This window comes from Oncorhynchus clarkii, chromosome 6 (genome assembly GCF_045791955.1).
Source record: "Oncorhynchus clarkii lewisi isolate Uvic-CL-2024 chromosome 6, UVic_Ocla_1.0, whole genome shotgun sequence".
NCBI lineage: Eukaryota > Metazoa > Chordata > Actinopteri > Salmoniformes > Salmonidae > Oncorhynchus > Oncorhynchus clarkii.
Window position 1 is genome coordinate 34,643,515 of NC_092152.1, and position 72,089 is coordinate 34,715,603.

General features: G+C 40.9%; 1 protein-coding gene across 1 annotated transcript; it reads left to right on the top strand.

Annotated features, from left to right (window-relative positions):
* The first annotated feature begins 8,253 nt into the window (after positions 1-8,253).
* LOC139412047 (5-hydroxytryptamine receptor 7-like) lies at positions 8,254-44,266 on the top strand. Its single transcript, XM_071158835.1, has 2 exons — positions 8,254-8,720; positions 43,317-44,266. Exons 1-2 carry the CDS (start codon positions 8,254-8,256, stop codon positions 44,053-44,055), a joined length of 1,206 nt encoding a protein of 401 aa, XP_071014936.1. The 3' UTR covers positions 44,056-44,266.
* Positions 44,267-72,089: the final 27,823 nt, after the last annotated feature.

The window sequence follows — 72,089 nt, forward strand, 5'->3', positions numbered from 1 at the left end:
TGCTATGGGAACGACATCTTCAACGCACGTTCTAATGAACTCGCACACCGAATCAGCGTATTCGTCAATGTTGTTATCTGACGCAATACGAAACATCTCCCAGTCCACGTGATGGAAGCAGTCTTGGAGTGTGGAGTCAGCTTGGTCGGACCAGCGTTGGACAAACCTCAGCGTGGGAGCCTCTTGTTTTAGTTTCTGTCTGTAGGCAGGGATCAACAAAATGGAGTCGTGGTCAGCTTTTCCGAAAGGGGGGCGGGGCAGGGCCTTATATGCGTCGCGGAAGTTAGAGTAACAATGATCCAAGGTCTTTCCACCCCTGGTTGCGCAATCGATATGCTGATAAAATTTAGGGAGTCTTGTTTTCAGATTAGCCTCGTTAAAATCCCCAGCTACAATGAATGCAGCCTCCGGATAAATCGTTTCCAGTTTGCAGAGAGTTAAATAAAGTTCGTTCAGAGCCATCGATGTGTCTGCTTGGGGGGGGGTATATACGGCTGTGATTATAATCGAAGAGAATTCTCTTGGTAGATAATGCGGTCTACATTTGATTGTGAGGAATTCTAAATCAGGTGAACAGAAGGATTTGAGATCCTGTATGTTTCTTTCATCACACCATGTCACGTTGGCCATGAGGCATACGCCCCCGCCCCTCTTCTTACCAGAAAGATGTTTGTTTCTGTCAGCGCGATGCGTGGAGAAACCCGTTGGCTGCACCGCTTCGGATAGAGTCTCTCCAGTGAGCCATGTTTCAGTGCATGCTAAAGTTTGACATGAAACAAATAGTTTCATTGTGCTTCGCAAGTCATATCTTCATGCTCCAGGAATCTACGAACACTTCATTTTCCTCTATTGAGTGGATGGAGATTATAAAAGGGCAGCCTTTATTGTGAATGTTTAGGTCGTGATAGCAGACTCTTAAATTGAACTCCGAAAGATGGCTTAGGTAGACATTTCCCTGAGACGGTTTCTGACAGTTTGTGCAAAAATTATTCATTTGTGCAAATCCACAGTTTCATCAGCTGTCCAGTCTCAGACAATTCCGCATGTGAAGAAGCGGGATGTAGAGGTCCTGGGCTGGCATGGTTACACTTGGTCTGTGGTAGTGAGGCTGAGTCGCCAAATTCTCTAAAACAATGTTGGAGGCGGCTTATGGTAGAGAAATTAACATTAAATTCTCTGGCAACAGCTTTAGTGGAAATTCCTCCAGTTAACATGCCAATTGCACACTCCCTCAAAACATGAGACGTTTGTGGCATTGTGTTGTGTGACAAAACTGCAATTTTTAGAGTGGCCTTTTATTGTCCCCAGCACAAAGTGCACCTGTCTATTGATCATGCTCTTTATTCAGCTTTTTTATATGCCACACCTGTCAGTTGGGTGAATTATCTTGGCATAATACAAATTTAAATTTAAATGAAAAAAATAAGAAAATAGAAAAACAACAATAAAATAACCGTAACAAATCAAATGTTATTTGTCACATGCGCCGAATACAACCTTACCGTGAAATGCTTACTTACAAGCCCTTAACCAACAATCAAAAGGTAACACAAGAAATGTATATAACAATAACGAGGCTATGTACAGGGGTACAGGTTAGTCGAGATAATTTGTAAAGTGACTATGCAGAGATAATAAACAGCGAGTAGCAGCACTGTAAAAACAACGGGGGGGGGGGGGGGGGGGGGGTCAATGTAAATAGTCTGTGTGGCCATTTGATTAGTTGTTCAGCAGTCTTATAGTTTGGGGGAAGAAGCTGTTAAGTAGCCTTTAGGTTCTAGACTTGGCGCTCCGGTACCGCTTGCCGTTTGGTAGCAGAGAGAACAGTCTATGACTTGGGTGACTGGAGTCTTTGATAATTTTTTGGCCTTCCTCTGACACAGCCTAGTGATGCAACCGGTCAGGATGCTCTCGATGGTGCAGCTTTAGAACGTTTTGAGGATCTGGGGACCCATGCCAAATATTTTCAGTCTCCTGAGGGGGAAAGGTGTTGTCGTGTCCTCTTCAAAACTGTGTTGGTGTATTTGGAAGATGATAGTTTGTTGGTGATTAGGCAAGTCAGTTAAGAATAAATTCTTATTTACAATAACGGCCTACCCCGGCCAAACCCTAACCTGGACAACGCTGGGCCAATTGTGCGCCACCCTATGGGACTCCCAATCACGGCCGTTTGTGATACAGCCTGGAATAGGACCAGGGTCTGTAGTGACACCTCTAGCACTGAGATGCAGTGCCTTAGACCGCTGCGCCACTCGGGAGCCAGATAGGTTTAATGATGTTGCATACTTTGTAAATATTATCAAGCAAGAAATGTAATCATTTGCAATCCTGTCAGAAATCAATTCATCACCTATCCTGGACGTTAGTCCAGTTAATTATTACCTTCAAGGAGATGAAGCTGTTGGACAGCCACAAACCACTGAATACAACTTTTATAATTACTCTGATTATTGGCATTTGTTATCATCATCATGTGATTGTTTCACATCCCTGAACCGTTTCCCCTGACAGATAATGTCTAGGGATTAAGGTCACATAAACAAATAATCCTCAATTTACCACCAACTAAATTAGATGAACAACGTTTACCTTCATCTCACCTAGAATGAGCCATCATAATCACAAACTCTGCCCCACAGAATGTGCAATCTGCTGGTAAAAGAGAAGACAGCAGAGAAGGGAGCTCTGTGTTTGATTGGCCAGGATGATTATTGCTATTTTTACCATGTCAAAGACTCAGTAGCTTGGGCAGACTGACTCATATACCCATTTCTCCCAATTTATTCATCTCTGATAACAAAATAATTCACTCTAATCTAGTATTACAAAAAGCAGAGTTTTAGGGAACGGATGAATTACCTGGAGTCACAAAAAGAACAGAGATTGCTGGGCTGACTGATTGGCCACAAAGAGGGGCAAGGGTATGCTACACTTGTAAAACTCATGACAAGAGGCCCGTAATACAAAAATAAATACAAGATTTGTTTTCATGATTTCCTTGAACTTGTTTTGTCGACAGACTGTCACAAAGCCAAAGTGACATCCCAATCAGCAGCTACTATCTACAGTTAGTTTGAGCTGTCACTCACTGCATAAACTGGCGCTCTTGCATAAAATTCCACAGCAGGAATGTTCCACCAGTCTCCCAGAGCAGCTTAAATCCCATTTAATCACATCTACTTCTCCCCTCCTCTCCATTACAAGAGACTGACTGGCTGCTGACAGGTTGTTTTCATAAGATCTCGATGCTTGTGCCCTCCCTGTTTTCCTGGGTAACAACGTGTACCACCGTTCCTTGGCATCCAAACCATTGATTAATAATAATAATTAATCATGTGCCTCATTGTAAGTGGGGCAATTTCAATGACAGTAGGGCTGGCCAAGCACTGTGACTAGACACTGTTGGTAATCTAATGCAACAATCATCATCACCAGCATGCCCATCAGAGCCTGCAGTGGGTAATGGCGAGCAAAGTCCTAGGCTGTGCTGGTGATCACATCCGGGGGAGAGACAGACAGCCCAGGCAGTGGTGGTATGTGGGAAGGAGCTAGCCTTCCCAAGGCCCAAAGGGGTTAACGTACCACAGCTGTTCCCTGGATGATGATGTGAACAGCCTGGGAAACGCTCTATCCCTTATGTCCTGCCCACGCTGTCTGTCTCCCCCAGCATATTTCCAATGTTGAAAATAATATGTTTTAAACTCCAGTGGTTTTGACTGAATATTCCTCATCTGTTTATTTTTATTAACAGGTGCCCTCTGTTATGCCCAGGGGTGGCATAGAAGGGAACCAGAAGGACTGTTTCTTGTCTGACCTGCAATGTCACTTTCCACAGATAATTTGCATGGAAAAACCAGGTCCTTTCCCATGTATTTAATAGAAAGCAAGATATATTGTATTTATTTGTTTTGTTTATTCTAATTCCAATCACCATGTACTTGACACCTCAAAACCAACACAATTTAAGATGGTCTTTATAAACAATCATGACCTAGCTTTGGCAGGATAAGTCTTTAAAATATATCACTTTTCCAAACATATTAGTTTTGTATACCATTCCTGTAATCAATCATACAATGACCTCTGCAAAGAGGTCTGAGTGTTAATGGCACAGGCGATAATCCACTAATCCAATCCATAACTCCATGGGTCACTGGTTCAATCGCCAGCAATGATTACCCTTCATTCCCTATATAATGCAAAACAGTAATATGTCCAAAACTTCTGGATAAAATTGAGATGAAAAAGAAGAGAAAGCAGTCATTTAGCTGGTTTATTTTTAATAATGTGTAAGGATATTTATGGCCCCCCTCTTGACATTGTATATATATTTTTTAAGGTTTATAGCTAATTTCCTGCAATTCTACACATTTTGCTATCGGGTGGAGAGAAATTGTTGTAGTTTTAAAACAAGTTTACTGCAATTCTACACAATTTGCCATGGGATAGGGAGAAGATTTAGCAATTTTATAACGCATTTCATGCAATTCTACTCATTTTGCCATGGGTCGGATAGGAAAAATAGCAGTTTTACAGCTAATTTTTCTGCAATTCTACCCATACAGCCATAGTGTGGAGAGAAATGTTTTCAGTTTTTGGGCTAATTGAATGACTGTCAGTGTCTCACATAACAAGAGAAAAACTGCTGATGCACAACCAAATTTTGTGTATTATACTATTCTAACTTTCAACAGTAAGTTGAGACTGAGTTCCTAATAATGTATATATAGATTTCCATGAAATATGACCTATAATTAACTACAATATGAGTTAAATAGTTTTGCTTCCAAAAACATTACGTATGTAGCTTTTCTGCATTAATAGCATTAATATTATTCTCTCAAAATGTTTGATTAGCATTATAAACTGCACATCTTTCTCTCTGCCCCATGGCAAAATGTGTTGAAATGCATGAAATAAATACAGTACCAGTCAAAAGTTTGGACACACCTACACATTCCAGGGTTTATCTTTATATGAACTGTTTTCTACATTGTAGAATAATAGTGAAGACATCAAAACTATGAAATAACACATATGGAATTATGTAGTAAACAAAAAAGTGTTAAACAAATCAAATTATATTTTATATTTGAGATTCTTCAAATTAGCCACCCTTTGCCTTGATGACAGCTTTGCACAATCTTGGCATTCTGTCAACCAGCATCATGAGGTAGTCACCTGGAATGCATTTCAATTAACAGGTGTGCCTTGTTAAAAGTTCATTTGTGGAATTTATTTTCTTCTTAATGCGTTTGAGACAATCAGTTGTGTTGTGACAAGCTAGGGGTGGTATACAGAAGATAGCCCTATTTGGTAAAAGACCAGGTCCATATTATGGCAAGAACAGCTCAAATAAGCAAAGAGAAACGACAGACCATCATTACTTTAAGACATTAAGGTCAGTCAATCCAGAACATTTAAAGAACTTTGAAAGTTTATTAAAGTGCAGTCGCAAAAACCATCAAACGCTAGGATGAAACTGGATCTCATGAGGACCGCCACAGGAAAGGAAGACCCAGAGTTACCTCTGCTGCAGAGGATAAGTTCATTAGAGTGACCAGCCTCAGAAATTGCAGCACAAATAAATGCATCACAGAGTTCAAGTAAGAGACACATATCAACATCAACTGTTCGGAGACTGTGTGAATCAGGCCTTCATGGTCCAATTGCTGCAAAGAAACCACAACTAAAGGACACCAATAATAAGAAGACCGGTGGAAATCTATCCTTTGGTCTGATGAGTCCAAATGTAAGATTTTTGGTTCCAACCGCCGTGTCTTTGTGAGACGCAGAGTAGGTGAACAGATGATCTCCACATGTGTGGTTTCCACCGTGAAGCATGGAGGAGGAGGTGCTTTGCTGTTGACACTGTCTGTGATTTATTTAGAATTCAAGGCACACTTAACCAGCATGGCAACCACAGCATTCTTCAGGGTATGCCATCTCATCTCGTTTGTGCTTAGTGGGACTATTATTTATTTTTCAACAGGACAATGACCCAAAACACATCTCCAGGCTGTGTAAGGGCTATTTGACCAAGAAGGAGAGTGATGGAGTGCTGCATCAGATGACCTGACCTCCACAATCACCTGACACCAACCCAATTGAGATGGTTTGGGATGAGTGAAAGAAAAGTAGCCAACAAGTGCTCAGCATATGTGGGAACTCCTTCAAGACGGTTGGAAAAGCATTCCAGGTGAAGCTGGTTGAGAGAATGCCAAGAGTGTGCAAAGCTGTCATCAAGGCAAAGGGTGGCTACTTTTAAGAATCTCAAATATAAAATATATTTAGATTTGTTGAACACTTTTTTGGTTACTAAATGATTCCATAAGTGTTCTTTCATAGTTTTGATATATTCACTATTATTCTACAATGTAGTAAATAGTAAAAATAAAGAAAAACCCTTGAATGAGTAGGTGTGTCCAAACTTTTGACTGGTACTGTATATATATATATTTTTAAAAATTGGGGCGTTGGGGGGCCTTCTACTTATCCTTCCATACGTATACGATTTTCAAAATACCCCTTAAAATACCACAAAAGAGGCATAATAAGTCATGTCAAACTGTTGAATTAGGTGAAACGCATTTTAAAATAAAACAAATAAAAAAACTGGGATACCCTGCGGACCCGTATACTGTTCTCTCCCAAAATATCTGCACCACAATTTTGCCCTTGGCCCATCCTATATTAGACTAGTAGGGTACAAGGGGGTAACTTGTCCCCCTTAAGAACAATGTCTAATTGCTGACACAGAAAAGCAACGTTTGGAAAAGAAATTGGTATGTGGATGAAGGTCATGCTTAGGTGAATAAACTATAAAGGGAAATAAATGGCTACAGTTGACACTTTTTTTGTTATTTCACTTTTTTTGTTTTTAGAAAATTGCCATTTTTTTAATGTCCCGGGGTAACTGCCCCCGGGGTGCCAGTTATCCCAGTAGACGATTATGACACAGGGTTTCACACAAGTGTGTTAAAATCCATTTAATCAGTTTAATTTATAAATTCTCTAGTAATTAATGCTTAAAAGCTAAGTCTAGTTGTCTTATTTTAATTAATAAAATAAAATATGGGGGGAAATGGTATTGCACATGTCACCATTAATATATGCACCATGAGGAGATTTGATGTAAAGTCTCTCTTTTTAACTGACCCGCACATTAATTTGCTTTGTTCTTTCTTTGTTGTTCCTTTTCCGTACAATACATGATGTACAATTGCACTAATATTATTTTAATAATGCAAGACTTTAAATCCCAGCAGTCTTTAAAATGACATTCAGGAGCCCCTAAACCGGACAACGCTGGGCCAATTGTGCATCACCTTGTGCGTCTCCCGGTCACAGCCGGCTACGTCACAGCCCAGGATCGAACCCGGATCTGTAGTGACAACAAAAGTTGTGATGACACAGAGGACATTTTTTGTTGAGCAAGAGCAGTGGCAGCCACGGAAATGTTTGGAAAAAATAATTTGGTGACATCTTGTGGTCTTAAAGTGAATGTCAGAGTGGGCAGTTACCCCAGGGGGCTAGTTACCCACTAGTACCCTACATTGATGTCCTCAATATGAACCAGTATAGACCTACTGTCCTCAATTAAGTTTAGAGATTATGTAAATATGATCCGTTTGCTTTTTTGATTAAATCCTTTTTTCCCTGCTGAAAAAAAATCGAACAATATCATAATAGCAGGTATACAACAAGTCCTATAGCCTTAAGTACATGAGTAGTAAAATGTTTGATACGTTTCAATTACCTTGCATGGACTTGTATCTTTGTGAACACATTTTCGTGTTTGAGCGTTCGCAGATGGATCTAAACCGCTCGTGGGAGAATGTATTTCTGTCAGCGAATTAGCCTACCCTAAGCCACACTGGGAAACAAACGCGTTGTGAAATCAACCTAAAAATAGCTTAACATGCAACGTTTTTTATGACGTTTTAGTGATTTTTCTGGGAAGATTTCTTTGAAGATAACTCGATGCTGGCCATAACATTCATCATTGTTTTTCGCCTCTTCTTGCGCATTTGGAGAGGCGCGGATCACTCTTTTGGGAAGGTGAAACGCTCTGACTGTGCATGGCTTTAAGGTTTGGACTAATGTTTCTCAGTACTGGCTGTCTTGTTACAAAGGAAAACAATAAACTACTGGACCCAAGATCACAGGCGTAGCCTACTGATCAAGAATGCGCTTAATTGGAGTACACTGGCGAGGTGTCCCTTGCATCACCGCCGGGATCACGTTTTCGTAATGTTCAATACTTCGGGCGTCGATCCCACTTCCAATAAGAGAGAGGATGTTTCCGAAGTTATCAATGGCACTCTGGAGCTTTTCTATAACGACCTGGTCACAGCTGGTCCAACAGCCATGTGGAACGATACGTGCGGGGAGACACTACTTGATTTCGGCAGTGGAGAGAAGATAATAATCGGAGTGATGTTGGCTATCATCACAGCGGTCACTGTGATGGGAAACACACTGGTTGTCATAGCGGTTTGCGTGGTGAAAAAATTAAGACAACCGTCAAACTATCTTCTTGTGTCCCTGGCTGTGGCAGACCTCTCCGTGGCCATAGTTGTCATGCCCTTTGTTATAGTGACAGACCTAACTGGAGGCAAGTGGCTTTTTGGGGAGGTGTTTTGCAACATCTTCATTGGTATGGATGTAATGTGCTGCACAGCCTCCATCATGACCCTGTGCGTGATCAGTGTTGACAGGTGAGTTAGTTAAACTTACCAGTGAAATCAAATGTACAACAAGGATGTATCTAATGTAGGCTATTCACCTGAGCTATTCGGTGACGTTAGTCAAAACATTTATAGCGCCAAATGACACACATCAGCGGAATGATAATTGGTTTGCTTGAGGTAGATGTCCATCATAAAACACATGAGCTCTTAATAAGCCAACATGAGCTAACATGAACACTTTTTGATAAATAGGCTATAGTCTAATTATGGATTCATAGCCCCTTGAGAGTGGACCTATTTGTAAGGGTTGTTGATCGTTAGACCTTGGTTGGTCGCTACCCACTGTGCACAGGCTGTGGGCACATACGTATATTTAATAACGTCTATTCCACGTTGGTTTAACGTAATTGCCTTGAAATGACGTGGAAACAACGTTGATTCAACAAGTGTGTGCCCAGTGGGTAGCTCTTACATGCCCAATATAAAATGTGAAAGTTTATTTCGGTCATTGCAAAGAACGTGTCACTGTGACTAATTTGATTTTCTTGTGACGTTAGGCTACTGTCTAGGGACATTCGTGCAAGCTAACGTGTTGCAAGCTAGGTTACTGTTGTAAATTGCAATGTGTCAATGTTATTGCATCTGTCCCTACTCCAACGTAATTAATAAAATATGAATGCTTAAAATATCATGAATCTGCGAGTCGCGCCAATGACACGATTACGCGCCAGTGGGTTTCAGTAAAATACTGGAAAAACGAATGCATTTCAGGTGTTTGGTTCCTGAGGGATGTCTTCTGTGCGGTCAAGTGCCCCCCCCCCCAGAAAATCAATAAGCAGTCTGCGATGAATGTATAGTAAGCCTAATTTAAATGTGGTTATCCTCTTGCACCAGAACATGGATACAATCATGCATGGCCTAATTACACATGCTGGTTAATGTATTGTGTATTCTATGAATTGTATGCAGTGTTTGTGTTAATTCTCCACATATGACATATGGGCTATATTATAGTCCTCCTAAACAATATTGGCCTATATTTCACATGAATACTTTTTAAAATTAATACAAATTCATGCGATGTTTGATGTCATTCTGTCATATCCCATTTGGCACTCCAGTCATTTCAACATGGAAATGTGGGTAGTATTTGGTTTAGACGTTGAGCAATGAGATTTCCACCTTTATTCACCAACTCGCTCAAAACAACTTCTCACAATAGCACATTGGTAGTTGTCAGTGTCAAATATCAAAGCTAAGCAGAGCTGGGCTTGGTTAAAAGCCTGGGTGGGAGACGAAATGGATAGCTCCAGTAGGAGGTCTTGCCCAGATCCGACATTGTTTAAAAAGGTAAAAATACGACATATTTTATACAAGGTTTGTCTGTGTTGAAAATGGGTTACCATGATGACAAAATCCTGTGGTTAAAATGTCACCCTCAAAACAACATTTTTCACGTAGATTCCACGCAACAATATATTGACAAATTACTTTGAAACAACGTTGATTCGACCAGTTTGTGCCCAGTGGGATGTGACTCACTGTCCAATTGAGCAAACTGGACCTATCAATTGCCAAACCCCACTGATTTCAAAGGGCAAATAAACACATGCTCTCTGCCAGTTACACTGATCCCTGATATTAATATGTAGATAAAAAGCACCGAAATGGGCATCTGTTCAGCAAGCATACTCAGAGTACACACAATGCTCACAGGGCTTTACACAGCAGTTATGCTTTTTCATTTACCAAAATTATGAATGCAAACAATTCACATTATTTCCTCAATGTATCTTTTGCATCCATCCACACATAATTCTCAGGATAATTCTCAGGATGAAGACTGATACCCTGATTAGATTGAAAATATTGAAAATAATCCTCAACATTATTCCCCATCCCATCTCAACCCCTCCTTTTCCTTCTCCTCCTCCTCCCTTCCCTCCCCTCTTTAAGAACTATCACTGTCTGCCTGGGGAGGGAAAGAAGAGAAGCCTGCTAGTGGGAATCATTGCTCACTGTGATTGACTGGTTCTAGATTGCCCTTATAGCACTGTTGATTGTTCAGAGAGGAGACAGATTGGAAGCACTCCACTGTTCCCCAATAATAATCCACAAAAAAATAAATTCAAGTGATCAAATCGGGTTGCTCCGCCTCACTCAGAAGCCACAATTAAGCCTAATAGCGGTCACAATGGTCAGATTATCCTTCTCCCTTCTTGCTCATAATGCCTTATTAGTACAATACATTACACCAAGAAATTATTCATGGTGCCAGCAGTGCTTTCGCAAAACAGAATGATTCTGTATGCCGGAAGAGCTAATGCTATTAATGGGGGAACAGGAACACTGAGATATGAGCATTTCTTAATCTTTAGTATTGTTATGGCCATCCCTTCCTGATGCCCAAATGGTATGGAGGATACATATGACATATGATGACATATCCCACCGGGCACACTACATCATTTTAAAGTGGATAATTGGGTAATATTTGGTTGAGATGTTGATCAATGAGATTACAACCATATTCACAGACTGAAAAAAAACAGCCAAAAGTTAGTTGAATTTCTAATGTGTTATCAATATGCTTTCATCCATCTAAAAGCACAACCACATTCTAATGGAAAAACAATGTCATATTTTTGGTTTAGTTGTCACCCAAATGTCTATCACTGCACTTTTAACCATTTAAAAGCACATCAAAGTTCAAATGGGAATACAATGTCAGATATTTTGTTTATTTATACAACAGATGTATGTGTAATCACTGTTCTTCATCTAATAGCATAACCAAATTACCTGGATTGCAGTTGAGATTACAATAAAAGTACATGGTTCAAGTGCTCAATGCCATTCGAGATTCTGAGCAGATTATTACAGCAATTGTGAAGATCTCCACAGACCTCCGATGACATATGCATGCTATGTTAAACATGCACACTTTATATGATAACATAATACCTTTAATAGCTTTCCCGAGTAGTGCAGCGGTCTAAGGCACTGCATCGCAGTGCTTGAGGCATCACTACAGACCCTGGTGTGACCGGGAGACCCATGAGGCGGTGCACAATTGGCCCAGCGTTGTCCGGGTTAGGGGAGGGTTTGGCCGGCCGTGATGCTCTAGCGACTCCTTGTGGTGGGCCAGGAGCCTGCAAGCTGACTTCGGTCGCCAGTTGTACAGTGTTTCCTCCAACACATTGGTGCGGGTGGCTTCCAGGTTAAGCAAGCAGTGTGTCAAGAAGCAGTGCTTGTTGGCAGGGTTGTGTTTCGGAGTACACATGGCTCTCGACCTTCACCTTTCCTGAGTCTGTACGGGAGTTGTAGCGATGGAGCAAGACTGTAACTACCAATTGGATATCACAAAAAAGTGGTAAAAAATAAATAAATAATAATAATTTAAAAAAATAATACATTTATAGTTACAGTATGCTTGAAAATATGGAGAGTGGTACTCAGTAATGTGTTGTATTGGATTTACCCCAAACATAACACTTTGTATTCATGACAAAAAGCAAATTGCTTTGCCACATTTCGTGCAGTATTACTTTAGTGCCTTGTTGCAAATAGGATGCATGTTTTGGAATATTTTTATTCTGTACAGGCTTCCTTCATTTCACTCTGTCAATTAGGTTAGTATCGTGGCGTAACTACAATGTGGTTGATCCATCTCCCAAGTGGCGCTGTGGTCTCAGGTACTCCATCTCAGTGCGAGAGGTGTCACTACAGACACCCTGGTTTGAATCCAGGCTGTATCACAACCCGGCCATGATTGGGAGTCCCATAGGGCGGTGCACAATTGACACAGTGTTTTCCTATGTTTGGCTGGTGTAGGCCATCATTATAAATAAGAATTTGTTCTTAACTGACTTGCCTAGTTAAATAAAGGTTATATACCAATAAGTGGCCTTCTTTGTGGAAAACCTTCCTGGTCTTTGTGTTTGAAATTCACTGCTCGACTGAGGGACCTTAGAGATAATTGTAGGTGTGGGGTACAGAGATGAGGTAGTCATTCAAAAATCATGTTCCACACTATCTTTGCACACAGTGAGTCTATGCAAGTTATTATGTTACTTGTTAAGCAAATTAATTTGTAAAAATGTAGAAAAACATAATTCCACTTTGACATGGGGTATTGTGTGTAGGCCAGTGACAAAAGAAAATCTCAATATAATCCATTTAAATTTAGGCTGTAACACAACAAAATATGGAAAATATTTCATGTCTATGGCAAAAGATGGTTGGAGAACATATTTGAAATGTGCAGTGAGTGTCATTGATGGCTCAGAGAGACAGAAACTGCGGTATATGGCCAGTGGTTTTTCATCCTCCAGTGAACTCATCTGCCTTTCTATAGCACGTCGCTCATGGATCCTCTCACAACAAAGTCTTCCTCTGTCCCTCATGCAGGTGGTTCTATGGGCTTACATTTTCAAAACAACAGGTTGTTGTTGTAAATAAGAATTTGTTCTTAATTGACTTTCCTGGTAAATAAAAGGTAATTGTAAAAAACAAAAAATATCTTAACTGCCTGTATACAGAAAGACGCCAATGTTTTATTTGCACAGGAAGGGCAAGATCCATTCATCTAACCATTCAGCCATAAATTCCTTTCTCTCTCTCACACACACACACACATACGCACGCACACACGCACACACACACACACACACACACACACACACACACACACACACACACACACACACACACACACACACACACACACACACACATATACATATATTCCGTCTAGCTAACCTTTTAAAGGAGAAATAAACAAAGCTAAACATAACCTCGCTTTTGAGGACAGCAGCACTGAGAGCAAAGTCAACATGACCTCACCCCTCGTTGGGCATTGCTGCCAAATTTGGTCTTCCCTATTTGATGACAGACAGACAATTGGCCCCAGTCAGAGAGGAAGCGAGAGAGATAACTGGGCCCAAAATCTTATCCAGCAAGTGGCATTTTTTTTCTCCATTTACCAAGTGATTGAATAGAAATGCCGTAATGCTTAAGTTGTTACGAGTGTACTGATAAATAGGCCACGTGACATTTGGGGATCTTTAAGAAAAAACACTTTGGCTGCGTTTCAAACTCATAAAAGACACACCTTCTTCCACTTACCCTCGCCTTTTGCCGTTGGGGAAATCCCCGCGGCCATCTTTGTCGTTGGTCCAAATGATTAACAAAGAAAGGGAAGTGGGCAATGTAAGCCCCTCTTGTCCTCGTTTTTGATCGAGTTTGCGAGTGTACAATTATGTTCACTCCGGGCCTGAAACGCCCCATAATTAAATTCCCCATAATTGTACATCCACTAAGAAAAGTCCACCAAAACCTAAAAACCAACATTAATATGGAAAAGTCAACATGCACGTGTAAGTACAAACTAATGTAAATAAGTTCGAAATTGTGATGACGGCTCAAACACATAACATTATCATAAAAGTCATGTTTTTGTTTGGTTAGCTTTTGGAAACGTTAACTTGCGCACATAACTTTCCCTGACATCACACTTATCCGTTGTAATTTTAGATTTACCTGATATAGTAGGATGGCTAACATTAGATGCCTGTGGATGCGTTGTCTTCTAGCCAAGATATGAAATGCAATCGTAATTGACTGTAGCGCATATAAGGCACACACAACAGTTCCATGATGACTGAAAACACAACCGTGGGATGAACGAGTGCCACATTTTTGGGAAAGAGCGGTCCAATTCATTCTTCCCTTGCCCTGCAAATAAAATAAAAAAAGTGTTAACTCGTCAGACGTCATGATACGTCATCAGAAGTGTCACTAAATTTGAGGACTGAGGGGAGAGGGTTTGGAATGCAGCCTTTATATTGGAGTTGTGCCTGTTGTTCACACGCATATCTGCCTTCATTGGCTAGAATGGTCCCACCTGATCTCGCCTTCTATTATTTTCATTGTTCGAGCGGCTACTTGAGTATCTGGTCAATTTCATAGATCATCTGTGCCTCCCTAGAGATCCTATTCATCTACATTTTCAGAATGGTTACCTGGAGGAAAAAAAGAACGCGGGTCATGCCTTTTCAATTTCAGTCAATATGAGGGTTTAGTTTAAAATAAATCTAGTCCAGAGGGGGTCATGTAATTTGTAGTTGATGAAATTAAAATGATTTCCCCGTTTTTTAGAATTAGTTGCTTATTAGGCTATATATCGACGTGTGCTCGATGCCGCCCCTCATCTCTGAATCTCAAATGGGCGCACAATAACAAGTGTGCCTATAGGCTATTTAGTGTGGTCTCAATCAAATGATCCATAGGCTATAGGCTACAAAATGCATGCTCGGAGAAGAATAGAGCAAAGTTAATATTTATATTTCTAAGATAGCTGCTGGGATGGTTTAAATAAAACGAGGCTGCATTACACACTGCAATGGATATTCCAACTCTTGCTGATCAAAAACGTTTTTGTGTGCTGCTTTTAACCAATGGCTGTTCTGTATAGGGATACGGTGGCAGTTCAGAAGGAGAGTCAAAGGTTTCTTCCGAAAATACATTTTAATTAGGCCTAGTCCATGCGCACGGATAAGCCTATAGTCTATGTTCTGTTTAGTTTGAGAAGGAGAGCGCGAAGATGAGGAGGACCGGAGGTCAACTTTGATAGCTGGCCACTGCTATAATATATTTGATTAAAAACAATATGTTTCTTGCCCATTATGTATTTATCACAGTTATTGACCTCACAAAAGGCCAGATTCAAGTAATTTACATTGTGGTGCTAAAACTTCAAGCAGCAGCCGCGGCACAATCAATCGGATGGACAGCTCATGGTGCATATAAATAAAACTGATCAGTTTATATAAAGTCATCTATAACATCGCTTTGCTCCGTGATTCTTTATGCGAGAAACAAGCTGTAAAATACCCGGGCATGTCACGTTCACTGTCTTCAAACTCCCTGTCATAGATGAGCCAAGGCGCAGTGTGCATGTAATTCCACATCTTTTAATAAAGTGAAACTTTCACAAGAAAAACAGTTAAACAGACCGTGGCGCACACAAACACACACAGAAAATAAATATTTACCCACAAACACAGGTGGGAAAAAGGCTGCCTAAGTATGATTCCCAATCAGAGTCAACGATAGACAGCTGCCTCTGATTGGGAACCATACCCGGCCATCAAAGAAATAGACAAACTAGAATGCCCACTCAAATCACACCCTGACCTAAACAAAAGGTGAAATAAAAAGGCTCTCTAAGGTCAGGGCGTGAAAGGGCAAGACGTGACTCCGATGCATAATGGGGATATCATTGTTTAGTTTTCTTGACATTCAGAGGCTGACTTTGCTTGTGAACTAATCTAATTCTGTCACTATCAATTGATTAAGCTATTCACTTTCTGTACAATAGATGTTTAAATCCAGACAGCTTTTATCCAAACACTTTTGATCTTCTCTCATTGGGTTAAGCCACGAAAGAAGAGTAGTCAGCAGGTAAAGCTTACAATTTTCTGCGTCGGTATTATGTCTGAGGTGGAAAGGTAGGCCTAACTTTTGAAATTACCCCTCTTCAATTCCTAAGGACGTCTCAGATTGAATTATTTGCAAACAGGCACAGTTTTGTTGCAAACAAGACACATATTTGGCATTTCTACGAATAGGATAAGATCGAAACATAGGCCTATCTCTCTGTCCATTCTTAGCCTGTAATTTCTGTAGTTTGTGGTGTATAAAAAAATATTCTGCTAATATGTAAAATTACACAGAATTGTTTCACATATTTATAAAAGGCCATTTTTTTCTCGGACACACAAAGACGATAATAGATCAATGCAATGCTTTTGGTATGAAGGAGATATTTTCACCCCTACTCTTGTCCACGGTGGTCTGCGAACCCACAACCTTGCAAATTCCTGCGTTGCCATGTCGTTTTTACAGGTCAAAGAACAGTTTCTAAAACTGCATATGTAAGACTCTGGTCTGTCCAAGAAGTAAGGGTAAACGTTATACTTTACATGTTCTCTGCTATCCACTTTGTTTCAATTATTATTTTGGGTGTAGGGGAGGCTCACTTGTTTTTTTTTCAAGCGTTCATGGAGGGTTTAGGTAAAATATATATTTGCTGAAGGGAGGGCCACCCATTCTAGTATTCTAATTCCTAATTCTATGGTAGTCTCAGTCTCTCCCTAAACAAAAAAATAGCGTGATCGTGACTGCTGTGAGCGTGATCGTGACTGGTGTTTATCAGGGACCATCGTGTGATTTAAAATGTCCTTGTAGTTAAGGGTCTGATCTGAACAGCTCATCCATCACTTATGCTCACCGGACCCAGGGACAAAAATATCTTATGTGAGGCAAAGAACGTCTAAAATGATAAGATGGACAATTGGATCTGTCAACTACTTGAGACAAATAAGACATGTGTGTTCCCAAAACAATCCTCAAGCAAGGGAAGACCTTTCCAGATCTTAGGCTCATTCTGCAATTTACTTATTTGATGGGAAATTAACAATAAAGTCTTAACTGATTTAGCGCCCCAGCTCAATAAAGCAATTTTATAAAGAAATAAACTAATCTTGAGATAATCTTCTGGGATTTTAGTATTATTGTCAAACTGTATATTTAGAGGTATTGACTGTATCTGCACACCAGTGGAGGCTGGAGGGAGGAGCTATAGGAGGACAGGATCATTGAAATGACTGGAATGGAGTAAATGGAACGGTATTGAACACATCAAATGTATGGAAACCACATTTGACTCCCTTCCATTAATTCCATTCCAGCGATTACTATGAGCCAATCCTCCTCTGCTGCACACTTTTCAGTCATATCCTTGAAAGCAAGAAAATGATTTTCTCTTCAGTGTAGCACACTCATTAAAAAAACTACTGTGCAGTTGTAAAAATATGTTATAGGCCTATACAATTGATATATGTGGAAAAGAGAATGAAAGAGATTCAGATTGAACTTGTCAGTTGTAAAAAATGATTGGCCTGATAATGCTATGTTTGATATGCGTTTCAAGATTCCCAGCAAGACCTATAAAGGTATATTCTGTTTAGTCAAACACTCTGCGTCCTGGCTATATAGGCCAGTGGTTCGAAACTGTTTAAACATGTTTTTAAACTAAAATAAATGGAGGAACTTATTCAAGAAAGATCAAGTGTAATATATTGTAAAAATGAAGCAAACTGGAGGAATATGGGGAAAAATGCACACTTAAAAAAAAATCTTCAACATACAAATGCTACCCAAAATGATTTACTGAAATGTGTTACCTATGATTCACCAAACAATATTTTGAAAGAGGAAGCAAAGCATTTGTTTTCATTTCAGTCTCCTCCATCTCCACTTGCCAAAGTTAATGGGATTTTCCCCCCTATTAATAATGTAAAATTAACAGCTGTACAGAAAGACATGTGTAGGCCAAATTACAGAGGAGGAACTTCTTGATGCAATTAAAGCCTTTAAGTCCGGGAAAACTCCAGGGCTGGATGGCATACTAGTGGAGGTATACCAAACCTTTTTTGATGTACTCAGAGGATTTTCAGATACTCAACAATAACGTCTGACTTTATTATTACTGAAACAGGACCTAAGTGGTAAATATAAAGTCCATTTAAAAGAATGGAGGTCCCTTACACTTCAGTGTTGTGATGCAGAAATTCTAGCAAAGTGCATAGAATTAAAAAGGTATTGTTTTATATTATTCTTCCTAATCAGACAGGTTTTTTACATGGACAATACATTGGAGATAATATATGACAAGTACTGGAAACAATAGAACGCTATGAAAAATCTGGGAAACCAGGCCTGGTATTCATAGCTGACTTTGAAAAGGCTTTTGATAAAGTACGACTGGAATTTATATATAAATGCCTGGAATATGTAAATTTTGGAGAATCTCTTATACAATGGGTTAAAGTTATGTATAGTAACCCAAGGTGTAAATTAGTAAATAATGGCTACTTCTGAAAGTATTAAACTGTCAAGAGGAGTAAGACAAGGTTGTCCACTATTAGCATATCAATTTATTATAACCATCAAAATTGTACCTATTAAAATCAGGTCCAACAATAAAATCAAGGTCTAGGGCTTAAAAACAAAGGTGTCATTGTACGCGGATGATTCATGTTCTTTTAAATCCACTATTTGGATCCCTCCACAGCCTTATAGAAAAACTAGATACTTTTTCTAACCTCTGGATTACAACCAAATGATAAGTGTACTTACTATATTACATATTAGATCACCAGGCACCAAGTACACTTTTACATTACCGTGCAGTTTACCAATAAAATGGTCTGATGGTGAAGTGGACATACATACGGTGGAAAGGAAAATACCTGTCTATTTGTGGATAAATCACCCTGATTTAACTCTTTAGTCACATCCCAGTTTACCTATTTGCTTATGGCCTTGCCTACACCTAGCAACTTTCAATTAAATGAGCAAAAAAATGTTCCATTTTATTTGGAACAGCAAGTACATTTTGCCTTCCAAAATGAAATTTCAGAGAGCAGAAATGATTAAATATTAAAGCATTTAGACCTCTCACTAAAGGTTTCCTCTCACCATCTCCAACATATCACTATTTTTAAAACAAGCCATAAGAAGTTGGTTGCAATTTCAGTTTAATCCACCAGAAAATACCAATCAAATATTACAAAAAATATTATGGTTAAACTCATACTAACTGATAAAAAAAAATAAAAAAAACATTTTGGATAAAAAGGTATAATCTTTGTAAATTATATCATATATAGGACTGATGGTTTGTGGAAAAATCACACTGATTTAACTCTTTAGTTATATCCCAGTTGACCTATTTTGTTCATGGCCTTGCCTACACCTAGCAAAATTTTAAATTTTTTATTCGGAACGGCAAGTCAATTTTGCCCTCTAAAATTATATTTCCGAGGGCAGAAATGATTAAATATTAAAGCATAAGACCTCTCACTAAAGGTTTCAGTCATGAACTGATACACACAACACTAGATTCAAAACTTAATTATTGCAACCAATATAATGTTATATATATATATATAGAGGATACAACTTTCCCAGCTCTGCAGATTTTTCCTCGAAGAGACATAATCATTAGACAATTTGTTTTGGGACAGTCGATATGTAGCTTGTTTTGGTCGCAGGTTCAGGAATGGCTGAAGAATTGCAACATTTTCTTGGAGCTAAATCTGCAAATAGGACTGCTGGGTAATTTAAAAAGTTAAAGTCAATTGATCAATAATACAATAATACTCTTAGCAAAAATTATTCTCTTTAAATGTATAATTTGTAGAATCTTTGAGAATAGAAAGGTTCAGAGTTTTTGTGAAACATAACAGCACAGTTGAAAAATATATGGAATATAGAACTGTGTCCTTTAAATGTACAGTGCATTCGGAAACTATTCCAACTCCTTGACTTTTTCCACATTTTGCTACATTACAGCCTTATTCTAAAATTGATTAAATAGTTTTTCCCCCTCATCACACAATACCCCACAATGACAAAGCAAAACACGTTGTTTTTTTTAGCACATTTATAGATTAAAATAAATAAATATCACATTTATATAAGTATTCAGACCCTTTACTCAGTACTTTGTTGAAGCACCTTTGGCAGCGATTGCAGCCTCCAGTCTTCTTGGGTATGATGCTACAAGCTTGGCACACCTGTATTTGGGGAGTTTCTCCCATTCTTCTCTGCAGATCCTCTTAAGCTCTGTCAGGTGGTGCGAGGTTTCCTCCAAATGTGACGCTTGGCATTCAGGCCAAAGAGATCAATCTTGCTATCATCAGACCAGAGAATTGTTTCTCATGGTCTGAGAGTCCTTTAGGTGCCTTTTAGTAAACTCCAAGCGGGCTGTCATGTGCCTTTTACTGAGGAATAGCTTCCATCTGGCTACTTTACCATAAAGGCTTGATTGCCACAGAGATGGCTGTCCTTCTGAAAGGTTCTCCCATCTCCACAGAGGAACTCTGGAGCTCTATCAGAGTGACCATCAGGTTCTTGGTCACCTTCCTGACCAAGGCCCTTCTCCCCCGATTGCTTGGCTTGGCTTCCAGCTCTAGGAAGAGTCTTTGTCGTTCCAAGCTTCTTCCATTTAAGAATGATGGAAGCCACTGTGTTCTTGGGGACCTTCAATGTGTTCCCAAATGCTGGAAGTGGGGCCTGAGTGAAACGTTTTGGGAACCCCTGATATAGGCCATATGGTCCCAACTAACTTGACTGTCTTATGTCGTCGCCGATCAGTGGTCCCTGAGATCTCCTTACTGTAGGTCTCAGCAGAGGAATGTAGCTACCACATGATTGTGGATCAAAGAGAGAGTGACAGCATGTTCCAGGAGATCTGTTTAAGCAAGGCGAGGTGCAGAATTGCTCATCTTGATTACATGTAGATCAGTGATTCTTCACAGTCCGACTGCATGAATCAGAATGTAGTGATTAGTGAATCTCAAACACCTATACAAGCACAGTGGTTTTTGGTCTCTGTAGGAACTGAGGCTGCATCCCAAATAATATATGTCCCCTGGTCAAAAGTGCACTATAAATGGAATATGATGCTATTTGGGACGCAGCTTTAGAGGTCCTCTGGATTAGCATGATCCTGTCAGCAGCTCAGACAGGGATAAAGGATGCATAGAAAAACATGGACCACTCTGCTGGAACTAATCTCTGCACTTCTCTGACATTTCCCCAGCCATCATGTTGGTTGGTCTCTAGCTTCACACACACACACTGCACAGGCAGGCCCCAATTCACAATGATTGAAGATTGCTTTTTTTGGTGTAGATTTTCTTTGTGGGTGGTTTATGCATACTTTTTAGTCGCTCTTATCCAGGATAAATTAGGGTTAACTGCATTACTCACATCAGCAGATTTTTCAATTAGTCAGCTGGGGAATTTGAACCAACGACCTTGGGTTATTGGCCCAATGTGCTTAACCGCTAGGCTACCTGCCGCAGTCATACAGGTGAATTAGTTGTAGCTCCACTATCATTCCTGGATGAGGATCTTCTCAATTTGCTTCTACTGGGCTGAGCCAAACTATATTCCTGCCACGTTCTTACCATGTACTTTAAGTGGCCACTGCACAAATCTTACTCTGAAAAGTGTGAATAGTAAAAAATAAATTAATTTTATGTTTTATTTATCTGTTATTTTACCAGGTAAGTTGACTGAGAACACGTTCTCATTTGCAGCAACTACCTGGGGAATAGTTACAGGAGAGAGGGGGGGATGAATGAGCCAATTGAGCCAATTTAATACAAATACATCTCCAACCGTAGCATTGTAATTGCATATTGCAAACTCATGATTCATCATCATAGATGGAAATAGTCTTACCTTCTCCAGTTTGAAAGAACTAGACCTGCTCTTGTCCAGTTCCTAAAAAGGTGCTTTCTCTTGTGGCCAGTTCTAGTTCTCCCTCTAAGAGTAATATATATATTCTTTATTTTTAAAACCAGATATGAATAATTCATTAGCAACAGAGGGGAGAGGGAGGATATTCCCTGTCTAGAGTCACCCAGCCGTTGACAATATCTAGATAGTGCTTGGGGAATGGAAGAGTTTGTTATTGCAAAGAGACAGATCCTCATTAAAAATGCAAATAAGAAATAACACTGTCTTGCACTCAGTACATTTTTATGTACTGAGTGCATCAGCATTTGTGGGTTCGCAAAACACCATTCTCAACGTCAACAGTGAAGAGGCGACTCCAGGATGCTGGCCTTCTAGGCAGAGTTCCTCTATCCAGTGTCTTTGTTCTTTTGCCTATCTTAGTCTTTTCTTTTTATTGGCCAGTCTGTGAGATATGGCTTTTTCTTTGCAACTCTGCCTAGAAGGCCAGCATCCCGCAGTCGCCTTTTCACCGTTGATGTTGAGACTGGTGTTTTGCTGGTACTATTTAATGAAGCTGCCAGTTGAGGACTTGTGAGGTGTCTGTTTCTCAAACTAGACACTCTAATGTCTTCTTGCTCAGTTGTGCACCGGGGCCTCCCACTCCTCTTTCTATTCTGGTTAGCCAGTTTGTGCTGGTCTGTGAAGGGAGTAGTACACAGCGTTGTACGAGATCTTCAGTTTCTTGGCAATTTCTCACATGGAATAGCCTTTATTTCTCAGAACAAGAATAGACTGACGAGTTTCAGAAGAAAGATCTTTGTTTCTGGCCATTTTGAGCCTGTAATCGAACCCACAAATGCTGATGCTCCAGATACTCAACTAGTCTAAGGAAGAACAGTTTTATTGCTTCTTTAATCAGAACAACATTTTTCAGCTGTGCTAACATAATTGTAAAATGGTTTTCTAATGATCAATTAGCCTTTTAAAATGATAAACTTGGATTAGCTAACACATGGGCCTCTGTATGCCTGTGTAGATATTCCATAAAAAATCTACCGTTTCCAGCTACAATAGTCATTTACAACATTAACAATGTCTACACTGTATGTTTGATCAATTTAATGTTATTTTAATGGACAAATAATGTGCTTTTCTTTCAAAAACAAGGACATTTCTAAGTGACCCCAAACTTTTGAACAGTAATGTATATATATTTGTATTTAATCCTTCACAATCTTCCTGACATCTGACGCTTCACACTTGTTATTAACCAGCATTTGGTTTCCAAACAGAGGCAAAAATGTCAAAGCCTTTCATCTTGAGTGAATCCCACCTTAGTAGACTACGTCTTGGATACTCAATTCAGAATTGAACATCTGCACACACATTCCACAATCACAGAATAAAAGTCCTCCACCTGCTTTTCAGTCTTTTTCGTATCAGACATCCTACACATCGATGTCATTATTAGCAAAGAAAGTTTAAGGTAGGATTAGGCCTACACTATGGAGCTGCTTGCTTTCCAAGACATTAACATTATTTACACAAATCACTTGTTGGCTAAATAGCCTACAGGAAGAAATAACAATGAATATTGTAATAATGCAATTATGTAGTCTATATAATTGTTTAAAAACAGATTAATTCCCGAAGTTGTCATCGAACTAGGTTGTTTATTTATCAGCTGAATGTCAACTGTTGGGTGGCAAGCGCGAGCAACTCCTCACACAGCTGATTGTTGTGCAGAATGACATGTGTTCTAATGTTCTATGTAAGCATTTCACGGCAAGGTCTTCTACACCTGTTGTATTCGGCACATGTGACAAATACAATTTGATTTGATAATAAGCCCAGTCCCTGCACAACATTTCTAAATGCAATCTATGGAAAAGACAACTGTTTTGAGGGTGATTATTGAAAAGAGCGGCATCCCAACTTCCCAGTGCTGTATGATTTATTTCTCAGACACTCTTTAGTGTCTGGCATGACAATAAAAAAACGGACCACATTGGCCACTCCTATGCATAAATTGAAGGCATATATGCCAATGCAATTTATTTTAGGACATTAAACCAGCAACAAGATCATATTTAGAATCTGTGATCTAAGTAATGGTTAGCCCATTGGGGTAAACAATGCAGAGGAGCAACCCCATGCTTCAGCCATGTAGTCACGATGCTGCATTAGGCTACAGGTGATAATGCTTATTGCTAAACTAGCTCACCTGCCTGAAAATATGGATCATGTATAGGCATGGCAGCGGGAAGATGTTTTGGGTCCTGTCAGGGGTGCTGAGGAGTATTTTTCTCTGCTAATAGAGAAGTAATACATTTAAAAAAAAATAGATGAGTTCACCAATTAAAAATGATGTTTTTATATATTACGATTTATCAGGGGGTGCTGCAGCACCCTCTGCCCCCTTACTTCCCGTGTCTATGTGTATAGGCCCTAAAGATATTGCTTTTCATCAATATGTTATTGGGCTCATTTCTGGAGAGGAATGTTACATTTGAAACGGTTTCATATGTGAAGGCTATATGTCCTCATTGAGTTGGGGATGGTTTCATTTTAGTTTTTCCAAACAATCAGTGTAAATATCAGATTTTATGGTTGGCCATAATATAAAGGTACTTGCCCAGACGGCAAATGATACATGAAATCACCCACGATTGAAATTCTGGGTGCGTAACTTGCTTTCCTGTGATCTTGGCCCAGGCCAGTAGTTTTCACTTGGTACTAGCCCGGTGTGACACTGGCAAATTTATATGAATGTCAAGTCCTGATGTGATTCCCCTCCATTGTGACAGATTGTTTTGGCCCTTACATTCTGCCCAATTTACCCAGAACCAGATGGGTGCTTTGACAGAGTTCATACCGGGGGCAGTAAGCACCTGTGTAAGCCCATAGCCTGACATGACAATCCTGTGTGGAATGTACTGTATATAGTCCCCCTTTTGCTACCGTTAATTATTGCATGTGAGCCAGTGCCAATTCTGTAGAACTGTTGAACATACCAGTACAGTATACAGTATAGTCCCCCCTCTACCTTTGATTGTTGTTTGTGTGCCAGTGAATACGTTCAACCCAGGGGAGGTCTGGGTGTATGGGTGTCTGTGTAGTTATTTGCTGCAGAATGAATATCCACCCGCCACAGTACAGCAGCACCCGGCCACCACCACAGATGAGTTGACCTGGATGACGGTTGCACAAGTAATACAGAGTGACACCAAGGAGGATACACACTCAGTGGCATCCTCCCTCCTTCCTTCCTCCACCTCTCCACAGACGCAGTGCCCTGCCTGCTCTGAAATATGTAGGAGAGGAGAGACATGGCTGAGGAGAGAGGATCTTCTCTAAAGCTATAGTAGTACGGTCAGATCTAAGTTAATGTGTACTTGGAGAGGCATGCTACTTCTCATGTAATCCTTTAATATGTTTTTTTCATCAGTGCTTTTTCATCAAGTCCATCGGTGTATAGCAGTGATGTATTCAGTCCTCTATACACCTTTCCCCGTTGGAAGTTATGAATAGCAGGCTGCAAACAGTGTTTTCCAAACAAGGGGAAGTTGGAGTTTGTCCGACACATTGGAATTTGTCAAAACGTGAATTCATAATTCAGTTTGCTCGGTGTTTTATTCATGGAAACATTCATTCACAATAATAGCCGTGCCTCAGAACTGCCCTCCCCCTTGTTGGGCATTTGACAAAAATAGAAAAGACGAAAAACGGTCAATGGTGTCTTTTCAATGTGACAGTCCTATAACGTCATCATTGGGAATAAAGTACTGTCTGTTTAAATCCCATAGCCATGAATTACCAAAACACATTGTTATAGAGCTACAGTGCCAATCCATCATAACGATCTGTGAGAGAGAAGAGTTCCCTTGGGACTTGGTCAATACGATAGCAGAAAGGAGAATAACACTGCCCAGGTGCCTAGACTACATCGTTTGTCCTCCTACTTAATACATTCCCTCCTCTACAATATTGACTCTGTGAGGTCAGAAGTTGCCTCAGTCGTTTACTTGGGTCCCAGTTATCATAGAACTCCAATAAGCTGTCTGGCCAGCTGACTCATAGGGAATTGAAGACATTTGCCTCACGTCATCTCCCTTACAGTTAATATCACCTCTGCTCACTGGCCTCAATATAAGAGTCTTTGTTTTGTTTTTAAAAACTTTGATGGTTTCGACCCTTAGCTCCAGTCTAAACACTTTGCCGTGGGGTGAATGCATTGGAATAAGTGTACAATTTTTCCCCACACGTACAGAGTATATACTGTATACCTTATATTGATTTTAGTACAGGCACAGACTGGTTCATTGGACCGATATGGATTTTCACCAGACCCACCTCTTGGTCCTATTTCGTCTTGTTTTTCTTTGCTACAGTAGCTACTCTGTCAGACAAAAAACTAATCAGAGATAACTTGAAACCTTTCTAGGTAAGCTTCATACGTAGAGAGAGTAGGCACAGTGATGGAACAGTAACATGGAAAACTTCCCAGAAGAAACTTCCTCAGGCAAGGTGTTAATGTCACGATTACAGTGAGGGATCATTGGGCTGATAGTGTGAATAATGTGCACATTTTGCACGGTGGGGATAGACAGGATGGATAAGCTATAAGCCTCCAGGAGATCGAGACCTGCTTCTTTGCTGTGCATATAACCTGGCAGTGACATCCACATATAATCTGAGTGAGCGGGCAGGGGGGAAAAGATCAACGGGGTCTTAATGGCGAAGGGAGTTTGGCATAAATCATGTTGCGTGTTTGGCTGTGGTGCATTATTCATCTGGGATGAACAAAAGCAAAACATTTTACACAGAGGAGGATCATGGGTATCCCATGGATGGACCAGATTATATACAGTAGATAGTGTTCTGGGTATTTGTATACACAATCGAGTCTGAAATTATTGACACCCTTAATAAAGATGAGCAAAAATTACTATATGAAACAAATAATTCAAATACTGAGCTATATTCTATGCAATTTTGGGGGATGGGGCGAATTATATTATTTTATTCGAATACAATTGCTCAAAGAAAGTGATATTGTAAAAAAATGCATACTTATTTTTCTCAAACGGTATGGGTCAAAATGATTGACACCCCTTTTTTCAATACCTTTCAATGTCTCATCTTTTGAGGATAACGGCACTGAGCCTTTTTCTAAAATGTTTTATGAGTTGGGGAACACATTGGGAGGGATCCATTTCTCCATACAGAATCCCCCTCCATACAGGGGGGTTCTACTAATCTATATGGAATTGTTTTAAGAAGGTCATACCATGGATCATTTAGCTATTTGATTTGGACCCCTTGAAGTATTATTATTTTTTTTTACATTTAAAAAAAAATATATATATATATGTTTTTGCCCTACACTACAGATGATTTTGTGAGAAGATCCAGTTTTGGGATGTCTCATGGTGTGACAAACACCTCTCAAGCTCTTTCACCTTTCACCACAAATGCGGAAGTGCGACAAAGGCGGATGCGGTTTAAGACACATCCAATGCTAAAAACGGAGATCTCTATCTGAAACTGACAGGTTTTTATGGATATTTTTTTATTGTACTAATTACATTTCCGCGGTGGCGTGGACATCGACCTCAGGGGGTTAAGGTCATAGGCATCATGAACTTTATCCAGTACCAGGACATGTTTGTTTGTGTGTGTGTGTGTGTGTGTGTGTGTGTGTGTGTGTGTGTGTGTGTGTGTGTGTGTGTGTGTGTGTGTGTGTGTGTGTGTGTGTGTTTCTGTGATTTGGTGTTGGTATAGTGCTCTCCAGCCAAGGATACTAGAGAGACACAGATACAGTTCCTTCGGAAAGTATTCAGACCCCTTGAATTTTTCCACATTTTGTTAGGTTACAGCCTTATTCTAAAATAGATTTTTAAAAAGTATAATGGTTAGAGCGTTGGGCCAGTAACCTAAAGGTTTCTGGATCGAATTTCTGAGCTGAAAAGGTAAAAACTGTCGTTCTGCCCCTGAGCAAGACAGTTAACCCACTGCTTCCCGGGTGCCGAAGACGTGGATGTCGATTAATGCAGCCCCCCGCATCTCTCTGATTCAGAGGGGTTAAGTTAAATGTGGAAGACACATTTCAGTTGAAGGCATTCAGTTGTACAACTGACTAGGTATTCCCCTTTCTCAAGCTCTGTCAGGTTGGAGGGGAGCATTGCTGTACAGCTATTTTCAGGTCTCTCCAGAGATGTTATAATGGGTTCAAGTCCGGGCTCTGGCTGGGCCACTCAAGGACATTCAGAGACTTGTCCCGAAGCCACTCCTGCGTTGTCTTGGCTTTGTGCTTAGGGTCATTGTCCTCTTGGAAGATGAAACTTCGCCCCCAGTCTGAGGTCCAGAGCGCTCTGGAGCAGGTTTTCATTAAGGATCTCTCTGTACTTTGCTCCGTTCATCTTTGCCTCAATCCTGACTAGTCTCCAAGTCTCTGCTGCTAAAGAAATCCCCACAGCATAATGCTGCCACTGCCATGCTTCACCGTAGGAATGGTGCCAGGTTCCCTCCAGACGTGGCACTTGGCATTTAGAGTTTAAATTTGGTATCATCAGACCAGAGAATCTTGTTTCTCATTGTCTGAGAGTTTAGGTGCCTTTTGGCAAACTCCAAGCGGGCTGTCATGTGACTTTTACTGAGGAGTGGCTTCCGTCTGGCCACTCTACCATAAAAGCCTGATTGGTGGTGTGCTGCAGAGATTGTTGTCCTTCTGGAAGGTTCTCCTATCTCCACAGAGGAACTCTAGAGCTCTGTCAGAGTGACCATCGGGTTCATGGTCATCTCCCTGACCAAGGCCCTTCTCCCCCCGATTGCTCAGTTTGGCCAGATTCCAAACTTCTTCCATTTAAGAATGATGGAGGCCACTGTGTTCTTGAGGACATTCAATGCTGGCGAAATGTTTTTGTACTCTTCCCCAGATCTGTGCCTTGACACAATCCTGTCTCGGACCTCTACGGACAATTGCATTGACCTCATGGCTTGGTTTTTGCTCTGGCAGGCACTGTCAACTGTGGGACCTTATATAGACAGGTGTGTGCCTTTCCAAATCATGTCCAATCAATTGAATTTACCACAGTTGGACTCCAATGAAATTGTAGAAACATCTCAAGGATGATCAATGGAAACAGGATGCACCTGAGCTCAATTTCGAGTCTCATAGCAATGTGTCTGAATACTTATGTAAATAAGGTATTTCTGTTTTGAAAATTTGCAAAAATGTCCAAAAACCTGTTTTTGCTTTGTCATTATGGGGTATTGTGTGTAGATTGCTGAGGATTTGTTATTTATTTAATCTATTTTAGAATATGACTGTAATGTGACAAAATGTGGAAAAAGTCAAGGGGTCTGAATACTGTCCTTATGCACTGTTTAAGTACATCCCTGTGGACATGTAGATTTATCATGTTGGTTAACAGTCTTCCACACAAATTATGATTGGCAGTGAATATTTGGTGTGTGTGTGTGTGTGTGTGTGTGTGTGTGTGTGTGTGTGTGTGTGTGTGTGTGTGTGTGTGTGTGCGTGCGTGGACATGTATCTACTCTACACATTACACTTCCACATATTCGGTGAGAGTATTCACTCTCAATTCCAAAACGTATCATTTAGAATTATGATGTTGCTGCAATATGACCACATTTTCCTGCTTCCCTAATCACCACCACTGACACAGGGAGAGAACATAAAGTACCATTATGATGTTGTAAATTTCCTGTGAATCACAGATGCAACCAGTTTTTCTTGTAGCTTTTAAAATGAGTAAAGGCAAGGGCAGCAAAGGTAATCTTCTCTCAATTAACAAATAGGCTACTTATTTCATGCTGGAATAGACTGTCAGTACTTTGACACCCACTTAGTAGTTTACAATAGGCCATAGCAGAGTGGAAACATTTCTAGAAATAAAAACCCTTTCACTTAATGTAGAATAACCTAGCTAAGTTTATTTTATGAATCCTCAAACAATCCATCAATGCTACTTTAAATGTACATATGTAGTATGAAAGCAGATCTGTTATATGTTATCCATAGATGCCTGTCACAATCTATGTTCACTGTGTGAGAGTACACTTTGTGTTTGCTCACCTGAAAAGGTACACTTCAGGCGTTTATCTACGAGGATAATATAAAGCATAGAGATAACAATTCCTGGCAATATTAAAACTTGTCCCAACTTGTAAAGATAATGAAAAAGATAGAGGGTATGAGCATAAGCTACACCAAATGTGTTTGAAGAGATAAACAATATTGTTTTTCACTGTAAAATGTCCCTGGTAATGGGTAATATTGAGATATAGTTGAGAGTTATGTTGTCGTATACAACATAATATACAACATAAACATAATATATATATATATTTGATCTTTCTTTTTTGCCCTAATCTTTCAGTAATATTTTGTGTTTGCAGCAACAAAGGTAAAACTACACAAAGTACCGGCATATGGACTTTCTGTGACATAGTTTTTCTGTGACGCAAGTGGATTATTCTGAGTAAAAAAAAGACTTACCAATGTCTACCTCTGCCAGTAAAAGTTTGTTTCCTTGTAGGTACATGAATGTCACCACAAAAAACACTGAAACATTGTTGGTCTACATTGATAAAACCTTATGTCTTAGTCACTTATCACTCTCTGTTTGCTGAATTTAGGGCAGCAGACATATTGATATATACTCCAGGGAAGGCTTTCACATACTGTAACATAACCAATGTATCTTATCTTTCCAACTATAGCCTAGCTATCTAGCTCGAGACATTTCCCATAAATGTCAGTTGTACAGAGACATGTTCAGAGTCTGAGCAGATATTTAGAATGCCGTGTGAAGGACACAGGAGGGGAAAAAGCATAACTTTTCTGCTGTTCTATAAAACATGTTATCACATGTGCCGATGGCACGATCAGGCTGTTTTGAAAAACTGATGCCTCCGTCTTACAGTTCTTTGAAGGAAATCTGAATTCTACCTCACTCTCTCTCTCTCTCTCTCTCTCTCTCTCTCTCTCTCTCTCTCTCTCTCTCTCTCTCTCTCTCTCTCTCTCTCTCTCTCTCTCTCTCTCTCTCTCTCTCTCTCTCTCTCTCTCTCTCTCTCTCTCTCTCTCTCTCTCTCTCTCACTGTATTTTTACGATGTTGACCTTCAAAGTGCTGTTAGGGTTTTAGTAAAAGTGTTTATGGTCCCACTTAGAGGTTGCAATGCAGATCCCATTCCATTAAGAGGTTCCATTTGACACAGCTACAGTTGAAGTCGGAAGTTTACATACACCTTAGCCAAATACGTTTAAACTAAGTTTTTCACAATTCCTGACATTTAATCCTAGTAAAAATTCCCTATCTCAGGTCAGTTAGGATCACCACTTTATTTTAAGAATGTGGAATGTCAGAATAAATCAAATCAAATCAAATTTTATTTGTCACATACACATGGTTAGCAGATGTTAATGCGAGTGTAGCGAAATGCTTGTGCTTCTAGTTCCGACAATGCAGTAATAACAAGTAATCTAACTAACAATTCCAAAACTACTGTCTTGTACACAGTGTAAGGGGATAAAGAATATGTACATAAGGATATATGAATGAGTGATGGTACAGAGCAGCATAGGCAAGATACAGTAGATGGTATCGAGTACAGTATGTACAAATGAGATGAGTATGTAAACAAAGTGGCATAGTTTAAAGTGGCTAGTGATACATGTATTACATAAGGATACAGTCGATGATATAGAGTACAGTATATACGTATGCATATGAGATGAATAATGTAGGGTAAGTAACATTATATAAGGTAGCATTGTTTAAAGTGGCTAGTGATATATTTACATCATTTCCCATCAATTCCCATTATTAAAGTGGCTGGAGTTGAGTCAGTGTCAGTGTGTTGGCAGCAGCCACTCAGTGTTAGTGGTGGCTGTTTAACAGTCTGATGGCCTTGAGATAGAAGCTGTTTTTCAGTCTCTCGGTCCCAGCTTTGATGCACCTGTACTGACCTCGCCTTCTGGATGATAGCGGGGTGAACAGGCAGTGGCTCGGGTGGTTGATGTCCTTGATGATCTTTATGGCCTTCCTGTGACATCGGGTGGTGTAGGTGTCCTGGAGGGCAGGTAGTTTGCCCCTGTTGATGCGTTGTGCAGACCTCACTACCCTCTGGAGAGCCTTACGGTTGAGGGCGGTGCAGTTGCCATACCAGGCGGTGATACAGCCCGCCAGGATGCTTTTGGTGACAAGCCGAATTTCTTCAGCCTCCTGAGGTTGAAGAGGCGCTGCTGCGCCTTCTTCACGATGCTGTCTGTGTGAGTGGACCAATTCAGTTTGTCTGTGATGTGTATGCCGAGGAACTTAAAACTTGCTACCCTCTCCACTACTGTTCCATCGATGTGGATAGGGGGGTGTTCCCTCTGCTGTTTCCTGAAGTCCACAATCATCTCCTTAGTTTTGTTGACGTTGAGTGTGAGGTTATTTTCCTGACACCACACTCCGAGGGCCCTCACCTCCTCCCTATAGGCCGTCTCGTCGTTGTTGGTAATCAAGCCTACCACTGTTGTGTCGTCCGCAAACTTGATGATTGAGTTGGAGGCGTGCGTGGCCACGCAGTCGTGGGTGAACAGGGAGTACAGGAGAGGGCTCAGAACGCACCCTTGTGGGGCCCCAGTGTTGAGGATCAGCGGGGAGGAGATGTTGTTGCCTACCCTCACCACCTGAGGGCGGCCCGTCAGGAAGTCCAGTACCCAGTTGCACAGGGCGGGGTCGAGACCCAGGGTCTCGAGCTTGATGACGAGCTTGGAGGGTACTATGGTGTTGAATGCCGAGCTGTAGTCGATGAACAGCATTCTCACATAGGTATTCCTCTTGTCCAGATGGGTTAGGGCAGTGTGCAGTGTGGTTGAGATTGCATCGTCTGTGGACCTATTTGGGCGGTAAGCAAATTGGAGTGGGTCTAGGGTGTCAGGTAGGGTGGAGGTGATATGGTCCTTGACTAGTCTCTCAAAGCACTTCATGATGACGGAAGTGAGTGCTACGGGGCGGTAGTCGTTTAGCTCAGTTACCTTAGCTTTCTTGGGAACAGGAACAATGGTGGCCCTCTTGAAGCATGTGGGAACAGCAGACTGGTATAGGGATTGATTGAATATGTCCGTAAACACACCGGCCAGCTGGTCTGCGCATGCTCTGAGGGCGCGGCTGGGGATGCCGTCTGGGCCTGCAGCCTTGCGAGGGTTAACACGTTTAAATGTCTTACTCACCTCGGCTGCAGTGAAGGAGAGACCGCATGTTTTCGTTGCAGGCCGTGTCAGTGGCACTGTATTGTCCTCAAAGCGGGCAAAAAAGTTATTTAGTCTGCCTGGGAGCAAGACATCCTGGTCCGTGACTGGGCTGGATTTCTTCCTGTAGTCCGTGATTGACTGTAGACCCTGCCACATGCCTCTTGTGTCTGAGCCGTTGAATTGAGATTCTACTTTGTCTCTGTACTGGCGCTTAGCTTGTTTGATAGCCTTGCGGAGGGAATAGCTGCACTGTTTGTATTCGGTCATGTTACCAGACACCTTGCCCTGATTAAAAGCAGTGGTTCGCGCTTTCAGTTTCACACGAATGCTGCCATCAATCCACGGTTTCTGGTTAGGGAATGTTTTAATCGTTGCTATGGGAACGACATCTTCAACGCACGTTCTAATGAACTCGCACACCGAATCAGCGTATTCGTCAATGTTGTTATCTGACGCAATACGAAACATCTCCCAGTCCACGTGATGGAAGCAGTCTTGGAGTGTGGAGTCAGCTTGGTCGGACCAGCGTTGGACAGACCTCAGCGTGGGAGCCTCTTGTTTTAGTTTCTGTCTGTAGACAGGGATCAACAAAATGGAGTCGTGGTCAGCTTTTCCGAAAGGGGGGCGGGGCAGGGCCTTATATGCGTCGCGGAGGTTAGAGTAACAATAATCCAAGGTCTTTCCACCCCTGGTTGCGCAATCGATATGCTGATAAAATTTAGGGAGTCTTGTTTTCAGATTAGCCTTGTTAAAATCCCCAGCTACAATGAATGCAGCCTCCGGATAAATCGTTTCCAGTTTGCAGAGAGTTAAATAAAGAATAATAGTAGAGAGAATAATAGTAGAGAGAATTATTTATTTAAGCTTGTATTTCTTTCATCACAGTCCCAGTGGGTCAGAAGTTTACATACACTCAAATGGTATTTGGTAGCATTGCCTTTCAATTGTTTAACTTGGGACAAATGTTTTGGGTAGCCTTCCACAAGCTTCCCACAATAAGTTGGGTGAATTTTGGCCCATTCCTCCTGACAGAGCTGGTGTAACTGAATCAGGTTTGTAGGCCTCCTTGCTCGCACACTCTTTTTCAGTTCTGCCCACAAATCTTCTATGGGATTGAGGTCAGGGCTTTGTGATGGCCACTCCAATACCTTGACTTTGTTGTGCTTAACCCATTTACCCACAACTTTGGAAGTGTGCTTGGGGTCATTGCCCATTTGGAAGACCCATTTGCAACCAAGCTTTAACTTCCTGACTGATGTCTTGAGATGTTGCTTCAATATATCTACATACTTTCCCTTCCTCATGATGCCATTTATTTTGTGAAGTGCACCAGTCCCTCCTGCAGCAAAGCACCCCCAAAACATGATGCTGCCAACCCCGTGCTTCACGGTTGGGATGGTGTTCTTCGGCATGCAAGCCTCCCCCTTTTTCCTCCAAACATAACGATGGTCACTATGGCCAAACAGTTCTATTTTTGTTTCATCAGACCAGAGGACATTTCTCCAAAAAGTACTATCTTTGTCCCCATGTGCAGTTGCAAACCGTAGTCTGGTGTTTTTATGGCAGTTTTGGAGCAGTGGCTTCTTCCTTGCTGAGTGGGCTTTCAGGTTATGTTGATATAGGACTCATTTTTAAGATATTTTGCTGTTGTTTTGAGATTGATTTGCACTTTTCGCCACAAAGTACTTTCATCTCTAGGAGACAGAATGCGTCTCCTTCCAATGACGGCTGCGTGGTCCCATGGTGTTTATATTTGTGTACTATTGTTTGTACAGATGAACGTGGAACCTCCAGGCGTTTGGAAATTGCTCCCAAGGATGAACCAGATTTGTGGAGGTCTACAATTTCTGGCTGATTGCTTTTGATTTTCCCATGATGTCAAGCAAAGAGGCACTGAGTTGGAAGGTGGGCCTTGAAATACATCCACAGGTACACCTCCAATTGACTCAAATGATGTCAATTAGCCTATCAGAAGCTTCTAAAGCCATTACATCATTTTCTGGAATTTTACAAGCTGTTTAAAAGCACAGTCAACTTAGTGTATGTTAACTTCTGACCCACTGGAATTGTTATACAGCGATTTATAAGTGAAATAATCTGTCGGTAAACAATTGTTGGAAAAATGACTTGTGTCATGCACAAAGTAGATGTCCTAATCGACTTGCCAAAACTATAGTTTGTTAACACGAAATTTGTGGAGTGGTTGAAAAACGAGTTTTAATGACTCCAACCTCCAAAGTGTATGTAAACTTCCGACTTCAACTGTATATACAGTATATACACATTCTTAAAATAAAGTGGTGATCCTAACTGCCCTAAGACAGTGAATTTTTACTAGGATTAAATGTCAGGAATTGCAAAAAAAATGAGTTTAAATGTATTTGGCTAAGGTGTATGTAAACTTCCGACTTCAACTGTAGCACATTGCGTAATTAAGAGTACGATGTAGATTACACAGAATATAGGGTAAAGCAAGCATGGGCCACCATGATTGGATTGAAGCCATGGACTAGTTAAAGCATACATATTCAGCTTCCATCGATAGATGTCGTTGTATGATAATGAAGAAAGAGTTGACACATTCATGAATATTTGAGTGACCATTTTAGGACCCTCACTAAATGAGTTCGGTTCTATAATTTTTTTTTATTTTTTTAGGTATAATTACCCGCAGTATCCAGAGGAAACGATAGAGCTTATTATCTAATCACAAACTCATATACACACACACTATAATGAAATTTGACATACACACCTGCTCTCATATGTAAAGTGACAGGCCAGCTGTGCACTGTATTAGTGCGCCCATTAGACATGTATCGTTTTGACAGTAATAGCCGGCTATTATCTTTATCTGTGGGAAACTCTATAAACTCCAGTGGTGCAGGTGGTTTCTGAGGCCTGTAATGATCCACTGGGCCATAAAACATCAACGTTTTATTGACCCATACACAGTACCAGCCACTGAACAGGCTGGTTGGTGTGAGGAAGGAAGCAAGAGAGACAACAGAAGAGAGAAAATCTAACATTTCAGGATATTATGTGCTCAAGAGGTTTCAGGGGCAAGGGTTACTGCTCAAACATCCTCCACTTGTAAAGTGGAAAGAGTCGATGAGGCACAGGTCAGACAAATATTAGGTCTACAGATGATTTTATGCTTAAGACTGGCTGGTATGTTTCAGCACCTGCAAGGTAAAAGTAAAAAAATGTCAACACACATGGTCATACAATTTTTTAAGAATCCAATAGTGTCACAGGGTAGGGAACAATGGTATGGAAGCCGAAGCACATGTGTAGTATTTATTTATTTAAAAATACTTCATCTGTGCTTGATTGAACATTGCCTATTGGAACCAATGGAATCGTCACAGAAGGGTCCCAACACCACCCATCTGGCTCTTGATCATTCTCTCAATCTGCATTCTCAATCAAATTCTCAAAGTATTTGAAAAAATAAATAGATAAAACCGTCCAAGGGTGACTCAGTCAGTGTGTAAGAGACAAGGCCAGTTTATATAGGCACTTACTGCTCCTAACTGACCTCTCCGTTCACTCATTTGAACCTTGACCTGGCCAGCGATGGGCTAGACAGCCAGGGTCAGTCAAGTGTCCATACACATACTAAGAGGGGCAGGCGTTAATGGGAGAAAGCCCAATTAAAAGGCCTTTCTCTTTTTTGCTAACTTAAGATAGGAGTTATTAGGTCACTGATGTCATTATACAGGCACATTTGTGAGAGTCGTTAGAAGTCAACCCCTTTCTCTTGAGATCTGCAACAAGGTAGTGTTGTCAATGAGATGTAGGAGGACTTGTAAAGCAATGGCAGCATACTTTAATACAGAGCTATTCAGTATGAAGATGTGCTGAAGTTGCTGTTTTTCTGTGCATTCAAGTTTTCCATGGCACTGACATTTTCTTTATATTTAGCAAACAAACCATGAAGCAAGCAGCAAATGTACTGAACGTTGAAGGAAAAACAGCAACATGACAGTTCCCGCGTTCGGAGAAAAATGAACTTCTTTTCAGATTAGCATCAGCCCTGGCTGCACATGTGCGTTTCGTTCAAATCCACTGCTCTCTCATCTGTACAAATATAGGACGTGGTTATTGCAGATGCACATGACGTCTGATATTTTTACTAAAGCAGAACGACATTTGAAAAACTCAATCCAATTATTTTGTGTATACTGAAATCCTCCCTTTAAGATAAACCCAATGTATTAGAAAGTTACAGAATTCTACTCTTATTCTTAGAAAGACAATCTATGTAGGCCTAAAAACTATCCAGCCGACTATATTTATTTTTTAGTGCGCTGCTTTTTTAAGAGGGAAGCCATTCCAAATGAGCCACTCCAGCCCAGTTAAATATTTCACCATGTTTCCTATCTCAGACATAAAAGGCTTGAGTGGTGCTCCTGGCTCCTGGAGGTGAGTGACAGCCACTACAACCATGATGTGCATCCAGGCCCTTCCATTCTGCATGTGTGTAGAAAATAGTTCCACTTTACTGTGCTTCACTAGCCTAGCAGAAGTAATGGAACTCTCCATTAGCTTAGCCACTCTGTTTGTCTAGGGCATTGTAATCCCCTAGGGCTCAGGAACACAACAACTGTGGATAGGCCCTAATCCATCTGCAAAAAAAAGCAACAAAAAAAGAAGAGCTCAACTACATTTGATAAGAGCTGTCCCTCTTCTGTCTCTATCTGGCTCAGTGATAAGTGGTGACATTCTATCAGGGAGTGCATCCCAAATCGCACCCTATTACCTATAAAGTGCACTATTTTTAATCAGGGCCCATAGGGCTATGTTCAAAAGTAGTGCACTGTGAAGGGAATAGGTTGCAACCAGTGTGATTCACCTGTTTCCACTTTGTGTATTCTGGGGAGGTGATAATAACTAATAGACATCTGTGGTGACACTTTCATGATCACCTTGATGTTGGACTGGACTGTTTCCCTCATGTGTTTTTTGTGGTGACACTGGAAATGCATGATGGGATAGCAAATCTCGATTTACAAAAAACATTCAGATCATGTAAAAGCAGGTAGCCAAGTTGTTAGAGCGTTGGGCCAGTAACTGAAAGATTGCTGGATTGAATCCCTGAGCTGAGAAGATAAAAATCTGTAGTTCTGCCCCTGAGCAAGGCAGTTAACCCACTGTTCGCCCGGTGCCGAAGACATGGATGTTGGGTTAAATGTGGAAGACACATTTCAGTTGAAAGCATTCAGTTGTACAACTGACTAGGTATCTTTCCTTTCCCTAAAACAGAAAGCTTGAGATTGTGTTACACGTGGGATATGAACCCGGATCACCCACAAGAACAACCAACATTTTACACAGTTAGATTGAGAGGATATTCCCTCTTGGGCTGAAGGCAGACACAGGTGTTGAAGTTCGCAGGTGGGGCATCACGTAACCATGACTGACTCATGTCTGCTACATATGTTTCATGAGTCACTATATCAAGGAGTTTGACTGACAAAAGTATAAAATAATTGCATTCCAGCATATGTAAATCAGTCTAATTCTATAGGGGCAAAGATGGCGATATTAGTGTCCAAATTACGATTGGTTCCTAAAACGTCCGTTATCATGGAAAGGCCAAGCAGTATGAGGCACTGATACAGAATCACTCATGTGTTTTACTTTTCCCACAGATTTTCGTGTTGTTTAATAAAACATTTATGGCACAGAGAGAGGCATTATGTTTTTTTCTGAATTTCCTCGGAGGATAACCTAGGACAGTTTAAGCCATATGTTTACATACACCCTAGCCAAATGCATTTAAACTCAGTTTTTCACAATTCCTGACATTTAATCCTAGTAGAAATTCCCTGTCTTAGGTCTGTTAGGATCACCACTTTATTTTAAGAATGTGAAATGTCAGAATAATAGTAGAGAGAATTATTTCTTTCATCTTTTATTTCTTTCATCACAGTCCCAGTGGGTCAGAAGTTTACATACACTCAATTAGTATTTGGCAGCATTGCCTTTAAATTGTTTAACTTGGGTCAAACATTTGGGTAGCCTCCCACAAGCTTCCCACAATAAGTTGGGTGAATTTTCCCATTCCCCCTGACAGAGCTGGTGTAACTGAGTCAGGTTTGTAGGCCTCCTTGCTCGCACACACTTTTTCAGTTCTGCCCACAAATTTTCTATGGGATTGAGGTCAGGGCTTTGTGATGGCCACTCCAATACCTTGACTTTGTTGTCCTTGAGCCATATTGCCACCACTTTGGAAGTATGCTTGGGGTCATTGTCCATTTGGAAGACCCATTTGCGACCAAGCTTTAACTTCCTGACTGATGTCTTGAGATGTTGCTTCAATATATTCACAGAATTTTCCCTTCCTCATGATGCCATTTATTTTGTGAAGTGCACCAGTCCCTCCTGCAGCAAAGCACATCCACAACATTATGCTGCAACCCCCGTGCTTCACGATTGGCATGGTGTTCTTCGGCTTGCAAGCCTCCCCCTTTTTCCTCCAAACATAACGATGATCATTATGGCCAAACAGTTCTATTTTTGTTTAATCAGACCAGAGGACATTTCTCCAAAAAGTACAATCTTTGTCCCCATGTGCTGTTGCAAACCGTCGTCTGGCTTTTTTATGTTGGTTTTGCAGCAGTGGCTTCTTCCTTCTTGAGCGCGCTTTCAGGTTATAGAACTCATTTTACTGTGGATATAGATAATTTTGTGCCTGTTTCCTCCAGCATCTTCACAAGGCCCTTTACTGTTGTTCTGGGATTGATTTGCACTTTTCGCACGAAGTACATTCATCTCTAGGAAACAGAACGCGTCTCCTTCCTGAGCGGTATGACGGCCGCATGGTCCCATGGTCCCATACTTGTGTACTATTGTTTGTACAGATGAACGTGGTACCTTCAGGTGTTTGAAAATTGCCCAAGGATGAACCAGACTTGTGGAGGTCTACAACATTTTGTTCTGAGGTCTTGGCTGATTTCTTTTGATTTTCCCATGATGTCAAGCAAAGAGGCACTGCGTTTGAAGGTAGGCCTCTAAATACACCCACAGGTACACCTCCAATTGACTCAAATTATGTCAGTTAGCCTATCAGACACTTCTAACGCTATCATTTTCTGGAATTTTCCAAGCTGTTTAAAACTTCTTCGGGATAGGGGGCAGCATTTTCACTTTTGGATAAATAGCGTGCCCAAATTCAACTTCCTGCTACTCATCCCCAGAATATAAAATATGCATATTATTAGTAGATTTAGATAGAAAACACTCTGAAGTTTCTAAAACTGTTTGAATCATGTCTGTGAGTATAACAGAACTTATGTAGCAGGCAAAACACAGAGGACAAACCATTTAGATATTATTTTTTTGAGGTCACTGTCTATTCAATTTGTTTTTCATTGGGAAACCAGATTTCTAAGGGAATTGTTTGCAGTTCCTACCGCTTCCACTGGATGTCACCAGTCTTTAGAAATTGGTTGAGGTTATTCCTTTGAATGAGTGTCACATCATGTGTACTTTTTGAGTGGCGCATGGCTCGAAAAGTAGCGTCAGTTTGTTGTCTTCCTGTATTGAACACAGATAGTTCCGTCTTCAATTTGATCGATTATTAACGTTTAAAAATACCTATAGTTGTATGACAAAAGTAGTTTGAAATGTTTTGGCAAAATTTACAGGTAACTTTTAAGATATTTTGTAGTGACGTTGCGCAAATTGGAAGCTGTGTTTTTCTTGATCAAACGCGCCAAATAAATGGACATTTTGGATATATATCGACGGAATTAATCGGGGAAAAAAGGACCATTTGTGATGTTTATGGGACATATTGGAGTGCCAAAAAAGAAGCTCGTCAAAGGTAAGGCATGATTTATATTTTATTTCTGCGTTTTGTGTCGCGCCTGCAGGGTTGAAATATGCACTTCTCTCTTTGTTTACTGTTGTGCTATCATCAGATAATAGCATCTTATGCTTTCGCCGAAAAGCCTTTTTGAAATCTGACATGTTGGCTGGATTCACAACGAGTGTAGCTTTAATTTGGTATCTTACATGTGTGACTTAATGAAAGTTTGATTTTTATAGTAGTTTATTTGAATTTGGCGCTCTGCATTTTCCCTGGCTATTGGCCAAGTGGGACGCAAGCGTCCCGCCTATCCCAGAGAGGCACAGTCAACTTAGTGTATGTAAACTTCTGACCCACTGGAATTGTGATACAGTGAATTATAAGTAAAATAATCTGTCTGTAAACAATTGTTGGAAAAATGACTTGTGTCATGCACAAAGTAGGTGTCCTAAGCGACTTGCCAAAACTATAGTTTGTTAACAAGAAATTTGTGGAGTGGTTGAAAAACAAGTTTTAATGACTCCAACCTAAGAGTATATAAACTTCCTACTTCAACTGTATATCTATCCTGTTATACTGTGGCCTACATCATGTATCCATTTAACATGGGCTACCCCCGGATATATTAAAAACTCATTCAGTCTTACCACAGCTGTGTACATGCACTGGGACTGACTGAAAGAGAGAGAGTTTAAAACCAGTGTTTTTTTTGCATTAGTCAGAGTTGAGGTGGGGGAGTGAGTGGAGTGGTGCTGGCATGACTGTGGCGTTGTGTAACCAAGTTATGACACACACAACCATATTTGGTGTTGCTGTCTCTTTCCTTCTTTTTTGGAAGACTTCTAGGAAACATGGAGTCCATTCTCAGTCAATGTCAATCACTACTGTCTATTGAGAGTAGATAACCGGCCTGTAACCTAACGCTCAGATATTGTACCCCTCCGGTTTGTGCGAAGGATAATTGTCCACGAAACATCACATTTTAGAAGTTTAGGTCTTAATTTTTTTAAATTCCGAAGCCAGTGGTGGAAAAAGTACCCAATTGTCATACTTAAGTAAAAGTAAGGTAAAATAGAAAAAGACTCAAGTAAAAGTGAAAGTCACCCAGTAAAATCCTACTAGAGTAAAAGTAAAAAAGTATTTCGTTTTAAATATACTTAAGTGTCAAAAGTAAATGTAATTGCTAAAATATACCTAAGTATCAAAAGTGAAAGTATAAATAATTTCAAATTCCTAATATTAAGCAAACCAGACGGTGCGATCTTCTTGTTTTTAACATTTACAGATAGCCAGAGGCACACTCCAACACTCAGACATAATTTGCAAACAAAGCATGTGTGTTTAATGAGTCTGCTAGATCAGATGCAGTAGGGATGACCAGGGATTTTATCTTTAAGTGCATGAATTAGACACTTTTCCTGTCTTGCTAAGTATTCAAAACGTAACGAGTACTTTTTGGTGTCAGGGAAAATGTATGAAGTAAAGTACATTATTCCTTCAGGAATGTAGTGAAGTAAAAGTAAAAGACATAAATAGTAAAGTACAGATACCCTAAAAAACTACTTAAGTAGTACTTTAAAGTATTTCTACTTAAGTACTTTACACCATTGGCCGAAGCCTTTTACAACCGTGATCCGATGGGATTTGTTTTTTAAGCCATTTAAGCCGTACAGTACACTATACATTTGAATTCCCTAAAGTCAGTACAGTGTTGTCAGTACATTGTACCCCAAGAGCTGCTCTTATGACCGGAACAGTAGTTCTGTAGATTCCTTTAAGCCTCTTTACAGAAGGGTAAGGAGTCAATGGCTCTTAAAAAGATGATGGAGCTTACACTTGACCATCACATTAAAGAGAGTGTTTTTTTCTTTGAAATTAATAATAAACTCTTTGATGTACTGTACAAGGCTAAGACTACGAGCAGCCTTGATGTATCTAGGGCGAGAGGCTGCTCTTTTGTTGCTCAAGGTAATGATAAGCAAGCAGTGCTGTAGTGTTTTCTCAGAGGGGACAAAACTTTGTAAAACAAGCAGATGATACAGGAGACTCAAACAATTGCAAAAACAGGCTGGAGATTCATTGTACTAATTTCAGAGTATAGTACTCCTTATCCTGCTGCCCTAGTGTCTTTATGTTTTGCATTGTATGTAGCCTGCTTGCATTTCTAAATGGGATAATAAAGTTTATCTGGTTAAATTATTTGTGTTTCTTCTCTCTCAGGTATCTGGGGATCACCCGCCCCCTCACATACCCAGCCAGGCAGAACGGCCAGCTGATGGCCAAGATGATCCTGGGGGTGTGGCTGGTGTCCGCCTCCATCACCCTGCCACCCTTCTGCGGCTGGGCCAAGAACGTCCACGCGGGCGGCGTGTGCCTCATCAGCCAGGACTTTGGTTACACCATCTACTCCACGGCTGTGGCCTTCTACATCCCCATGCTCGTCATGCTCTTCATGTACTACAAGATTTTCAGGGCCGCCCGCAAGAGCGGCCTCAAGCACCGCTTCACCGACTTCACCCGGCGCGAGCGGCTGGAGACGGTGGCAAGCGAGGCACTGAGGATGCAAGGCCTGAAGCCGCAGGGCGTGGCCGAGGAGTGTGCGGTGCTGTCCCGTCTGCTGACCCGCGAGCGCCGCAACATCTCCATCTTCAAAAGGGAGCAGAAGGCTGCCACCACGCTGGGGGTGATCGTGGGCGTGTTCTCCATCTGCTGGCTGCCCTTCTTCATCCTGTCCACGGCCAGGCCCTTCATCTGTGGAGTGGAGTGCAGCTGTGTGCCCATCTGGCTGGAGAGGTTCCTCCTCTGGCTGGGCTACGCCAACTCCCTCATGAACCCCTTCATCTACGCCTTCTTTAACCGGGACCTGCGCTCCACCTACAAGGATCTGCTGCGATGCCGCTACCGCAACATCAACCGACGCCTGTCCGCCGTAGGTGTGCACGAGGCCCTTAAGGTGTAGGAGGAAGAGGACAATGACTAGGAGAGTTTGGGGCCCCAGAAGCATCCAAGGAATTTCTAATCCTGTCCTCATTGTAAAGACTACTGGCTGCTACTCTTTGTGATTGTATAATAGAGGCTGAGGGATGACCTGTGACCTGTGGCTGTAGATAAAGACAGAGACAGACTGTTAATACCTCTCTAACACGCTGTAGAGACACAGAGACAAGGCCATCACTTAGGTCTGTGTCTGTCTGACACACACAGTCATTCTATTTTGGGACACAAAACCATAGACCGTATTTGACGGCCTATTCAAGTTGACACTGGCTTTGTGCATATGCTACAATTCAGTCCTGACTTCATATTCATGTCAGGAAGATGATGCATTGACTTGGGAAATCACATGCGGACCCTGGCGATAATTCTAGGTCATTAAAAGCATGGGCTGCAAATGGATTTCTGCACAATGACATTTGCTAAATTAATGCTTGCGCAAGGGGTGCCATTGGCTGTTGACTTAAACCAGTGAAGGTCACGGAATCTGTATCTATGTAACTGTTTCCAGTTCAACTTATCTGTCGTCTAGTAGGTGATGATGGTGAACAATTGAAAGTGGTCTGTATAGGAACATGTGAATCTATTATTTTTTGGAGGCAGGCAAGTGTTTAATGTTCACCAACAAAAACACTGCAAAACAGAAAGCATCCATTGTCAGTTTATTTTCAGACATGCCTTTGAACACATCTATCTCTGCAAAGTCAACCCAATGGACACCCACACAGACCCAGGGGAAACACACACAGTACATGGCCAAGATTATATATTCCTTTGGAATATAAATCGTAATGTGAATGAAGGCTAACAAACAAAAGTTAATCTTGTAATGTTACCACAAAGCACTTGAGGGTGGTAGGGATAACAAGCCTATGATTTGACGTGATTTAATGGGGAAGATGTTAGAGAGGTGGTACAACAAGTAGGCCTAATGGTTAGAGTTGGAGAATGTTCTGGAACAAACTACATACATCTCTGAGAAATGCCCATTTACAAAATCCACAGGAATCCTCACCATTTCATTTGGCATTCATTGTTCAGTGGATTCTGCTTGAAGCCCACATCTGTCTAACATGCTATGCATTATCCATGGAAGACCAGAATGTTGTGCATAGTCAGTAGCACACATGTAAAACATGTAGAAGGTGCCCACTGGGCACACACTGGTTGAATCAACATTGTTTCCACGCCATTCTAATTAAATGATGTTGAACCAACGTGGAGTAGACATTGAATTGACGTCTGTGCCCAGCGGGTGATGACAGATCTTAATAATTTTCTCCAAGTTCAGTTTTCACAACACACAAACAGTTGGTTGGCTGCACGAAACAGACAGATTTTCCCTACTGATTTGATTGTGTTATAACAAAATTGTTCAACTATGATCCATTAAGGAAAGGCACTCATTGTGCTGATGAGGTTCTCCCAACAAGGAATGAGTCCACCCATCAAAGTCTTCATCGCTAATGCCTGAAGCAGCAGGTGTTGCTACTTCTGGTCTCTTTCATAGCAGGATGTGGTCAAAACTTTTATGAACTCTGCATCAACTTGGTTTATTCACAACAACTCTGTTCTGTTGTAATCTGTGTAAAAAAATTGTATAGTTGAAGCAGTGTGTGCTTTTCTCTACCTCGGTTTTCGGAAAATACTTGTTAATTATTATTGCAAACAGATATATTCCTGGCTTGCACTATATTTTGTCATATGATTCCTTGTTATTTAAGTGTCTAGTGTCGACGGCATTCATTGACATACCCTTCTACAACTGCTTTGTGAACGTTATTCTCCCAAATGTACCTGGAGAAATTAGAGTATATTTCTTTCATCACTTTGTAAATAAAGCAGCACTTGGTTTAAAATCAAAAATGGGTTTCTGCCAGAATGCACATATATTCCACAGTCACTCAGACATGTATGTGGTCATAAACTATTTAATACCCATAGATTTAAAAGCTCTGCCAGCTGTTTCACACTTAAAACAAGCCTTATCTTACACTTTAAAACAAGAAGCCTTCACAAACCACGTTTCCATCCACAGTTTTAATGTGAGTCACAACAACTTTGATGGAAACAAGAAGTTTTGGTGTAATTAGCCTACTGGCCTAATTATTTTGTTTGACATGGTGGGGTCTTTTTGTGTCTGCACACGCCTTAATGTGCAAATATATAGATAATAACAATCATATCGAAGTCAATTTGGAGTCAGGCGATGAGATGGTATGTGGTCCTCCCACTACGACTGCAGTTTAATAGGCTACAGATTAAATAATTTATGGTGAACTTCACAGGGTGTTGAAAGTGCACGGTGATGAGCTTGATGATGCTTTCCAATAAATATAGAGGGTCTTATTCTGGTGACATGATGAGCGATGCTTAACTGCTGTTTGTTAAGCAGAGCAGCAAAGGGGAACCCTAGAGCAGACTCAGATGAGGAAACAGAGATGAATGAACCTAGTTATTTATTGTAACACAGGGAGATACGGAGTGCAGATCCGGGGAAGCTTGGATGAGTTGTAGGAAACCAGATGTGGAGGCTGAGGTTGGAGTGTGCTGGGTTGGGACAGTGTAAACAGGTCCGGAGGGGAATCCAAGGGAGTGGTGGTGTGGTCCAGAATAGGGTAGCAGGGTGGTGAGATGTGGATCAGGAGCCAGAGTCAGGGCGGCAAAACTGCAGTGAGAGGATAAACAGGTACAGCAGGGTAACAGGATCTTGAATAATATTAATGGCTAGAAGCATAAACTGACTGAGCAGAGATTACAATCTGGCAGAGTGGAAGTGGCAGAACTGAGTATTTGTAGAGGTCTTGATAATGGAACGAGTTGGAGCTGGTAGGGATCTGCTCTGACTCCAGCACAACTGTCTCCTAACACACAATCACACACAAACAGAAAGGGAGGAGGAAAGAGAGAGAGTGTACTGGGGGAATGGTTGCAGGTCAAGCAGACACCGGATGACCACGAGGGGGTGTGGCAGGAGCACATGTGACACTGTTTGTCAAAAAAAAATATTCTCGCTCTTATTCATAATAATCTCATCATGTAGACTAGACAACCAGCCTGCACAGCCTACCCGCACTGTGTCTGCGAGCTGTTGGCTAGAGCGCAGTTGCCAAGACCAGAGTAGGCACATTTGCTATTTAACACAACAGTTTTCTGACAAAACTAGTTGAAAGTGCGATGGAAACTCATTGAACTTTCTATTTTTATTCGGTACATGAAAACTTAAGCTCAAAAGTCAATTTTGTGTGCCCTACGTCATCATGCGCGGATCTTTATCCACAACAAGTCCATTTGGTGGAAACATACCACTGGTGGAAACATACCACTGGTGGAAAATATGCATATTTTCTTTATGCGGATTCTAGAATATTCGCATGAAAATCTGTCGCCTATTGGATGGAAACCCTGCCACTGTCACATAAAACATCTCATCAAAGAGTGAAACCTAAATAGTGCAAAATACAGTGCCTTTGGAAAGTATTCAGACCCCTTGACTTATTCCACATTTTGTTACGTTACAGCCTTATTCTAAAATGGACCAAATAACAACAATTCCTCAGCAATCTACACACAATACTGCATAATAACAAAGCGAAAACAGATTTTTAGAGATGTTTGCACTTTAAATAAATGGTTTACATAAATATTCAGACCTTTTGCTATGGAACTCGAATTTGAGCTCAGGTGCATCCTGTTTCCATTGATCATCCTTGAGATGTTTCTACAACTTGATTGGAGTCCACCTGTGGTAAATTCAATTGATTGGACAGGATTTGGAAAGGCACACACCTACCTATAGTTGACAGTGCATGTCAGAGCAAAAACCAAGCCATGAGGTCAAAGGAATTTTCCAAAGAGCTCCGAGACAGGATTGTGTCGAGGCACAGATCTGGGGAAGGGTACCAAAAATGTCTGCAGCATTGAGTGTCCCAAATAACACACTGGCCACCATCATCCTTAGATGGAAGAAGTTTGGAACCACCAATACTCTTCCTAAAGCTGGCCACTCGACCAAACTGAGCAATCGGTGGAGAAGGGCCTTGGTCAGGGAGGTGACTGCCACATGGCACATGACTGCCAGCCTGTAGTTTGCAAAAAAACATCTAAACACTCTCAGACCATGAGAAACAATATTCTCTGGTTTGATGAAACCAAGATTGAACTCTTTGGCTTGAATACCACGTGTCAATTCTGGAGAAAACCTGGCACCATCCCTGCGGTGAAGCATGGTGGTGTCAGCATCATGCTGTGGGGATGTTTTTCAGCAGCAGGGACTGGAAGACTAGTCAAGATCGAGGCAAAGATGAACGGAGCAAAGTACAGAGAGATCCTTGATGAAAACCTGCTCCAGAGCGCTCGGGACCTCAGACTGGGGCAAAAGTTCACCTACCAGCAGGACAACAGCACTAAGCACACAGCCAAGATAACGCAGGAGTTGCTTCGGGACTGGACTTGAACCCGATCTAACATCTCTTGAGAGTCCTGAAAATAGCTGTGCAGCAACGCTCCCCATACAACCTGACCGATTGTGAGAGGATCTGCAGAGAAGAATGGGAGAAACACCCCAAATACAGGTGTTCCAAGCTTGTAGCGTCATACCCAAGAAGACTCGATGCTGTAATCGCTGCCGAAGGTGCTTCAACAAAGTACTGAGTAAAGGGTCTGAATACTTATGTGTATGTGATATTTCAGAGTTGTATTTTTTATAAATGTGCAAACATTTATAAACCTGTTTTTGCTTTGTCATTATGGGGTATTGTGTGTAGATTGATGAACAACAATATAATCAATTTTAGAACAAGGCTGTAACATTACAAAATGTGGAAAAAGTCAAGGGGTCTGAATACTTTCCGAATACACTGTATATATACACAAAGCTGGCGAGATTGATAGACCTTTCTTAGACCTTAAGGCATGGCATAGGTCTTGTGAAATATTCATAGATTTTCAGATGAACTAAAAAAATCATAAAAAAGGTTCCCTGAAACTGGAGCGACTCTGGAGGAGTGAATGAGGACAGTGACCCAAAACTCCCCTTAATTCACATCCTGCTACCAGAAAAATATTTTATTCAAAACTAGTGTGGCAGCTGTCATATAGAGTCATTTAGGTAGTAGGTACTGGAACAAATTTGTGGAACAAATGGAACAAGGACATTGCTTCACACAGTAGCTATAAAGTACATGACTGAGAGGAGAGAAAATAGCGTACACAACAAACTAAAGAAAAAAAGAGAGAGAAAATAGGCCTTTCTCCTGTAGCATGCTGGCATTCTGGCAGTCAGACACACAAGACCGACCGCCAGCCACATCCTGTCTAACCGACAGCGTCTGATCTCCTTACAGCCATGGCAACAGGGGTTACACTCTGAGATATGAGCAGAGCAAACCTTAAGAGGAAGCCACCCGCCCTTCATATCAGCACACAGTTTTGCTAGCGAGCTTCCTGTCCCTGTCGCTGTCCCTGTGCTGGCTTCAATGTCTGTCACCAAAGATGTGGTCAAATGTTCACATGTGATGTCTGTTCATCAAAGGGAAACAGAGAGAAGCAGATGACTCCTTCACATATGCTGCCCAAAGGCTCCCACTGCCAACTACAGAATGACAGCCTGTGGGGGGGTGAAGGATGAACACACGCACACATATATTTTTAATCCCACCTGGTAATTAAGGCGAATGCTTTGATGAAACAAAGGAAAAATAGCTAACGTTGTAAAACAACTGATTAGCGACGAGGTTGAAAGAGCACTACAAGAAGATATGCAGCGTGTCCTAAAGCAGTAGTAACTGTTTTTGATGTGTGCAGCACAACAAAGGAAAAGTTATGCAAATGTATGTTGGTATTACCAGTGCCAATAAAAAGCATGAGCTGGCGCACACCCAGAGAAGATTATTTAGTGTAGAGGTGATGACTAACGGCAAATAAACTGTAAGCTATAAAAAATAAAGGGAGTCACACACTCTGTATATATAAACTCCCAGTAATTTATTGGGTAAAACACCAACGTTTCAGCATCACTGTGCCTTCTTCAGGGTTATTACGAGTACCACCACATACTTGACAAGTACTTGAATTCGCTTAATGTCTATGTCACCTGTTCTGTTAGGGTGAATAAAGGTACTGTGGGCATCTTGCTGTACTGATGCAGTGGTAGATGAACCATAACACTGGGAGGCCAAAACATATATAGACAGGCGGAGTGATACACACTCATTCTCACATTCGTAGAAAAGGGGTGTAAATGCCTCGTTCAAGCCTCAGCTATAAATAAGACTACCAGTAAACACATCAGTTACTGAGTAATCCAATTGATTTGGTGTGACCTGAAATATCAAGTTCCTCCCAGAGACATACATATCCTCTGGGCCGACGGCTGCACGAGATTCAGGTATTAACAGTGCCACTTATACAAGCACGAAATTTAAAACACACAAGAGATATCGTGTCGACATGACTGACAGTCAGTAATTGTTGTGTACTTTCTGTCAGTGAACACAGCAGGAGGAATATATCCTTTCATTCATGTAGCAAAGGGAAAACATGATTGTAAACATAAACATGGCATCAAAGCAATAACTACTGTAGCTTACATGATGCAGCCCTTCCCTTCCCCCTTTTGAGTTGAAGTGGATTTTACCCACCATACAGACCTATACCAAAATCACAGTATATTTGAGTCTTGATTCACCGTCTTGCATTTTAACACCGTATATTCATTAGGGTCAATGCCAAGATTACACTCCTACGAACTGTATATATATATATATATATCCAGTACTGTGACATCAACCAGAGTCTTGTGTGGGAAGGTGCTGCATATTAAATAAATTTTTTTTTGCATATTCTCACAATGTGCAAAAATCATCCTTATCATGCTGTTGAAAGCCTCATTGTTTAGCATCAGAGCTTTAGGGAATGATGAGAGAATCGGGTTTTTTTTTTCAGGGCTCAGCAAAAGAAAAACAGGGATGAATGAGTACATTTGCTTGAATGTAATAAAATAAACGAAAAACATCACCATTCTTCATTTAAGATAACCAAAAAGTACTATTAGTTTCATCAGCGGGGAACAATGAATTGAATGAGACCTTAGCCTGTATACTACCATTGTTCATCCTCTGCTTCCATCTCATATTCATTCCAGGTGAGTGTCCTGCCTGCTGTTCTGTTATCTGTTCTAGTCTAGTAGGCATTCCGCCTCACCTCCACTCTATCTCCCCAGGCCAGCGGGGGAGACAACCGCTTTGTGGAGGTCAGATAAGATCCCAAACAGTTTTTCCTATATAAGATCAGACATCATTGCAGTACATACAATAATTATAATTCATTTTTTTCTCCTGCTTTTCTCTTTTATGTCTGGTATCGTGCTGCGAGTTTCTTTGTTAGTCTGATGATTAAGAAAAGTCTAATTTTCCACCCACATAAGATATTGTTGAGTCATAAGCTTTAACCTCACACACAAGTCAGGTAATGAAGCACATTCAGATGTAACAAACCATGTAGCTGTTTTCTCCCTCTGAAAATATTACAAAATATTACAATTATAATTTGTCATATTAATAATCCAGATTTTTCACTAACTTTGATCATACATACAGTATGATCTACTGTACATTCACAACTCACTGAAACCATATGTAAACAATCGGGTCACTAATGGGGATGGGACAGAATTGGGAAGAGAACCGAGTGGTCCTACGACTGACTAGAGGGAATACAGCTCCGAGTTACTTTTTAATAGCAGGTTAGGATAATTAACGTGGCAGGTTAGAAGACTTAGGTGAAGGTTAGTAAAAAGGTTAGGGTTTGCTAACATGCTCTCCTAACCTGATACGAAAAGTAACGTCCTGTTTTAGCTGTAGTTCCTCTCGTCACAACCAATCACAGCGTATCCACTTTATGTAGACCCGCCCACTTGACCAGGTTCCTGATTGAACTTGACTGTTTTTCTACTTCCAGCCCACTGACAAACAAGCAAACCCATCGTTAAAACCCTTTAGTCTTGTACTCGTATACAGGTTGAAAATGCCAGATTTGGGCACTTAATAAAAGCACCTAAATTGGAACCCAGTGGCTGTACAGTAACATGCTACAAATGACATCAGAGCTCAAACTCTGTGGTTTACAGCCCTGTATGGGTGTATGGGGTAAGGGTTTGACAACAACAGTTGTCCTGTAACTCCTGTAACTCAAACCCTTGTCATTTTTTTGTTTTATGTTGCACCTAAAACAACATTTTCCAGGAATATTCTTATCATGTTACTGACTGTATCCAGAGTATTTTCATATTTCATTATCAACAAATGCAGCAAAATAAAAATATAGAAAATAAATCAGTGTAAATCAACAGTGTAAAGTTTGGATTCAGTCTTGTATCAGGTGAACGGTTGTGTCCTCAACTTTGGTCTAATAATATTCCCATAATCTCCAAACGGTTCTCTTTGAATTGCTACCATGATTGTACATACGCTTTGCATGTTTCTACTTTAAGAAACATTTCTATTTAGCCCTATCCATATAGGCTCATTCAAACGAGTGTAAAGGGTTAAATATGAATACAATTTGTCAAAACGATTAAATCATGTGCACAGAATTTTGAAGATTTGTTAATTCTCTGTTAAAATTATTGAAAAAAAAATAAAAACCTTTAATTGTACATAATAGAATTCTTCAGGTGCTGGTGGGAAATGGGAAACTGAGAAGTCCGACATTATTGTGTTCAAGTGGTTTTGAATTCAGAAACAATTATTCAACCAATACGATTTTAGCTAACTTGCTTAACATTGACAGTGTGGTCAAAAATAAGCAATGTAAAAAATAAAAAAAAGTATTGCAATGTGTCGTGGAAACCGTAGATATAGGAGAAATGTTTTAAAGATCAACAACATTTTATCTGTTCGACAGGAGTGGATTATTATTTTGTCTAACTTTCTTTATTGAGACAAATGATGGAAACTTTTGTTTTTCCAATAAATTATGATTGCGGAATAATTTTGAAGGTAGGTGGCACACGTGATGTCATCATGTAAATTTAAAGCTCCACTCCACATTTAATTATAAATGCCTACGGCTTGCTAAATCTATTTTTCAACTATAGAAATAATGCTTCTTTGCAGGACAAGGATTGCCTTGACTTTCAAGAATGCCTGAAACTGTGTTTCTTCGACTTACTTTTGTGGTTGGCTGAATGCAAGTTTCCCCATCTAATTATTTCAGATCTCACCATAGCACGGACGTTGGTGATACGTTGAGAATTATTACAATATGGTAAATATGAGTAAATTCTTGCATTCTATCCATGCTGGCTTTTGCGAAATACCTGCGACATGAAACAGATTGGTGGGAGGGTATACAGGCTGTTGCCAATTTATTAATATGCAATTTGCCTAAATGGATAATGGAAACACTTCAACCACTTCGCTGGTATTCAACAATGTTTTTTTTTGTTGGTGTGACGTTGTTACATACAGCTGTTATTTATCAACACAAGACATTTAAATGGAAATGCACCGTAGCAGTCAATTATCACATCTATTTTCTATGTAAATGTTCTAAATGTCAACAAAAGAATCACTGGTCAAGTTAATGGAAATATAGCTACTCACCGAAATGGTGGCGAATTTGCAATCTGCTAGCTACCTGCCATGTTAACTCTAAACAGGGCATTGCTCTGGATAAGAGTGTCTGCTAAATGACTCAAATGTAAATGTGAATAGTACAGCCAGGTGCTCTCTTGGTGTCACCCCTGACTTGAAAGAGAGCAAGTCAGAGCACATTGGTTCTGATCCATGACTTTAGCAGCTGCTAGACTCTTTCTTCCTGGCTCACACCCTTTCTGTCTGTCTGTCTGTCTGTCTGTCTGTCCTGAGCCTGCTACCAGGGCCTCCCACAATGCATCAAAGTCTATTAAGCCTTGTTCACACTGCAGGCCTTAATGCTCAAAGCAGTTTTGTTTTTCTAATCCGTTTTAGGATACTGACCGTCCATACCGCAAGTTACAAGTGACCAAATTGTATTTGTGTGGGTTCAGACAGCAGTTATTTGCTTGCATGGTAATGCAAGTTGACATAGTAATGACGGGTGTGTGCGCAGTGGTGTAGGCTGATTGGTCGTGGTGCTCATGCATCCTATCACTCAGTAGTTATGTAGAAAGCTGAGGTGACAACAATGCCTGCCATGTATGTTTCCCAGTTGCTTTGAATGTTCAAAATCATAGTGTAAGAACACTAAAGCCTTAAAGGATAAGATGATCCAACTTTTCTTTTGGCTAGCTACAGCAGTCAACTAGCTAGCTAGGTAGCTGTTTAGCTAATTTGTTTGTAAATAATTCACATTCTCGCTAGCTACCACATGTTCTTGTCAAAACTGTCAACAGAGTAGCTAGTAAGCGACAAAATCTGCCAAATAACAGTCTAAAAACCACTTGAGGACAAATAAATCAGACACAAGTCGCATGGCCAGGAATCAGATTTCAAATGTGGCTTAAAATATCAGATTCTGTGTTCTTTTTGGCTGTTCAGAATGCAGGAGAAATTAACAGGTTTGAATCTGATATGCAATACAATTGTATTTGAGTCACTTCAAATGCCAGTGTGAACAAAACTTAAGTCACCTGTGTGTACAGTCTATCACTCAGTCTCACATCAAAAACCGTCACTGCTTCAGGTCATGCTAAATATGCCTTCTTCTAATACACTTTCAACCTTTTCTTCCTCGAATTACTCTCCTGTGAGTATTTTCTCTGACCACTGCTACACGTTGGGAGATAGAGAGGGAATCTTTGAAATTCAATTTTTGCTCTCAGATATGCTCACCGCTCACCATTGGCGTTTTATTTTGTTAAACAGTTTATTATCAAATGTTCACTTTGTGGTATCCCTTGTGCACGGACAGAGATGGTACAAATAAAAACATGACCAATCCACAACCTTGTTTCTATTGCAGTAGCCATGCCATAGCGATCTCCAATTCAAACTGGTGATGAAGAGGTGATAATTGTCAGTCTCAAAAGCCAGAAGCAGAGACATTTTTCTCCTCTATGTCTATGGCCAGAACCCCCTCCTCTCTATTTTGTTTGCCTGACAGAAAATACAGAGACCCTTCGTACATTGAGTTATAAATGTGCAGTATATTGGTCTGTAAAGTGTACATTGGGGTAGAAACCCAAGCTCAAGGTTCCACAGTAGAAAATGAGTTTCTCGCCTCGCATTGACCAGCCATACAATTAAAGAGATCACACACCTAGCCCAGACGCACTGAGCTGCAGCTCTGAAAGCCCAGTCATACAAAATCAATGGCGCTGAACAAAATCACCAAGATAAAAGACAAACCAGTTTCCTTTTTGCCTCTCGACAGTGTGCTTTTCTACACAGTTTTCAATCACATAAACCTTGACCATCTGATTGATTTGAGAAACTTCAGGCACTGTACTTTTTAACGGCTCACCTTGGCTGAAAATTACATACAGATAAAAACATGCAGCAACAACACAACATACACACACACACGCACAGTCACACACATGCACACACACACACACACACACATACACAAATATCTCATAAACCCTGACATCTGATTTATTTTACAAACTTCCCGCACACTAGTTTTTAAAGGCTCACCTTGGATGAAAATGACTTAGAAATAAAAACGTTTATGTGGTCAAGCAACAATAGCACACACGCACACACGCACGCACACACAGTCACACATACCAGATGGTGTCAGAGGAAGGCCCTAAAAATTGCCAAAGACTCCAGCCACCCTAGTCATAGACTGTTCTCTCTACTACCTCTCGGCAAGCGGTCCCGGAGCACCAAATCTAGGTCCAAAAGGCTTCTTAACAGCTAATCAAATGGCTACCCTGAGTATTTGCATTGACCCCCCCCCCCCCCCCCCCTCCCCCCTTTTTTTTGACGTTGCTCCTACTCACTGTTTATTATCTATTATCTATGCAGTCACTTTACCCCTATTACCTCGTACTAACCACTACCCCCGCACATTGACTCAGTACCAGTACCCCTGTATATAGCCACGTTATTATTTTATTGTTGCTCTTTAATATTTTACTTTAGTTTATTTAGTAAATATTTTTCTTGACTCTAATTTTTCTTAAAACTACATTGTCGGTTAAGGGCTTGTAAGTAAGCATTTCACTGTACGGTCTATTCCGCGCATGTGACAAATAACATTTGATTTGATTTGATTGGAATTTATGTTACCATTAATAAAATATTGTAATCAGATTACAGATACTTTAGAAAAATTGGAAAAAATGTTCGCAGAAAAATACATTGACACTTTTATGTTTTCTCAATGACATTAAATTTAACATTGAAAAAAGTCAAAAGTTTAAGTTTGTTCCACGTGAGTGAGTCTGACCACAATTCAGAGATCAATGTGATGACACGCCAAATGCGTTTGATGGATCCTTTTTGTCTTCTTCTAATGCCTCTTAAGGGGAAAGGAATCCAAAAGTAACTGTAAGTAATATTACGTTACTGATTTTGGGTAATGCTAAAATTACACTACTGATTACAGCTTTAGACAGGTAACATTAACAGATTATATTTAAAAAGGAAAAAGTAACCCACCCAACTTTGCATACACACGCACACACAGAGAAACAGTTTGACATCTAAATTGTTTAGCAGATGATTATGTAATTAAAATACGGAGAAATTCCACTGGCGAGTCCCAATATTCTGGATAATATGAACAATATTATTATATAGACTATCTGTGGTCGACTAATGTGACAATGTCCACCGGCACTAAGCCCAACATCACTGCTCATTGAAGCATCCTTTACCTTATTTACCACATGCAGATTAGACATCATTACTCTCCACTTTGGAGCGGGGCTGACAAAAACCCCAAATACAGCCTGATTACGTCACTGAGTTAACAGTAAACAACTAAATGAAGTGAATCTCAAACCCCCCTTCCTCTTCCTCATAGTAATGAATATAGCTTTGCCCATTCGGGTGGGTAATTTATAATCCATTAATTCATGTATTTACGTAATTTCCATTTCTTCTCATTTGCTTAGAATGGAGGTTGGAACAGTATGACGTTCAGCAGGAGTCCATATCCATTTTCCTTAGATAGCAAAAGATAGGACAGAAACTCTTCTTGGCCACTGCCAGTGGTTGTTATTTTCATCAAGGTTATTAGGGAGGAGGCTGTCTCAGACATGGGAGACAGGGGAATCAACGTGAAAAAAAGATTTACAAAAGGTCATCAGCGTAAGGGCATTTCATTTTTTTTTAAACAAACGCTAAACCTAAATCCAATGACATGGGGAAATGTTTTGTTGATTTCACGTTGAATTCACATTAGATGACAACTAAACCAAATGTAAATCTAAACTAGACATTGAACTGATGTCTGTGCCCAGTGGGATGTTTTTGGGGAGTAATGTATTCAGGACAGAGTCATCTCCATATGTGTCCCTGGTCTCCATGCGTCCGGTTAGCAGAGTCAGAGTAAATGTAGATTTAGTGTCAGAGATCTCCGCTGCTGATCTGAATCCAGATTACTCACTCTTGACATGACACTGCACTTATGATAATATATTTGATATTTTGCATCTCAGCTCCAAATTGAAGTTCTCACTTGTGACCAACAAAAAACTGAAGCACATTCACACACTACAAACACACAGCTTGCATGGCATGCAGTATGAAATATGGCACCACATGCACTGCCATCTGGCTAAAATCCTTGGTGAAAGTTACAATATGAGGGGAGAAATATAAAAAACAGATAAACAAGACAGAAATGTCCCCATACATATTCATGGGAGCGTCCACTGCCTCCCTTTTCCCTCTCCCTAAGAAACTCATGCCTGGAGGGCAATAATGAAACCCACACCAACAGACAGACAAACAGCAAATGTAAGGGTGGAGTGTTTCAGTTCATCTGTTCCATACTGAGGCTGGGAAGCAGTAGTAGCAGCACTAGAGCGTCTCCTGGAACAGTCTGTGGCTGACTCCCAAATGGCACCCTATTCCCTTTATAGTACGCTATTTTTGACCAGAGCATGGGATCAGGTCAAAAGTAGTGTACTATAAAGGATATAGGGTGCCTTTTGGTACTCAGCCTGTATTCACTAGCTGTGTCAGGGTGCAGGATGAACAGCTCAACTACCTTGAGCCATCCATTATTGTATTCCGCACAGTGGACCCCCCTCTCTGGCCCGACAAGCGGAGCGTCAGCAAGGTAATGATGGTGCATTAAGATGATGAAAGGATAGTTTTGGATTTCCGGTATGGCGACTATGGGGTAGTCCAGCTTCTTCACCTGTGGGATCATCTGGGGGGGGGGGGACAAAGCCCTTTTGTGGGGAGATACAAATTCTGATTGGCTGGGGCTGGCTCCCCAGTGGATGGGCCTGGCTCCAAAGTGGGTGGGTCTACAGTTCACTCTGAAAGTATTCAGACCCCTTCCCTTTTTACAGCCTTATTCTAAAATGTATTAATAAAACATTTCCCACATCAATCTACATACAATACCCCATAATGACAACAGCGAAAAACAGGTTTTTAGAAATACCTTATTTACGTAAGTATTCAGACCATTTGCAATGAGACTCGAAATTTATCATCCTTGAGATGTTTCTACAACTTGATTGGAGTCAACCTGTGGTAAATTCAATTGACTAGACATTATTTTTATAGGCACACACCTGTCTATAAGGTCCCACAGTTGCCAGCGCATGTCAGAGTAAAAACCAAGCCATGAAGTGGAACGAAATGTCCAGCTCCAAAACAGGATTGTGTCGAGGCACAGATCTGGGTAATGTGTACCAAAAACACGTCTGCAGCATTGAAGGTCCCCAAGAACACAGTGGCCTCCATCATTCTTAAATGGAAGAAGTTTGGAACCACCAAGACTCTTCCTAAAGCTGGCGGCCCGGCCAAACTGAGCAAACGGGGGAGAAGGGCCTTGGTCAGGGAGGTGACCAAGAACTGGATGGTCAATCTGTCAGAGCTCCAGAGTTCCTAAGAACAGCCATTTCTGCAGCACTTCACCAATCAGGCCTTTATGGTAGAGTGCCAAGATGGAAGCCACTCCTCAGTAAAAGGCCCGCTTGGAGTTTGCCATAAGGAACCTAAAGGACTCAGACCATGAAATACTAGATTCTCTGGTCTGATGAAACCAAGATTGAACTCTTTGGCCTGAATGCCAAACCATGTCTGGATGAAACCTGGCACCATCCCCTGCTGTGGGGATGTTTTTCAGAGGCAGGGATTGGGAAAAAGATTAATGGAGCAAAGTACAGAGAGATCCTTGATGAAAACCTGCTCCAGAGCACTCGAGACCTCAGACAGGGGCGAAAGTTCACTGTGTTTCTGAATGTAAATACCTTCCTAGAATATTTACGGACCATAGCCCATTGTCCTTCACGTTTAAGCTCAGACCTCCTATTCCAATAAAAAAGACATGGCGTTGAACACAATGCTACTAGGTGATAAGGATAAGTTTAAGGATGAGGATAAGGATAAGTTTACCTCTTATCGCAACACACAGATAGACATGTTTTTGGAAATAAAGGTAGATCATTAAGTGTGCCCAACTCTTGTCTGGGAAGCTTTTAAAGCATATATGAGAAGTGGTATCATGTTTTACTCTTGAAATAAGAAAAAGAAGACACATAAAGAACTAGAAATACTAGAACAGAAAATCCACGACTTACATGCTGACCAAACCAGACGTGAGCGTGCGCCATCGCATGCATTTTGATTTTGTTCCCCTACACCAGACACGATCAGGACACGCAGGTTAAAATATCAAAACAAACTCTGAACCAATTATATTAATTTTGTGGACAGGACGGAAAGCATTAAACATTTATGGCAATTTAGCTAGCTAACTTACTGTTGCTAGCTAATTTGTCCTGGGATATAAACATTGGGTTGTTATTTTACCTGAAATGCACAAAGTCCTCTACTCTGACAAATAATCCACAGAATAAACGGTAAACCGAATTCCTTTCTCGTCATCTCTCCTCCTTCCTCAGGCTTATTTTTTTACTTCTTTGGACTTTATATGGCGGTTGTCAACCAACTTTACAGTGCATTTCTACAACCGACTGGAGTGTTACAGTACATCTTTCAATCACCCACGTGGGTATATGCTCCTAAACATCAATGAGGAGAAGGGAGAGGCTGGACATGCAACGTGTTGAGCCTGACAAATAGAACCTATTTCTATTTTTCACCTGGCCACCAGACACTCGCTGAGGTGTGCGAGCAGTGTGGGTGTAATGATTGAATAACATGTATGTGTAAATGGATTTATAATTTATATACAGATTATAGCCTCAGTCCTTGGCTGCTTCCCAATTGTAAACTATTCCAAAGCAGCGGGAAGTCGGGTTGCTGAGGGTGCTGCAGCAACCCCTGAAAAATCAGAACACCCCCCCCCCCCCCCCCCCCCCCAAAAAAAAAAAATTCTCATGAAAGTAGTGCACTGGGCCATTACTGGTCCTTTATTAGAAGACCGATAAAGCCTTCTGTAGCGCGGGCCAAAATGTTTTATGCCTCTCATTATTATTGCTTGATGAATGTATGAGAGGGGAATTTAAATGTTGAAGTGATGCTGAATCACGAGGTTAACACCTTTGGTTAACACCTCCAGTGAAATCTAAAAATGTAAATCCTTCCAGTTTGGCACATTTTTTGAGCACAAAAAATTTTAAGTGTTACTCTCGTCGCTGCCCTATGTTTCTAATCAATGACCCCAATCCAGTTTCCTCTGAACTGGAGATAAACAAACAACATGCCATACACTTCATGGGTGTTGGGGGTAGTGTGAGCTGTCCACTCCTCACACCTCACGCACAGAACTAGCCTATGTGCTAAAACACACTCACACAGTCTAGTCTCCATCCACCACCGGTGAAAATATATGTACTGTATGATATATTATACAGTGCCTTCAGAAAGTATTCACATTCTTTGGATTTGTACACATTTTGCTGTGTTACAGCCTGCATTTAAACATTACATTTTGTGTCATTGGCCTGCACACAATAGCCCCTAATGTCAAAATGGAATAATGTTTTTAGAAATGTTTACAAATTAATACAAAATTAAAAGCGGACATGTCTTCAGTGAATAAGTACTCAAACACTTTGTTATGGCATGCCTAAATAAATTCAGGAGTTAACATTTGCTTAACAAGTCACATAATCTGTTGTGTGGACTCACTCTGTGGGCAATAATAGTGCTCAACATGATTTTTTAATGACTACCTCGTCTTTTTTACATCAAGTTTTTATTATCTCAATTTATAGGATTCATACACTACATTTATAAATGTATTTTTATACCCAGCTGGCAATCTGATAACATGTCAAATCAATCATGAGATAAAAACGAATAAATAAATAGTGCATAGTAAATATACTATACAATACATCATATAGCCTAAGAAATAGTTGCAAATTATTGATATACATTCATGGATGTAAAGGCCTGTTGGTTAAGAGTTCAGAAGTGTCCTTTGCTGATTTTTTCCATGTGCCCAGAGTAGACGCCTTGGCTCTGTGGATCCTGGCCATGGAGAGCTCCATAAGGACGATTTTCTTAAATGTGAGCAGCCATTGTTGCAATGGTAATGGATGAGGTGGAATCCACCTTTGTACAATCATTTTCTTAACAGGTGTGGTTCCTGCTAACCACACTCTCTGTTGGTGTTCGGACAAGTGCTAATCAGGGTCATCACAAAGCAACATCACTATTGGATCTAATGGCAATATTTGATCTATAGGTACAGAAATTGCATTGTAGACTTTCCCCTAGAATTTAACCGCCCCCCGGGATTTCCACAGCACACATTGAAAAGTACCAAAGTCCCCTGTGGTGCAGATTTCAGATAGTGGCGATTGACTCATTTCCATGTGATGTCTTTTTGAGGTGTTAGATAGGTTCTATGGCACATTTTTAAACAATTGATTGGTGATTGGAGTTTTTAGATGATCCAAATATGTTTCTCCATACTGTCTTCCAATTTATTTGTACATATTTTTCCCATACAATGAATAGAGTTAATGGTTTTTGTGCTGGGAGAATTAATTTACTATATATATCAGAAACAACTCTTTTTGAGGTGCGTCTGTCCGTTAGAAGTACTGGTAGTTCTGCTTGCCAGGGGATCCCATAGGCTCGCATGGATAGTGGAGTTGAAGATAAAGACAAAATTATGAACCTGGGACATTAAAACACTGGCAGATTTCCTGAAAACGGAGGACTCTATTCACATTGAATATGTCTTTGAAACAATAAATACCCTTTTTAGACCAAGAATCTGATTTAAATGCTTTCTTATATGTTAAGAATACTTTATTACGCAATTTTGGACAGTATGAAGGCCATTTAAGATGAGATCTCATATGCTTCTCTGTGGCTTTCCACACATTTACTGAGTATGGTATAATGGGTCCAAACAATAGTGCAATTTTTGGGGGAGTACATCCAGAAAATAAATATATTATAATTGGAGAAACTATTGACTCTTCTGTAGCACACCAAGGAACAGAAGAAGCCTATGGGTTTAACCAGATCTTCAGGAAATTCATTTGGAATGATGTTATAAAATTAGAAATTTGGAACTGAAAGTCCACCTGATGCATTTGTTCTCTGTAGTGTTTAATATTTCATATTTAATCTGTGGTCTGTGGTCTTTTCCCCCAAATGAACTTTTTTTTTATGACAGAGTCATGTTTAGAGCAATAGTCTATAGGAGGAGGCAGTGGTAACATTGATACAAGGTAGGAAATATATTTTAACAATTGAGATTCTAGCATGCAAAGAAGTGGGCATAGCAGACCATCTTTTTATGTATTTTTTTGACCTTTTGAAAGGTTTCGAAGTGTTATGACTGTCCTGTGATGATCCAAATAGGTCAGATCAGCGTTGCAATAAATAACTTCAACCAGACCCTCTCTCACCCGCAGAGGGGGGAGAAGGGAACTGGTGGGGGGTTGACAGCTCACGTCCTGTTGTAAATCAAGGACAGAGCATTCAGCATTTCCCTCTCCAAATCCACCCAAGGATTGTGCTGCTGTTTCAACAGACCATTTCCCACCAAAAATCTAACATATTCTAAGGCGGATACTGGAACAATACTTGTAACATAGAACATGGGGAATGGTCAGAGGCGATCTGGAGAACACTGGTGACATTTTGGTTGTTATTTTGTGACGTTCTTTAAAAAAGTTATAAAGGAAATACTGTAACTTGAAAAGTATACATACTATTTGTGAAGTGTCCATCCTATACATTGTGCATGAAATATGAAAAATAAATAGAGATAACAGTTTTACATAACTTTGTACAAGCGACAAGCCCCGCCCCTGAGTGAGATCCGAGAGTGTGTCAGCCTGACGGAACCACCGTTTTGAATGAACTGTATAAAATTATGGGATAAGAATTAACATATTAGACCAGAGAGTTGTGGAGGTGCAGTGTCAAACCCTGATCTGTTTCACCTGTCTTTGTGCTTGTCTCCACCCCCCCTCCAGGTGTTGCCCATCTTCCCCATTATCCCCAGTGTATTTATACCTGTGTTCTCTGTGAGTCTGTTGCCAGTTCGTTTTGTCCGTCAAGCCTACCAGCGTTTTTCCCCCCTTGCTCCTGTCTTTTTCTATAGTTCCTGTTTTCTAGTTTTCCCGGTTTTGACCATTCTGCCTGCCCTGACTCTGAGCCTGCCTGCCGCCCTGGATTATTGATCTCTGCCTGCCCTGACCCGGAGACTGCCTGCCGTTCTGTACATTTTGACTCTGATCTGGATTACTGACCTCTGCCTGCCCTTGACCTGTCATTTTGCCAAGCCCTGTTCTCGTAATAAACTTTTGTTAATTCGACACTGTCTGCGCCTGGGTCTTCCCTAAAACGTGATAGTACAAACTGGCCATGACTGACCCAGCAGAATCGGACCAACTCCGCAACACCATCTCCTCCCAAGGAGCCACCATAGGAAGGCACGAGGAATTGTTTCATGGTTTTATGGAAGAGATTCCAGACCTTGGGTGAATGCCAAGACCGAGCGTTGAACACATTGCTGGGTTGCTTGTTAGGCAGCATACCATGACGGAAACCTCCCAGCCCTTCAGTAACCCGGCTGTTAGCAGCGCCACCTCCCTGGCAACCCCGTTTCCCGGGAACCCCGCTTAACACCCCCGGAACGCTTCGATGGAGAGTAAGGCACCTCTCGGGTGTTTCTAGCTCAGTGTTCCCTCATCATCGAGCTGGAGCCTTCCTCCTGCCCCTCGGACAGCTCTAAGATAGCGTACCTCATCACGCTGATGTTCCCGGGAGGGCTCTTGCCTGGGCTACGGCAGTATGGGAATAGCAGATGGCCGTATGCTTCAGTCTGGAGGAGTTTGTGGCGGAGATAAAGAAAGTTTTGATGCTCCATTGTTCGTGAGAGAGGCTGCCCGGAAGTTACTCCAGCTTGATTTCACTCGCCCGACCAAGGATTCCGCCTCACCTCCGTGGCATCCCGGAAATCCACAACAGCTCCGTTGCCAAGAGAACCCGAGACTACCCGAGTTCCCCTGAAAGTCTCCGAAGGCTGCCGATTCACCTCTTCCCTAGCCAATGCAACTAGGCAGAGGGAGGTCTGTCTCCAGCCGAATGGCTATACAGGATTCACACTAAGACTTGCCTGTATTGCGGGACTACTGGTAATTTAGTCTCCACCTGTCCACTGAAAGACCAGGCTCACTGGTAGGAGCGAGTACTCTTCCCTCTCCCCTGACTCGCACTCCTTTTCATGACATTTTTCTGTGGGGAAACCAGTCGAAGCCTTTCTGGGTACTCATCGACACTAGGGCCGATGAGAGCTTTATGGAAGCTACCCTGACGTCCGAGCTAGGCATCTCCACTCAGCCCCTCTCCATTCCCAACGAAGTTAGAGCGCTGGACGTAGGCCGGGCGCTCTATAGGCCAGGTCACCCAAAATACCACCCCATCAACCTACGGGTGTCAGGGAACCACAGCGAGATGATCCAATTCCTGCTCATCAAAATTTCTTAGGGCTAGGCCCCTTTTTTCTCAATTTCCACCTGAATTACGTGCCCAAAGTAAACTGCCTGTACCTCAGGCCTTGAAGCCAGGATCTGGTCATGCCATTTGACTTTACCAATGCCCTAGCTGTGTTCCAGGCTCTGGTTAATGATGTCTCCGTGACACGTTGAACCGGTTCATCTTCGTCTACCTCAACAACATCCTAGTCTTCTCCCTCTCTGCCCAAGCACACATGCTCCACGTCCGACAGGTTCTCCAACGCCTCCTGGAGAATCTGCTTTTTTGAAAGCGGAGAAGTGCGAATTCCATTGCTCCACCATTCCTTCCTGGGTTACATCATCGCTGCAGGGAGTTTACAGATGGATCCCGGGAAGGTGAGAGCGGTGGTGGATTTGCCCTTGCCTACGTCCAGGGTGCAGCTGCAACATTTCCTGGGATTCTGCAACTTTTATTTCCGCTTCCTCCAGGGTTACAGCACCCTGGCTTCCTCCCTGTCTACACTCACCTTTCCCAAGGTTCCGTTCAAGTGGACCCCATCTACTTACTGGGTGTTCTGGGATCTCAAACATCGTTTCACTACAGCTCCCATCTTGGTTCATCCTGACCCGTCCCGCCAGTTCGTGATGGAGGCCGATGCTTCCGATATCGGAGTGGGGGCTGTACGGCCAGTCGGAGCAAGCCAACCAAGACTTGGAAACGACTGCCTGGTCTCTGCCAACCCCACCACCTGGAACCAGCAACTAGTGTGGGTTGAATATGCACGCAACACCCTTCCTTGCTCTGCCACGGGTCTATCACCCATTCAATGTTCCTTAGGCAATCAGCCCCCGTTCTTCCCTGAACAAAAGGAAGAGGTCGGCATACCTTTGGCCCAGATGTTTGTTCACCGCTGTCGTTGTACCTGGAAGAGAGCCTGGTCGGCTCTTCTCAAGACCATCTCCAGGTATTGACGACAAGCTGACCACCACTAGACCCCGGCTCCCTGGTATCGTCTCGGGCAGAAGGTATGGCTGTTCACCCAGGATCTGCCACTCTGGGTGGAGTCCGACAAACTTTCCCCCCGGTTTATCGGTCCTTTCCCCAACTCCAAGGTCATTGACCCCTCTGCTGTTCATCTTCTGTTGCCCTGTACCCTCCGTATACATTCCAATTTTCATGTGTCTAAAAGCAAACCCACGTCTCACAGCGCTTTGTCTCCTGTTTCTGCCTGACCCTGTTTCTGCCTAACCCTGAGACTGCCTGCTGTTCTGTACCTTTTGACTCTGATCTGGATTACTGACCCCTGCCTGCCCTTGACCTGTCATTTTGCCTGCCCCTGTTCTAGTAATAAACGTTTGTTATTTCGACACTGTCTGCATCTGGGTCTTCCCTAAAATGTGATATGCAGCTCACGTCCAAAATGGTTCGAACTCTGAATCTCAACATGAGGTAGAGACAATGAAGTCACCTCCTGGACAATCACTGGTACAGCTGATTAGCTTTCCTCAGTAAAGTATCTAAACATGCGAATTTAGGTGGGACCATTCTAGTACTCTCTTCAAACCATCGTATTCTACTATCATCACCCCATTGGGAACCATCGACATGGCTGGCTAGCCTATCTTCAAATAATCATCTTCCAGAGCTAATGGAAGTAGAATTAACTCTGTAGTTCTGTTCAGGACTACACGAAAAGTTACTGGATACCGGACGACTGCAGAGGAGAACAACAGTAGGAGACGTGTGGAGACCCCTTTTGGATAATCAGAGCCTTACACGCATGCCGCAAAAAGGCCCAACTCCCTTTCCAAGAAGGCCTGGTTCCGACAGAAATACACAAAGAACCAAGACATTTCACATAAATACATTCATGATTTGTTACTCAAAGAGGGCGGCGGTTTGTGTACAAAGTATATGATTACTGCAAGAGTAGTTTCTAAATGCACCAAAGTACAATGTCTCTGTCCCTCTCTGCCCCCCCCCATCTCTTTTGGAACAAGTCGCCATATTGTGTCAGACCGCTAGGGTCCGGTTTTTAGTGTATTATATGTGTACGTTTATCCTGTGTTACCATTTAGTTAGCTAGTAAATTAATTATTAAACCAATTTGTGTAATACTGAATCATAAGTAAGGCTCAGGTTTTTGCAGATGCAGAAGGTCATGACTGTTCAGAATGATGATATGATCCGAGATTATGATGAATAAGTTGACTGTTTATGGATGTGATAGTAAAGACCTTTAGAGTTTAATTCGGGAGATGGTAACTCTTTAAAGAACCATTCTTGTGGTGCCCCCAATCTTAATGAGTTAATTGTTACATTATTAATTTAATCGGGTAACAATTAAACATAGTTAGTTGATTAGATAAATAACAGTAAAGAATACTGAACATTGGACAGGAAAACGGGCAACGCTCTCTCAACAATTAAAAATTCATAGTTTTAAAAGATTGATGTTTTTGCCTTTAATTTTTTTTTGTTTTATTTGATTCAGAATAAGTATACAGAACAAAAATATCAATGCAACATGCAACGATTTGAAAGATTTTACTGAGTTACAGTTCATAAATGGAAATACATTCATTAGGCCCTAACCTATGGATTTTACATGACTGGGAAAAGAGATATGCATCTGTTGGTCACAAATACCGCCCCCAAAAAGGTAGGGGCATGGATCAGAAAACCAGCCAGTATCTGGTGTGACCACCATTTGCCTCATGCAGCGTGAGACGTCCTTCACATAAAGTGTATCAGGCTGTTGATTGTGGCCGGTGGAATGTTGTCCTACTCGTCTTCAGTGGCTGTGCAAAGTTGATGGATATTGGTGGCAACTGGAACACTCTGTTATACACGTCGATCTAGAGCATCCCAAATATGCTCAATTGGTGACATGTCTGGTGGGTATGGAAGAACTGGGACAATTTCATCTTCCAGGATTTGTGTGCAGATCCTTGCGACATGGGGCCGTGCATTATCATGCTGAAACATGAGGTGATGGCGGCGGATAAATGGCACGAAAATGGGCCTCAGGACCTTGTCTTGGTATTTCTGTGCATTTAAATTATCATCGATAAAATATAATTGTGCTCATTGGCCATTGATTATGACATACCATAACCCCATTGCCACCATGGGGCACAACGTTGACATCAGCAAACCTCTCGCCCACACGACGGTAGAGAAATGAACATTCAATTCTCTGGCAACAGCTTTGGTGGATATTCCTGCAGTCAGCATGACAATTGCATGCTTCCTCAAAATTTGAGATATCTGCGGCATTGTGTTGTGTGACAAAACTGCACATTTTGAGTGGCCTTTTATTGTCCCCAGCACTTGTGTAAGGGTCATGGTGTTTTTTAATTTGTATTTTTTTTTTATCAGCTTCTTGATATGCCACACCTGTCAGGTGGATTAATTATCTTGGCAAATGAAAAATGTTCACTAACAGGGATGTAAATACATTTGTGCACAGAATTTGAGAGAAATAAGCTTTTTGTACAAATGGAACATTTCTGTGATTTTTTTTATTTCAGCAATGAAACATGGGACCAACACTTTACATGTTGTGCTTATATTTGTGTTCAGTGTAGTTCTTCCTACAAATAGTGTGGGTAGAGGGTGATATGGTAATGCCTAAGTAGGTGATTTGTTTCTTCACCGGGATCATGGTGATAGTTGCACGCTTGTTCAGTTTGCTTTATTTATATATCTGAGGAAGCCACATTTTTGCCAGCGGTTCAAGAGAGAGAGCAAATAGCATAGGGGAGGTAGGACAACCTTGTTTACATCCTTGTTGTATCATAAATGAATTAGAATGCTTAGTGCCAGTAGATACTGCATAACATAATATGGATTCACATACAGTACAAGTCAAAAGTTTGCCAACACCTACTCATTCAAGGGTTTTTCTTTATTTTACTATTTTCTACATTGTAGAATAATAGTGAAGACATCAAAACTATGAAATAACACATATGGAATCATGTAGTAACCAAAAAAGTGTTAAAAAAAATCAAAATTGATTTTATATTTGAGATTCTTCAAAGTAGTCACACTTTGCCTTGATGACAGCTTTGCAACAAGCTTGTTAATAATTTTCTGTAGGAGCATTGCTATAACTTTGGTATACATCTTCATTTATGTTAAACTGATTGGAAGAAAATTAGCACAATTTGTGAGGTATTTTCCTTTCTTAGGGATTAGGGTTATAATTGTTGTATTGATGTGTCTGTGGAATTGTCCATTTTCAATAGCAGTGTGAAATGATTCCTATATGTCCGGCCGGCCGACCGGTTCTATCTGGCCGTCCGGCCGACTGAACAAATTTGGTTGGCCCTACCGAGCTATCTGGTCAGACGGGCCTACCTACCTGGCCTGTCGGCAGGCGGGACCCCCACATCTGGCGGGCCAGAGCTACTTGTCTGGCAGGCCGACTGAACTTATCTGACCGGACCAATCGGGCCAGCCCTAGCTATCCGACCGGCCAGATAGTTTGTTCATCTGGCAGGCCGGCCCTAGCCATTTGTACCTAAATATATGATCAAACATCTCTGGAGAGAACTAAAAATAGCTGTGCAGCAGCGCTCTCCCTCCAACCTGACAGAGCTTGAGAGGATCTGCAGAGAAAAATAGGAGAAACTCCCCAAATACAGGTGTACCAAGCTTGTAGCTTCATTCCCAAGAAGACTCAAGGCTGTAATCACTGCCAAAGGTGCTTCAACAAAGTACTGAGTAAAGGGTCTGAATACTTATGTAAATGTGGTATTTCATTTTTTTTATTCTTATGCATTTGCTAAAATGTCTAAAAACCTGTTTTTGTCATTATGTCATAATGGGGTAGTGTTTGTGGAATGATTAGGGTAAAAACAATTTAATACATTTTAGAATAAGGCTGTAATGTAACAAAATGTGGAAAAGGTCAAGGGGTCTGAATACTTTCCGAATACACTGTATATGACTTTATCTTATAGGTCCTAGATGTCTGAGGGCATACAAGGTACCAAATGTCGCACCAAATGCCGACTTGTTTTCTGATCCACACCACTACATGTTTTTCAATGTATCTGTGACAAACAGATGCATATCTGTATTCCCAGTCATGTGAAATCCATCGATTAGGGACTAATTTATTTATTTCAGTTTACTGATATATGTATATAAACTGTAACTCAGTAAAATCTTTGAAATTGTTCCATGTTGTGTTTCTATTTTTGTTCAATATACACTGGAGTTGCTTACATTGACGACATGCAATGTTCCTGAGCGGCCTAGTTACATAAATTGGCTTGAAAATCTATGGGAAGACTTGAAAACGGCTGTCTAGCAATGATCAACAACAAACTTGACAGAGCTTGAAGAATTTTTTCAAGAATAATGTGCAAATATTGTACAATCCAGGTGAGCAAAACTCTTAGAGATTTACCCAGAAAGACTCACAGCTGTAAGGGAATACCCCCCTGATTTGTACAAAAATAAATGTCAAAATATTGGCATTGGACAAACCATGTACACGATGTCCAATACCACCCAAAGCGGCGTTGATTCGTGCAAAGTATATGGCAAATGCCATATGGCAATTGCCAATTGTAACACCTCAAAAATCCAACAGGGGGCGAGTGCGCTCCACCTGGGTTTTTCATATTGGAAATGCAACCCAAGTCAACATCCAAAAGAAAAATTTTGAAAAAATGATATTTTTTTCAAAAACTTTTTACCCCTTAAAAAAGTGCTTTCTGGGCCTTTTTTCGAATTTCTTTCGCTTTTTTTGTCAATTACACATGTGTAAGAACTGTATGAATATACTTTTGTCCAATTTTGATATCAAATTTTTTTTTTTTTAATTACATGCGCATAAGGCATATGTTTTGTCCATTTGCAATATGATTTCATAGGAAGTCAAAAGTCAAAAGTCAAAAATGTCAAAATTTGGTAAAAAACTTCACACATCCTTAAAAAAGTGCTTTCTGGACCGTTTTTCAAAATTCTTTCAATTTTTATGTCAATTACACATGTATAAGAACTTTATCAACATACTTTAGTCATACTTTATTATCATTTTTTTTTTTTTTTTACTAGTGCATAAGGCATATGTTTTCTCCATTTGGAATATGATTTCATAGGAAGTCAAAAGTCAAAGTCAAAAGTAACGATTTTCCTCCGTGCAACTGGTGATCTGAAATGTGCAACTGGTGATCTGAAATGTGCAACTGGTGATCTGAAATGTGCAACTGGTAACCCAAAAAAAAATAATTTGATTCTATGTTTCCTTACTTTTTCAAAGTCACTGTGCATTTGCAATATGTTTTAATGGGCAGGTACCATCACGAATTTGTCATGCTATAAAAATCCTGCAGGAATGTGAAATTGACTGGCCCGATGAACTCGGGATGGCTTTGCAGTGATTCTGGGTCATCTCAATCGCTCGTTTGGGTTGATTTCAGAATGTCGCTTTTGGTGATGTTTTTTCACTATAGAATCATATTGCAAATGCACGTGCAACTGCTCACCCCAAAAAAAAATGTTTAGATTTTTTTTGTTTATGTTTCCTTACTTTTTCAAAGTCACTGTGCATTTGCAATATGTTTTTTCACTATAGAATCATATTGCAAATGCACGTGCAACTGGTCATCCCCCAAAAAAAAATTTAGATTTTTTTTGTTTATGTTTCCTTACTTTTTCAAAGTCACTGTGCATTTGCAATATGTTTTTTCACTATAGAATCATATTGCAAATGCACGTGCAACTGGTCATCCCCCAAAAAAAAATTTAGATTTTTTTTGTTTATTTTTCCTTACTTTTTCAAAGTCACTGTGCATTTGCAATATGTTTTTTCACTATAGAATCATATTGCAAATGCACATGCAACTGGTCATCCCCCCCCAAAAAATTTAGATTTTTTTTATGTTTCCTTACTTTTTCAAAGTCACTGTGCATTTGCAATATGTTTTTTCACTATAGAATCATATTGCAAATGCACATGCAA

Excerpts from the sequence above, each read along its gene's own strand:
- LOC139412047 (XM_071158835.1), top strand. The coding sequence starts at position 8,254 with ATGTTCAATACTTCGGGCGTCGATCCCACTTCCAATAAGAGAGAGGAT. Across the intron at positions 8,721-43,316 it reads TGCGTGATCAGTGTTGACAG|GTATCTGGGGATCACCCGCC; the intron begins GTGAGTTAGTTA and ends CTTCTCTCTCAG.